The following is a 72089-nucleotide window of genomic DNA, read 5'->3' on the forward strand; positions in this document are numbered from 1 at the left end:
CATGGATCGTGTTCCGGTAAGCCCCGCCCCCTGCCGCCGGCGGGCGGCGGCGATCGGCGCACATATCAGCTGTTATCAACAGCTGATATGTGTGCCTGCTAGCCGCGGGTGGAATCGCTTCCACCCGCGGCCATTAACCCCTTACATTTCGCTGCCAAAGTCTTGGCAGCGATATGTATATGGGCGCCGCCATGACAGTGACTTACCCCGCCCCCGCCGGAAGTCACGTGACATGATCACGTGACTTTCGGCGGTTGCCATGGTAGCACAGGGTCATGTGATGACGCCTGTGGCTAACATGAGTCACTTCCTCTCAATGCCGGAATACAGCCGGCATTGAAAGTGAAGCAGCAAATCTGCAGTTCTCAGCTCTGTAGCTGAGATCTGCAGATTGTGCAAAGCGATCGGATTGCTGATCGCAATAGCCCCCTAGGGGGACTAGTAAAATAAAAAAAAAAAGTAAAAAAAAAAGTTTTAAAAAATTAAAAAAAAATAAAAAAACCTAAAAGTTCAAATCACCCCCCTTTCACCCCATTGAAAATTAAAGGGTTAAAAAAATAAAAAATACACACATATTTGGTATCGCCGCGTTCAGAAATGCCCGATCTATCAAAATATAAAATCAATGAATCTGATCAGTAAACGGCGTAGCGCCAAAAAAATTCCAAACGCCAAAATTACGTTTTTTGGTCGCCACAAATTTTGCGCAAAATGCAATAACAGGCGATCAAAACGTAGCATCTGCGCAAAAATGGTACCGTTAAGAACGTCAGGTCAAGACGCAAAAAATAAGCCATCACTGAGCCTCAGATCCTGAAAAATGAGAACGCTACGGGTTTTGGAAAATGGCGCAAAACGTGCGCCACGTTTTTCGGACAAGCTTGTGAATTTTTTTTAACCCCTTCGATACAAGTAAACCTATACATGTTTGGTGTCTATAAACTCGCACCGACCTGAGGCATCATACCCACACATCAGTTTTACCATATAGTGAACACGGTGAATAAAATATCCCAAAAACTATTGTACAATCCCACTTTTTTTGCAATTTTTCCGCACTTGGAATTTTTTTGCCATTTTCCAGTACACTATATGGTAAAACTTATGGTTTCATTTAAAAGTACAACTCGTCCCGCAAAAAACAAGCCCTCATATGGCAAGATTGATGGGAAAATAAAAAAGTTACGCCTCTCGGAAGAAGGGGAGCAAAAAACAAAAACGCAAAAACGGAAAGTGCCCGGGGGCTGAAGGGGTTAATGCAAACTAGAAGAAAAAAATTAAACTTTACATTTGCTCAACAAAAATGTTGATTTAGCCCCAAATTTTTCATTTTGACATGTGTAAAAGGAGAAAACAATGGATCCCACAACTTGTGCAAATAATGAAATTTTACATTTGTTCCACCAAAATGTTGATTTAACCCCAAATTTCTTATTTTCACAGGGGTAAAAGGAGAAATTGCACAACAAATTGTGGAATCTATATTATCCTGAACACAGGGATATCTCATGTGTGGTTGGAAAGGACTGTTTGTGCACATGGCTGGGATCAGAAGAGAATGAGCATCATTTGACTATTGGAGCGCAAATTTTGCAGGAATAAACTGTGGAAGTCATGCCGCATTTGCAAAGTTGCCGAGGTGCCAAAACAGCCGGAACCCTCCACAAGTAATCCCATTTTGGAAACTTCAGACATTGTCTAGGGGTAGAATGAGCATGTTGAATCAACTAGTGCTTCACAAAAAATTTTCCTGGGATGTGAAAATGAAATTTTAAATTTTTTCTACCAAAATGTTGATTTAACTCCAAATTTCTTATTTTCACAGGGGTAAAAGGAGAAATTGCACAACAAATTGTGGAATCTATATTATCCTGAACACAGGGATATCTCATATGTGGTTGGAAAGGACTGTTTGTGCACATGGCTGGGATCAGAAGAGAATGAGCATCATTTGACTATTGCAGCGCAAATTTTGCAGGAATAAACTGTGGAAGTCATGTCGCATTTGCAAAGTTGCCAAGGTGCCAAAACAGCCGGAACCCTCCACAAGTAATCCAATTTTGGAAACTTCACCCCTGGAAGACATTTTCTAGGGGTATAATGAGGATGTTGAACCAACTAGTGCTTCACAAAAAAATTTCCTGGGATGTGAACATGAAATTTTAATTATTTTTCTACCAAAATGTTGATTTAACTCCAAATTTCTTATTTTCACAGTACAAATCCAAATTATCCTGAGTACAAGGATATGTGGTTGGAAACTATTGTTGGGGCACATGTTTGGGCTTGGCAGGGAATTAGCATATCCGGACCCACAAGATTGCCTTCCTTTAAGGCCCCGTCACACTAAGCAACATCGCTAGCAACATCGCTGCTAACGAACAACTTTTATGACGTTGCTAGCGATGTTGCTGTGTGTGACATCCAGCAACAACCTGGCCCCTGCTGTGAGGTCGTTGGTTGTTGCTGAATGTCCTGGGCCATTTTTTAGTTGTTGCTGTCCTGCTGTGAAGCACACATCGCTGTGTGTGCCAGCGAGACAGCAACAACTAAATGTGCAGGCAGCAGGAGCCGGCTTCTGCGGAGGCTGGTAACCAATGTAAACATCGGGTAACCAAGAAGCCCTGTCCTTGGTTACCCGATATTTACCTTTGTTACCAGCCTCCTCCGCTCTCACTGTCAGTGCCGGCTCCTGCTCTGTGCACATGTAGCTACAGGACACATCGGGTTAATTAACCCGATGTGTGCTGTAGCTAGGAGAGCAGGGAGCCAGCGCTAAGCATTGTGCGCTGCTCCCTGCTCTGTGCACATTTAGCTGCAGCACACATCGGGTAATTAACCCGATGTGTGCTGTAACTAGGAGAGCAGGGAGCCAGCGCTAAGCATTGTGCGCTGCTCCCTGCTCTCTGCACGTGTAGCTCCGTGCGGTGGTAACCAAGGTAAATATCGGGTTGGTTACCCGATATTTACCTTAGTTACCAAGCGCAGCATCTTCCACGCGGCGCTGGGGGCTTGTCACTGGTTGCTGGTGAGCTCACCAGCAACTTGTGTAGCGACGCTCCAGCGATCCCTGCCAGGTCAGGTTGCTGGTGGGATCGCTGGAGCGTCGCAGTGTGACATCTCACCAGCAACCTCCTAGCAACTTACCAGTGATCCCTATCGTTGTTGGGATCGCTGGTAAGTTGCTTAGTGTGACTGGACCTTTAGTTTTGCATTAGATACCTCCTGAAACTTGGTACACAGGTACTTAAGTCTCTCCTTTTGATAGAGCTGTCACTAACTGCTTGATCAGTCAAAGTTTAATGTGAAGCGGTGGCAGGAGAACTTTAGTGAAATAAACTAAGCTTTACGCAATTATGTGATTGAGTCCAGGTTGCAAAGATGTTTTTGTTGGCAAACTTTATTGCCTTCAGTGATGAATCCTATTATTTCGGCTGCCTCAATCATACGAAAAGCATGGATACTTTGTGGACCCTCCTTGCTGCCCAAGGAGCAGAGAGGACCTTCAGCTCACCACATATTGACCATCCTTGATGCTTGTAGTTAAGTTTCAGTAGCACAGCTTCAGAGTTTTTTTTAATTAATCAATAGTCTCCACTCACTCACATTGTATTCAATGGTAAAGTATTCCATCAGCCCAGGAACATCACTGCAATACTTTTGAACCCACAGGTGCTTCACACAATTTGACAAGAGTGAGCCATGAAAATATAATAGATTTTTCCCACAAAAATGTATTTCCATAAGGGTAACAGGAAATAAATGGACCCTGAAAATGTTTGTGCAATTTCTCGAGTATGCCGATACGCTATATTTGGTGGAAAACTACTTTTTGGGCACACTGCCAAGCTTTGGATTTGTTTGAGGGTGCCATGTCACATTTGCAGGGGATTTGAGGTGCCAAAACTGTAAAACCCCCCAAGTAACCCTTATTTGCAATTGATCTGGTGTTTCCCTGGTTTCTGAATTTTATAATATGTTGCCATGTGTGAGTTGTGTACATCAGGTTGGCATATGTGAGATGTGTAGAAAGTAATTTAGTAGTCCATGGATGATTGGTAGACGTCTTTTATGCATAGGCCAGGTTTTTAAGTGCATGTGTAAAACTGCCAAGTAGTGTCCTTTATTATCCCCTTTCTGTAAAACACTTGGCACTTTTTTGTGACCTCTCTTTGCAGTTTGAGGAACCTCACCTGGGAAATGTTGCCCTGGTACAAAAACGGATACCTGCAGTTTCAGATATACTGGGGCCCTCTACTTCTTGGCTTGCTAACATTAGGGCCTTTATCACTACCCTGTGAAACTGAATGGAGGTCCCCATATTGCCTGCATGTCATAATAGCATGAAAGCATTAGATAGTGCTATTTGTATGATGTGCATAGCCAGCTTTTTGTACCACACTTTTGTTTTCCGCATGGCACTGAAGGGTTGGAGACGTGATCAGAACGATCAACTCCTCCCCCACCCATGTTTTTATTGTACTCCAGGAGGACACTGTCTGGTTTGTGGATCTGTGTAGTGGTACCTTGTACAGCAGTGGGGATGCTACCATCACCATGTATTGTGGTCAAGGAAAGGACATCCCTCATGCGTATACTTGATCAGCAGATTGTTGCTACATTGGGCTCTGCTCTCACCCTGAGTAGCTGCCCAATTAGCGACCTAGGAAGGCATCTCTAGTTTCTGCGCGGAGTACGGCACTGGTGCGCCAAGTCCCACACAATTTTCCCATTCACTCAAAAGGACAAGGGGACATTCAGCAAGTTCAATTTGGATGTACTTCCCTTTATAAACAATAAATCTGTGGGTGTACCCCCAATGTAGGAGAGGAAGGGATCCAGCAACTTGGAGTCTTCATAAAACCATTCATTTATTGCACAAAAAAAAAAAATTTAAAAATCAGAAAACATGGTGGAAAAAACATCAAAAAAGATAACATAGGGACAGCATGATCAAACAAACGCGTATGTTACAAAGATTAAGGACATAGTCCGAAACGTGTTTGTTTGATCATGCTGTCCCTATGTTTTCTATTCTGATTTTTTTCCACCATGTTTTCAGATTTTAATTTTTTTGTACGTTACCAGAATCCGCTGCAACGGACTTCATTACAAACCGGTGAGCTGACTTTTTTTTCCCCTCTTGTACCCCCAATGTATTCTTACACAGCTTGCACATTTTAATTCCATATCCAGCCCTCTTATTGGGCAGGTATTGTCAGAATTTAAGCCTTCCCTTGAAGCATAAAAGGGACTCATCAACACAGCCGTCCCTTTGGGAAATCTACACCTCAGGAAAATTTGTTGTTGAATTGATCAATGAAATGTCTAACTTTGAAAAGTTGGTAAATGTTATCTTGAGGTGGACACTGTGCATTATTGTTGTAATGCAAAAACTTGAGAATGGCTTCAAAGCATGATTGCCATGCAGAAAACTGGATTATAAAACATCAGCACTCTAATATAGCCAAAGTTCTGGCCTCTTCACTATCCCCAAGTGAAGGACAAGGTCTCAAAAAATATAATTATTTCTAGTGCAAGTACAGGGGTCCAAATAGCACATGATGAAACAAGATTTTGGGAACAGAATTGTAGGCCGTACAAATTTGTCTGGACCACCAAGAGATTTACAAAATTATCAGAGAAAAAGAACAATAGTGCCGGCGTCACAGAAATTGACGTTTTCACATTTGGATTATAGACAGGGTCAGAAAATCAGGTATCGGTGGCTCATAAGCTTCAGGGGGTAAGGGCTACACAGGGGGTCACTAACAGGTGATACTGGCTAATTTGTGGGGTTTGTTATTACTAGAGGAGAAAAAATAGAAAAGGAGGGAGTATGCCTCCTCGGCCGAACATTGTCTTTTGGAAGAGCGGGAAATTGTATATTTTTTTCACAGGGGGCAGTGTGCGTTTGTAGTCTGTAGTGAGTACAGGACCTGTCGAAGTGCCGTGTGTACGCAACACGGGCTGTTGTCTGTCTGTATGTCCCACACCTTCCATCCCGCTTGTCTATGTGATGTGAAGAAAATCAAAATAAAGGGCTGCATTTTACCAGTGAATGGCATCCCTCCATTTCTGCTTTGTTGGACTGTGTTTCTCTGCAGTTGGATGGTGCAACATCAGCAGGCAGCTGATCTTCACCTGTTCCTTCTACTGCCTGTGTGTTTGAGGTCTGGATGTAGCGCAGCAGTGTCGGTTGCTTCTATATAAATCTCTTTTGTAGTCTGTAGTGTTTTCGCGTGTATTGTGTAATAATTATATTCAAATGTGTTTGGTGTAAACTTTATTGGACTAGAATAAATTTTATTGGATTAGAAGAGGAAAAAAAAGAGTAGAAAAGAAGAGAATAATAAAAAAATGAGAATATGAAAATTTAAAAAAAATATATTAAGTGAAGAGTGTCCCAATAACACTAATTATAATGTAAGATGCGGATATCAGTAAAAACTAAGATTAAATAAATAAAAAAAAAAGCCCTCACATAAACACATCTAAGTAGTACGAAAAAAAAAGAATATTGTGTCACCAAAGAGGGGTAGGGGTAAAAGGGAGGTGGAATTTAGGAGATTATGAAGTTCACACCGTAGGGGCGCAGCAGAAGCAGCCCGGCAGCAGAAGAACTACAAGTTCCAGCAGGCAAACAGCAGCACTGGAATAACATAACCGCTCTGCACTTTGATCTCAACTGGAATGGAGATGTGCAAAGCGGTGAAAATAATTTGAATTTCAACATTTGGCTGCGATTGGCCGTCTGCACAGACCGACCATTTGTAGCAGATGGGACCACCGCTGAGTTACTGGGGGTCCTCAGTGATCAGTGTGGTCTGTGACAGCACCAGTCACCATTGTCCACCAATGTTAGGAAGATAAAACTGCTGTGATCAGCCAGTCACATTGGACTGGCCGATCACAGCAGGCCACATCACTGGTCCCCACACTGATTGGTACTGTCATAGAGAGCACCAATCAGCACTTCACAGCACTATCGAAAGCATTTTCATTCATGTGACGTGCTTTACTGTTGCGATTGGCCGGTTGCATTTGACCGGCCAATCACAGTGATCGCTGATGGGGTGGGGGTGGTGGAACCCCCCCTGAACATTGAGGCAAGATGGCCTGCTGTTGGGGACAGCAGCCATAACACCAGTTCACCGCAAGATGTACAGATACGTTCATTTGTGGGAAGTCACTTCAAAATAAGACATAGCAGTACGTCCAATGAAACAATTTTTAGTATACTAAACACCCTATCTAATCCTAACTAATAAATTGATTGGATTAACTGGGAAGGGGTGTGTGAGAGGGTTGAGTGATTTGTCTGTGTGTTTTACAGTATGACAAGATCACTCACTGACAAAAGGTCTTGTCAGAAGCACTTCTCACACTTTTCTCCTATAATTGCTCACTGACCGATGATCAGAGGAGACACAGTGTTAAGCTGGGTTTACACACTGCAACATCGCAAACGACATCGCTGTAACGTCACCGGTTTTGTGACGTTACAGCGACCTCCCCAGCGACATTGCAGTGTGTGAAACCTATCAGCGACCTGGCCCCTGCTGTGAAGTTGTGATCGCTACAAATCATTCAGGACCATTCCTAGGTCCTTTGTTTCCCGCTGTGCAGCATGCATCGCTAGCAAGTTTCAGTGTGTAAAGGGGACTTTACAGCGACTCCGCGGCTCTGTCTGTGTAGCGTCCTGATTAGCGGTCACCGGTGAAGGATTCACCGGTGACCGCTAATCCCCCGAGTGACTGAAGTGTCCCCCCCTCTCTCATACTCACCGATCCCCGATGCTGCACGGCGTTCACTCTGCTCCAGCGGCTTTTCCTTTTTTGAAAAAGCCGGCCGCTCATTAAACAATCTCGTATTCCCTGCTTTTCCCCGCCCACCGGCAAATATGATTGGTTGCAGTGAGACACGCCCACACGCTGAGTGACAGCTGTGTCACTGCACCCAATCACAGCAGCCGGTGGGCGTGTCTATACTGTGCAGTAAAATAAATAAATAATTAAAAAATCCGGCGTGAGGTCCCCCCCAATTTTAATACCAGCCAGATAAAGCCATACGGCTAAAGGCTGGTATTCTCAGGATGGGGAGCTCCACGTTATGGGGAGCCCCCCAGCCTAACAATATCAGCCAGCAGCCGCCCAGAATTGCCGCATACATTAGATGCGACAGTTCTGGGACTGTACCCGGCTCTTCCCGATTTGCCCTGGTGCGTTGCCAAATCGGGGTAATAAGGAGTTATTGGCAGCCCATAGCTGCCAATAAGTCCTAGATTAATCATGTCAGACGTCTCCCCGAGATACCTTCCATGATTAATCTGTAAATTACAGTTAAAAAACACACACACGAAAGAAGGGAATTTTGTTTACTTACCGTAAATTCCTTTTCTTCTAGCTCCTATTGGGAGACCCAGACAATTGGGTGTATAGCTTCTGCCTCCGGAGGCCACACAAAGTATTACACTTAAAAGTGTAAACCCCTCCCCTCTGCCTATACACCCCCCCGTGCATCACGGGCTCCTCAGTTTTGGTGCAAAAGCAGGAAGGAGGAAACTTATAAATTGGTCTAAGGTAAATTCAATCCGAAGGATGTTCGGAGAACTGAAAACCATGAACCCAGAACAATTCAACATGAACAACATGTGTACACAAAAGAACAACAGCCCGAAGGGAACAGGGGCGGGTGCTGGGTCTCCCAATAGGAGCTAGAAGAAAAGGAATTTACGGTAAGTAAACAAAATTCCCTTCTTCTTTGTCGCTCCATTGGGAGACCCAGACAATTGGGACGTCCAAAAGCAGTCCCTGGGTGGGTAAAAGAATACCTCGGTAATAGAGCCGTAAAACGGCCCCTTCCTACAGGTGGGCAACCGCCGCCTGAAGGACTCGCCTACCTAGGCTGGCATCTGCCGAAGCGTAGGTATGCACCTGATAGTGTTTCGTGAAAGTGTGCAGACTCGACCAGGTAGCCGCCTGACACACCTGCTGAGCCGTAGCCTGGTGCCGCAATGCCCAGGACGCACCCACGGCTCTGGTAGAATGGGCTTTCAGCCCTGAAGGAACCGGAAGCCCAGAAGAACGGTAGGCTTCAAGAATTGGTTCCTTGATCCACCGAGCCAAGGTTGACTTGGAAGCCTGCGACCCTTTACGCTGGCCAGCGACAAGGACAAAGAGCGCATCCGAGCGGCACAGGGGCGCCGTACGAGAAATGTAGAGTCTAAGTGCTCTCACAAGATCTAACAAGTGCAAATCCTTTTCACATTGGTGAACTGGATGAGGGCAAAAAGAAGGTAAGGAGATATCCTGATTGAGATGAAAAGGGGATAACACCTTAGGGAGAAATTCCGGAACCGGACGCAGAACCACCTTGTCCTGGTGAAACACCAGGAAGGGGGCTTTGCATGACAGTGCAACTAGCTCAGACACTCTCCGAAGTGATGTGACTGCCACTAGAAAGACCACCTTCTGCGAAAGGCGTGAAAGAGAAATATCTCTCATTGGCTCGAAAGGTGGTTTCTGAAGAGCCGTTAGCACCCTGTTCAGATCCCAGGGTTCTAGCAGACGCTTGTAAGGAGGGACTATGTGGCAAACCCCCTGCAGGAACGTGCGTACCTGCGGAAGCCTGGCTAGACGCTTTTGAAAAAACACAGAGAGCGCCGAGACTTGTCCCTTAAGAGAGCCGAGAGACAAACCCTTTTCCATTCCGGATTGAAGGAAGGACAGAAAAGTGGGCAAGGCAAATGGCCAGGGAGTAAAACCCTGATCAGAGCACCAGGATAAGAAGATCCTCCACGTCCTGTGGTAGATCTTGGCGGACGTTGGTTTCCTGGCCTGTCTCATAGTGGCAATGACCTCTTGAGATAACCCTGAAGACGCTAGGATCCAGGACTCAATGGCCACACAGTCAGGTTGAGGGCCGCAGAATTCAGATGGAAAAATGGCCCTTGAGACAGTAAGTCTGGACGGTCTGGTAGTGCCCACGGTTGACCCACCGTGAGATGCCACAGATCCGGGTACCACGACCTCCTCGGCCAGTCTGGGGCGATGAGGATGGCGCGGCGGCAGTCGGACCTGATCTTGCGTAATACTCTGGGCAGCAGTGCCAGAGGAGGAAATACATAAGGCAGTCGAAACTGCGACCAATCCTGAACTAAGGCGTCTGCCGCCAGAGCTCTGTGATCTTGAGACCGTGCCATGAATGCCGGGACCTTGTTGTTGTGCCGGGACGCCATTAGGTCGACGTCCGGCTTCCCCCAGCGGCAACAGATCTCTTGAAACACGTCCGGGTGAAGAGACCATTCCCCTGCGTCCATGCCCTGGCGACTGAGAAAGTCTGCTTCCCAGTTTTCTACGCCCGGGATGTGAACTGCGGAGATGGTGGAGGCTGTGGCTTCCACCCACAGCAGAATCTGCCGAATTTCCTGGAAGGCTTGCCGACTGCGTGTGCCGCCTTGGTGGTTGATGTATGCCACCGCCGTGGCGTTGTCCGACTGAATTTGGATCTGCCTGCCTTCCAGCCACGGCTGGAACGCCTTTAGGGCTAGATACACTGCCCTTATCTCCAGAACATTGATCTGAAGGGAGGACTCTGGCTGAGTCCAGGTACCCTGAGCCCTGTGGTGGAGGAAGACCGCTCCCCACCCTGACAGACTCGCGTCCGTCGTGACCACAGCCCAGGATGGGGGCAGGAATGATTTCCCCTTCGACAAAGAAGTGGGAAGAAGCCACCACTGAAGGGAGGCCTTGGCTGCCCGAGAAAGGGAGACGTTCCTGTCGAGGGACGTCGACTTCCTGTCCCATTTGCGGAGAATGTCCCATTGAAGTGGACGCAGATGAAACTGCGCAAATGGAACTGCCTCCATTGCTGCCACCATCTTCCCTAGGAAGTGCATGAGGCGCCTCAAGGGGTGCGACTGGGCTCGAAGGAGAGATTGCACCCCTGTCCGTAGTGAACGCTGTTTGTCCAGCGGAAGTTTCACTATCGCTGAGAGAGTATGAAACTCCATCCCGAGATATGTCAGCGATTGGGTCGGTGTCAATTTTGACTTTGGGAAATTGATGATCCACCCGAATCTCTGGAGAGTCTCCAGAGCAATGTTCAGGCTGTGTTGGCATGCCACCCGAGAGGGGGCCTTGACAAGGAGATCGTCTAAGTAAGGGATCACCGAGTGTCCCTGAGAGTGTAGGACTGCTACCACTGTTGCCATGACCTTGGTGAAGACCCGTGGGGCTGTCGCCAGGCCGAAAGGCAGTGCCACGAACTGAAGGTGTTCGTCCCAGATGGCGAAACGCAGGAAGCGCTGATGCTCTGGTGCAATCGGCACGTGGAGATAAGCATCCCTGATGTCGATTGATGCTAGGAAGTCTCCTTGGGACATCGAGGCGATGACGGAGCGGAGAGATTCCATCCGGAACCGCCTGGTTTTCACGTGTCTGTTGAGCAGTTTGAGGTCCAGAACGGGACGGAAAGATCCGTCCTTTTTTGGCACCACAAACAAGTTGGAGTAAAAACCGTGACCCCATTGCTGAAGGGGAACAGGGATCACCACTCCTTCTGCCTTCAGAGTGCTCACCGCCTGAAGAAGAGCATCGGCTCGCTCGGGGGGGCGGAGATGTTCTGAAGAAACGAGTCGGAGGACGAGAGCGGAACTCTATCCTGTAACCGTGAGACAGAATGTCTCTCACCCATCGGTCTTGGACATGTGGCAACCAGGCGTCGCAAAAGCGGGAGAGCCTGCCACCGACCGAGGATGCGGTTTGGGGAGGCCGAAAGTCATGAGGAGGCCGCTTTGGGAGCGGTTCCTCCGGCGGTCTTTTTAGGACGTGACTTAGACCGCCATGAATCAGCGTTCCTCTGACCCTTCTGTGGCCTGTTGGACGAGGAGAATTGAGACCTGGCTGAGGGCCGAAAGGACCGAAACCTCGATTGTACCTCCCGTTGTTGAGGTCTGTTTGGTTTGGACTGGGGTAAGGACGAGTCCTTTCCCTTGGATTGTTTAATGATTTCATCCAATTGCTCGCCAAACAGGCGGTCGCCAGAAAATGGCAAACCGGTTAAGAACTTTTTGGAAGCAGAGTCTGCCTTCCATTCACGTAGCCACATGGCCCTGCGGACTGCCACCGAATTGGCGGATGCTACCGCCGTACGGCTCGCAGAGTCCAGGACAGCATTCATGGTGTAGGACGCAAACGCCGACGCCTGAGAGGTTAAGGACACAACCTGCGGAGTAGAGGCACGTGTGACTGCATTAATCTCAGACTGACAAGCTGAGATAGCTTGGAGTGCCCATACGGCTGCGAATGCCGGAGCAAAGGACGCGCCGATAGCTTCATAGATGGATTTCATCAGGAGCTCTATCTGCCTGTCAGTGGCATCCTTGAGTGATGCACCATCAGCCACTGCAACTATGGATCTAGCCGCCAGTCTAGAGACTGGAGGATCCACCTTGGGACACTGAGCCCAACCCTTGACTACGTCAGGGGGGAACGGATAACGTGTGTCATTAAGGCGCTTAGTAAAGCGCTTATCTGGAAAAGCTCGGTGTTTCTGGACTGTATCTCTGAAGTCGGAGTGATCAAGAAACGCACTCCGTGTACGTTTGGGAAACCTAAAATGGAATTTCTCCTGCTGAGAAGCTGACTCCTCAATCGGAGGAGCTGGAGGAGAAAGATCCAACACCTGATTGATGGACGCTATAAGGTCGTTTACTATGGCGTCCCCTTCAGGTGTATCAAGGTTGAGAGCGGCGTCAGAATCAGAGCCCTGATCTGCCACCTCCGCTTCATCCTCCAGAGAGTCCTCATGCTGAGACCCTGAACAGTGTGATGAAGTCGAGGGAAGCTCCCAGCGAGCCCGCTTAGCCGGTCTGGGACTGCGGTCCGTATCGGAGTCCTCACCGTGGGACCTATGAGTCGCCCCAGGAGCACTTTGCTGCGCCGACCGAGGGGGGTCTGAGGGCAATGATTCAACAGTGCCCGGGGCCTGTGTTACAGGTCTGGACTGCAAAGCTTCTAGTATCTTAGCAGACCATTTATCCATAGACTCAGAAAGTTTGTCAGCGAATACTGCAAACTCTGTCCCTGTCACCTGGACAGTGGCAGCAGGTGGTTCCACCTGGGCCGAGGGTCCCACCAGTGGCAGAGGCTCCGGCTGAGTGAGTGTCACAGAGGCCGAGCATTGCACACAATGAGGGTAGGTGGAACCTTCAGGTAGCATAGCCGCACATGAGGTACAGGTTGCAAAGTAAGAGAAACCAAGGGAAAAATTGTGAAAACATACCCTGCTGTAACTAAATAAAAGCATAGTGCATATAAACATAGGGTACTTAGTAAACACTGTTTTTGATCAAAAAAAGCATAAAGCTATCCCACCAACGCCAAGGTGTACCCAGTTGGGATAGTACCTACACTCTCTAATATTAAAACCTTACCATGGGTCTAAAATAGGTCTCAATGTGGCTAAGGGCTGAGAGCGACCGGGTCCCAACAGGACACACACAGTCAGGGGGATTCACAGAATGAAATGTCCAGCTCACCAAGAGGGAGGGCCACACCCCATTTGTACTGAATACAAAAAAACTACATAAAAACAAAAAAGTGAGCCGGAGTATGAGATGGTATACATGGAGCTTGTGAGCTCATGTTCACACTGGCCATTAGACAAAGAGAAACCAAGGGAAAAATTGTGAAAACATACCCTGCTGTAACTAAATAAAAGCATAGTGCATATAAACATAGGGTACTTAGTAAACACTGTTTTTGATCAAAAAAAGCATAAAGCTATCCCACCAACGCCAAGGTGTACCCAGTTGGGATAGTACCTACACTCTCTAATATTAAAACCTTACCATGGGTCTAAAATAGGCCTCAATGTGGCTAAGGGCTGAGAGCGACCGGGTCCCAACAGGACACACACAGTCAGGGGGATTCACAGAATGAAATGTCCAGCTCACCAAGAGCTCTTGGTGAGCTGGACATTTCATTCTGTGAATCCCCCTGACTGTGTGTGTCCTGTTGGGACCCGGTCGCTCTCAGCCCTTAGCCACATTGAGGCCTATTTTAGACCCATGGTAAGGTTTTAATATTAGAGAGTGTAGGTACTATCCCAACTGGGTACACCTTGGCGTTGGTGGGATAGCTTTATGCTTTTTTTGATCAAAAACAGTGTTTACTAAGTACCCTATGTTTATATGCACTATGCTTTTATTTAGTTACAGCAGGGTATGTTTTCACAATTTTTCCCTTGGTTTCTCTTTGTCTAATGGCCAGTGTGAACATGAGCTCACAAGCTCCATGTATACCATCTCATACTCCGGCTCACTTTTTTGTTTTTATGTAGTTTTTTTGTATTCAGTACAAATGGGGTGTGGCCCTCCCTCTTGGTGAGCTGGACATTTCATTCTGTGAATCCCCCTGACTGTGTGTGTCCTGTTGGGACCCGGTCGCTCTCAGCCCTTAGCCACATTGAGACCTATTTTAGACCCATGGTAAGGTTTTAATATTAGAGAGTGTAGGTACTATCCCAACTGGGTACACCTTGGCGTTGGTGGGATAGCTTTATGCTTTTTTTGATCAAAAACAGTGTTTACTAAGTACCCTATGTTTATATGCACTATGCTTTTATTTAGTTACAGCAGGGTATGTTTTCACAATTTTTCCCTTGGTTTCTCTTTGTCTAATGGCCAGTGTGAACATGAGCTCACAAGCTCCATGTATACCATCTCATACTCCGGCTCACTTTTTTGTTTTTTTGTTTTTAGGTTGCAAAGTAAGCCTGTGCCTTGGCACCCTTGCTTTTTGCGGACGACATGCTGTTGTCTCCTCTTAGAGCAATCAGAGAGGGTATATAGCCAAAGCAATAGTGCGGCCGTACAGAGTAAATGTATACAATATAAGCATATAAATATACACTTCGGCACCCAGGGGGGCCAGCACCTAGTAACAGGTGCGGCTTACCGACCGCCCTCAGCGGTTGTGTGACCACCAGATTCCCTGCCTGGGCCTCCCAGAGCTGTGGAGCTCGGTGTTGTCTCCCCTCTGAAGTTCTCCAGCGTCAGAAGTGCTGATAGGAATGGCTGCCAGCGTTCTGAGAGGAGGAGGGAGCCGTGGGCGTGCCTCAGAAAGTGCGGGAATCTGGTGCCCCACGGTGCTCAGTGAGGGGGGAGGAGGCTACTAAGTATGCTCCAGCCCTCAGCGCTGACGTCCAGTGCAGCGTCCCGCCCTTACCCCTGACTGGCAGGCCCGGGGGCGGGAGTATGCGGTACTAGGCCGCAAAAGCCGGGGACTAAAGTTATAAGCGCGGCCGGCAAACAAGCGCGGTCAGCGCGGTAGTCCCGGCGCACAAACACACCCAGCAGCTGCTGCAGCGTCCATTACACAGGCGCTCTATGCGCCGTCCCCAAGGGGACACAGAGTACCTCAGAGGAGCAGGGCCTGTCCCTGACGATACCCGGTCTCCTGTCCAGCAGATTCCCCCAGGGGCTGCGGAGGGAGCACGGTCCCAGTGCCTGGTGACCGGTTAGGATCCCACTTCACCCAGAGCCCCTAAGGGATGGGGAAGGAAAACAGCATGTGGCTCCAGCCTTTGTACCCGCAATGGGTACCTCAACCTTAACAGCACCGCCGACCAGAGTGGGGTGAGAAGGGAGCATGCCGGGGGCCCTGTTATGGGCCCTCTTTTCTTCCATCCGATATAGTCAGCAGCTGCTGCTGACTAAATTGTGGAGCTTGCGTGCATGTGTGCCTCCTTCAACACAAAGCATAAAAACTGAGGAGCCCGTGATGCACGGGGGGGTGTATAGGCAGAGGGGAGGGGTTTACACTTTTAAGTGTAATACTTTGTGTGGCCTCCGGAGGAAGAAGCTATACACCCCAATTGTCTGGGTCTCCCAATGGAGCGACAAAGAAAATCCTTTATTAGAAATAAAAACCACTAACAAATTCCCTCATTACCAATTACCCACAACAAAGCCCTCCTTGTCCGGCGTAATCCACGGTCCTCCAGCGTCGCATCCAGCTCTGCTGCATGCAGGTGACAGGAGCAGCAGAAGACACAGCCGCTCCCGTCACCTCCACGCAGCTAATGAAGAGAGCCGTGTGATCGGCTGAGCTGTCACTGAGGTTACCTGGATCCAGCGGTGGATGCAGCGGTGGCCGCGGGTAACCTCAGTGACAGCTCAGCTGATTGCGCTACTCACCGCCGCTCCGGTCAGCTCCACGCAGCAAATGAGGTGAGTAGCGTGATCAGCTGAGCTGTCACTGAGGTTATCCGCGGCCACCGCTGGATCCAGGTAACCTCAGTGACAGCTCAGCCGATCACACGGCTCTCTTCATTAGCTGCGTGCAGGTGACAGGAGTGGCTGTGTCTTCTGCTGCTCCTGTCACCTGCATGCAGCAGAGCTGGATGCGACGCTGGAGGACCGTGGATTACGCCGGACAAGGAGGGCTTTGTTGTGGGTAATAAATTGGTAATGAGGGAATGTGTTTGTGTTTTTAATTTCTAATAAAGGATTTTTTCGGGTGTGTGTGTGTTTATTTACTGTCACTTACAGATTAATCATGGAAGGAATCTCGGGGAGACGCCTGACATGATTAATCTAGGACTTATTGGCAGCTATTGGCTGCCAATAACTCCTTATTACCCCGATTTGCCAACGGACCAGGGCAAATCGGGAAGAGCCGGGTACAGTCCCAGAACTGTCGCATCTAATGTATGCGGCAATTCTGGGCGTCTGCTGGCTGATATTGTTAGGCTGGGGGGCTCCCCATAACGTGGGGCTCCCCATCCTGAGAATACCAGCCTGCAGCCGTATGGCTTTATCTGGCTGGTATTAAAATAGGGGGGGACCGCACGCCGGATTTTTTAATTATTTATTTATTTACACGGCACACAGAGCCGCGCGGCATTAAATGAAGTCGGGTGAAGTTCACCTGCTTTTTTGACACGTCCCCAACGACCAGCTAGTCGCTCTGCAGGTCCGGATCGCTGTTAGGTCGTTGGCTAGGTCTGCCTGTTTGACAGCTCACCAGAGACTTTGTAGCGATCCCGGCTAGGATGAGATCGCAGGTTGGATTGCTAGAAAGTCTCAGTGTGTAAACCCAGCTTTATATGTGAAGCAAACCACCTGGGAAAGTTTGTTACTATATCAAAACTTTCCCAGCGATTGCGGTCATTGGCTAGCAAGACAATAACGTCATCAGGACCTGAACCAATCTGGTCCTGCTGATGTCACGGGTCACAGCTAGCGTTTTGCATTGGAATCCCAGAGCCTGCAAAGATCTGATCTCTGCCAGACCGCCAACCGAAAAATGGCAGCACTACATAAAGCCCAGCAAGCGCCGTTTAACTTACCATTGGAGGTTGGGAGAAGGTTTAAAAATCCTTCACTCCATAATCTCAGTACTTGTAAAGAACGAATACTAGACACATGGGTGGATCCTGTTTATTATTACAGATTTATCAAGTGTATAATCTTGCCAAATGTATATGAAAGCAAGATATCCATCGTCATATCTGTAAGTTCAAGAGCAAAGGTAAATCTGTAAACTAAAATAAGCAGGGGCTGATATTTTGGCAAATATTTATAACCTTATTACCTTGAAGCTTCGGGTATCTCACCAAACATCAGCCATAAATTTTATTCCCAAAGAAGTGTTACCAGTTCACTATATACACAGACACACTGAATGCAGAGTAAAAATAGGTCTTCATCTGTCAGCAGAAATATCCAGGGTGTACCACTGTTTCAAGGCAGTGACTGGCAACCTTGTAATATACACATAAGTCCAGCAGACAGCAAGAGAGCACAATATGCTCCTGTATAAAATAGTTCTAGGTCCTCTCAACAGTCAGACAGGACTGGGATCATCATCATTAAAAGAATTTCACACCCTTGCTGTCGTTTAATGTAATGATCTCCGCTTTGTGTTCCAGCTGCAGGGCTTCCAATGATCTGAGGAGCATAGCTTCATCCAACCCATGGAACTCTACATACAAAACATATTAGAAATATTATCACTAACGAGCATGCATACACAGCAAGCATAAGATTAATGGCAGAGGTCTTCCCTTGAACCCAAACATGTATTGTCCTACTTGCTTCAATACTAATGCACTGGTCATAATTTGAACTGACCGGTTTGCATTTTTAGTGCAGCTGCGCTTTTATTTTATAGGGGTTGTCTCATCACAATAACAGAATTTATGAAAAAGGTCTCAAATGTCTCATGGACGCTATCTACAGATTGGGATCCCACAAACTGACTGGTATAATGGGCAGTGAGATGGCTGCACATCAGTGTCTCTCCTTATTCAATTCCATGGGAGTTCAGAATGAGCATGTACGATCACCTCTCCAGTCTCAGCTGCACTAGTCGCTCCTGAATGTACACTCCCCAACATAGCAGAGCTGATTGATCCTAGTGTAGGCCCAGAACTGCCTGTGGTGGATGTCATGACAAGGAAATGTTTCCACCCCCTCCATTAGTAGTGACCCTCTAGTTAAAAAAAATAAATAAAATACAATATCTTCTACAGACCTCATATGACCTCAAGTATTTTTCAAACAAAAAAAAACCAAACAAACAAACAAAGAAGAAAAAGGATAAAAAACTGGAATAGCCTAACGATTAAAAGAGTTATCCAAGTTAAAAAAAAATCCTCTAGAGGCAGTTAAAGGGTTATTCCTAAAATAACAATTTATCTCCTATCCTCTGGTTGGGTGTTAACTTACTCATCGCGCTTGATCTGACCCACTGTCACCCCAGTGATCCCATGAACGCAGGCTGCTATGGTGTCCTCTACTAGGGTCGGAAGTGATGACACACATTCTTTGATTCCTTCAGCTCTGAGGCCTGTGACCGTCTGGAGGGGTCAGGTAACTAGAAAGGGATGTCATCAGATGCACAGTCTATTACATCCCTTTGCACAATTAAATGTATGTAGTGGCGTTTTGTTTTTATCTTGGACAACACCTTTATTCTACGGTAACAAAATATTTAGGATGAAATAAGTAAATAAGAAGTTAGGCCGCTTTCACATTTTGTTTTTTCCTATGTTCAGTGATCCCATCAGAGCTTCCGTCCGAACACCCCCGCAAAATGTGTTTCGGACGCATGCGCCGACGGGACCATTGACTATTATGGAGTAGACGGATTCAGCGTGTGCTCTGTTATGTACCATTTCGGGCGTATACACTTTTTGCAGGAGGAAACCCAGACGTAGTCGTCTGCTACGTCCGGGTGTCCACCTGCAGAAAGCGTTGCAAGATATATTTAAGGAACAAAGAGGCCTTTGGCAAAACGTAAACAAATGGTTTTCCTCAGCAATTAAGCCTCTATCTCAGGTAAAATGAAAAAATAAATAAATCATGAAATGGACTCTTTAAACTTGTTTGCAGTTGGGAAAACTTACAGCATAAGTGAATATTGGTTTAACTTGTGAAAGGAGGGATACAGTGACCTTGAATTGGCACTGTACAAAAGTTTACTGGACATAAACACAATCAGGAACTGCAAGCTCACCAGACATGAATCTAGAGGTTACAAAGAAGGCAATATGAGATTATATATTTAGGAGGCACTTCCTTACCTTCTCCTTCTGTGTCATCTCCACTAATCAACTCATAAAGTGTGAACACAGAATTGGTCATCCCGTTCTTTGAAACCTTGTAGAACAAAGATTATGTAATTAACTTACTTAGGATACAGTATACCATGTATGCTTATAATTAACCTTGTAAATACAGAACTTACATTATTTTACAGTAGTAAACTTTGCAATTTATATATTGTGGAACATTACATCTTCCTGCCTACTCATGTACATTTCGCTAGGATGTAAAGCTTCAAAATTAAAAGGGAACCAATCACCAAGTTTTTCGTATATAACCTAAAACCAATGCTATACTGCCACTATCAGGCTGATTCTATACATACCTGTAGTAGATAAGTAGATAGCTCGGATGTATAGGTTTTGAAATCCAAAAAAGTAAAGTTTATAAAATGAGCAGCTTCTTGAGTGACAGTTGCACTGGAGCAGATCATATATTCATAGTTATCCCCTCCCCCTGTGAGAATCAGCATAAGCATTATACAAACAATTCACTTTGACTAGCAGCACCTGGTGAGGTCATACCCATGTGACCAGAAGGGGCGGGGCCTCAGCCACCAAAGCTGGATACCATGGTCACATGGGTATGACCTCACATAGGTCCTTCAACAGACAAAGTGAATCGTTTGTATAATACTTATGCTAATTCTAACAGGGGGAGGGGATAACTATGAATATATGATCTGCTCCATTTCAACTGTCACTCAAGAAGCTGCTCATTTTATGAACTTTACTTTTTTGGATTTTAAAACCTAAACATCTGAGCTGACCACTACAGGTATGTATAGAATCAGCCTGATAGTGCCAGTATAGCACTGGCTTTAGGTTATATACAAAAATCCTGGTGATTGGTTCCCTTTAAACGCGCTCACGAAGCATGGGTGTGGAGAATGTATAAAAAGCAGCAGGTGGAATGAAAAAGACCCTAGATATGCTGATAAAAGATTCCACTATGCTGAAATCTATTGTGCTAGCCTTTATTCCCCCAACTTCTGCTGCGACAACGGGAAGGTATCACTAAAATCTCATATTTACAGAACATCTCATATGATAAAGTGCACCACATAAATAAAAAAAAGGCCTAGCAAAACGCTAGATGTTTCCTGCCAAATTCTTTGCTTTAGACCTATAGAGTTGCATATATTTGCATAGACTCCCAATGTAAAAACAAAAAACCTACTGCAGAATTATACTTTGTAGAATCCTTTCTTTTAAAAGGCATTGTTGACACAATTTTCAATCCTTTAATAGGTTTTTCTGATTCTTGGATATTAATGGCCTTTTCTTATGCTATCAACTTTTAGTAGAAGTGCATCTCTGGACACCAGCTCCCACTATCACCTGTTGAAGGTGTCAGTGTTCTGGAGAGCACCAGTCCCCTTCAATGTTTACTTGGTACAGTGCCATACAGGTAGTAATGGCTTAGACTGGTAATGCAGCTCATTGCAACCTAGTCCTATTTAAAAAGGTTATTCCGTCTTTTGATCATTTGTCTGAAGTGGCTGTGATACTCTACAATGTTTACAGCAGCTTACAGGCATGTTCATATTGTACAAGCACCATAATCAATTCAAAACAGCGGATCGGGATGAGTGCAGATAGTCAGCCTCCCACAGATGCAATATTGAAGACTCCTCCTAAGGCCGCGGCCACACGGGGCAGTAGTGCGATGCTCGCATGACACTCGGCTCGCTCTGGCAGCACAGCAGGAGCAGAGTGTCATGCTAGTATCCTTGCGACTGAGGTCTGGCTATTGTGATTCTCGCTCTGCACGCACAGTACACCGGTGTACCACGAGTGCAGTGCGATTTTTCTCTCGCCCTATTCCCTTGAATGGGTGCGAGAGAAATGAGTCTCACATTACAGTCGCAGCATGCTGCGATTGTTTTCTCGGTCCGATCAGGGCTGAGAAAATAATCCCTCATGTGCGCTGGCACAGAGGCTAGAATTGGTCCAAGTGGAATGCGATGTTTTATCACACTCCACTCGCACTGATTTTCTCGCCATGTGTCTTAGGCCTAAGGATAAGCCATCAGTTTAAAATAAAACTTGATAACTCCTTCAAAGTGTATCAGACTATGCTACAATACACCAGGCACATACACTACAAAAAATAGAAAGCTGTATCTGGTAAACAAACTTATGAATATACTGATTTACAGTTAGGTCCAGAAATATTTGGGCAGTGACACAAGTTTTGTTATTTTAGCTGTTTACAAAAACATGTTCAGAAATACAATTATATATATAATATGGGCTAAGTGCACACTCCCAGCTGCAATATGAGCATTTTCACATCCAAATCGGAGAAAGGGTTTAGGAATCATAGCTCTGTAATGCATAGTCTCCTCTTTTTCAAGGGACCAAAAGTAATTGGACAAGGGACTCTAAGGGCTGCAATTAACTCTGAAGGCGTCTCCCTCGTTAACCTGTAATCAATGAAGTAGTTAAAAGGTCTGGGGTTGATTACAGGTGTGTGGTTTTGCATTTGGAAGCTGTTGCTGTGACCAGACAACATGCGGTCTAAGGAACTCTCAATTGAGGTGAAGCAGAACATCCTGAGGCTGAAAAAAAAGAAAAAATCCATCAGAGAGATAGCAGACATGCTTGGAGTAGCAAAATCAACAGTCGGGTACATTCTGAGAAAAAAGGAATTGACTGGTGAGCTTGGGAACTCAAAAAGGCCTGGGCGTCCACGGATGACAACAGTGGTGGATGATCGCCGCATACTTTCTTTGGTGAAGAAGAACCCGTTCACAACATCAACTGAAGTCCAGAACACTCTCAGTGAAGTAGGTGTATCTGTCTCTAAGTCAACAGTAAAGAGAAGACTCCATGAAAGTAAATACAAAGGGTTCACATCTAGATGCAAACCATTCATCAATTCCAAAAATAGACAGGCCAGAGTTAAATTTGCTGAAAAACACCTCATGAAGCCAGCTCAGTTCTGGAAAAGTATTCTATGGACACATGAGACAAAGATCAACCTGTACCAGAATGATGGGAAGAAAAAAAGTTTGGAGAAGAAAGGGAACGGCACACTATCCAAGGCACACCACATCCTCTGTAAAACATGGTGGAGGCAACGTGATGGCATGGGCATGCATGGCTTTCAATGGCACTGGGTCACTTGTGTTTATTGATGACATAACAGCAGACAAGAGTAGCCGGATGAATTCTGAAGTGTACCGGGATATCCTTTCAGCCCAGATTCAGCCAAATGCCGCAAAGTTGATCGGCCGGCGCTTCATAGTACAGATGGACAATGACCCAAAGCATACAGCCAAAGCTACCCAGGAGTTCATGAGTGCAAAAAAGTGGAACATTCTGCAATGGCCAAGTCAATCACCAGATCTTAACCCAATTGAGCATGCATTTCACTTGCTCAAATCCAGACTTAAGACGGAAAGACCCACAAACAAGCAAGACCTGAAGGCTGCGGCTGTAAAGGCCTGGCAAAGCATTAAGAAGGAGGAAACCCAGCGTTTGGTGATGTCCATGGGTTCCAGACTTAAGGCAGTGATTGCCTCCAAAGGATTCGCAACAAAATATTGAAAATAAAAATATTTTGTTTGGGTTTGGTTTATTTGTCCAATTACTTTTGACCTCCTAAAATGTGGAGTGTTTGTAAAGAAATGTGTACAATTCCTACAATTTCTAGCAGATATTTATGTTCAAACCTTCAAATTAAACGTTACAATCTGCACTTGAATTCTGTTGTAGAGGTTTCATTTCAAATCCAATGTGGTGGCATGCAGAGCCCAACTCGCGAAAATTGTGTCACTGTCCAAATATTTCTGGACCTAACTGTATATAGAAAAAACACCAAAAGACCATTCCTTCAGCAACTGCTTGGTTAAATACTCTATGGGTTATGTTGGTACATTTGGACCACTTACAGATATACATTTCACATTGAGAAGTCAAATGTAAAAAGCCAGATTTTAACAAGCTTGTTTGGCCATGATCACAATGAAATGAGAAATGATGTGATCATTCAGCTGAGCGGTATGGATGAACATGGGAAACATAGAATATAACGGCAATATAAGTTACTGTCCGCCCACATAATGCTATAATATATAAGCATCGGTATGTTTTTAAAGAATGAGACCTACAGTAGACAGAAAAGCGCTAGAACTACTTACCCATTGGTAGATAACCTTTCCCCACTCATCCGGCCTTCTCCACATTATTAGGAATCTGGTTTTGTTTTTATCCAACCATTCCAAGTTACCTACAATGTATTAATATAACAAAGTTCTTAGATCGCATATACTGCATGACAGCTGCTGGAGCAATATGTCCTATAAAGGTCAATAAATGAAGCATACATGGTAAAAGCGCCATTATTCATCTCTAGCCAAGTCAGATAATGCTCAAAATTGTGGCCTTTTAAGCACAGATTATTCTTAGAAGAAACGTCCCCAGTAGGTTTCAAGTCTCTTGTACACAAAGCCAAATGGGCTCCACTGCGATTCCTTGTATAGAGTTTGGGAGGAAGTCTCCATTACTATATTAAATTCTATTCTTGTGAAATTTGTTAGTTATTTAGAAAATCTAAAGATATCTAAACCTAGGTCTGATGTGAGTAATATTTGGGAATAGCTTAATGGTACAGATCTGCCGAGGTTAGCTAAAACGGAGGCTGAGCCATTGGATGCTCAGATTTCTTTAGAAGAGCTAAATTACGGTAAGTTTTGGGAAATTCCTGTTGGATCAAATCCCCAGAATTGGATGTATTGCCACTGGAGGAATATTTGTAAATGTAAAGAATTATTGGTAGAGAGGCTCCTGTGGATTTGGGAGATGGCCAAAGTCATGGGTGAGACTAACATCCTTGCATGAAGTCTTAAATATTGTTATTTTAAAGAAAAATAAGAATCCTGTTATTTTAATATCAGAATTAAAGAAATAGAACAATAAGAATCCAATTTACTGGCAAAAATTTGAGCTACAACGCTAACGAAAATAAAATGATTGAATCCATTGCACACCTGGGCCAATGTGGACTAAAGAGGGCTTTACACGCTACGACATCGCTAATGCGAACTCGTTGGGGTCACGGAATTGGTGACGCACATCCGGTCGCTTTAGCGATGCTGTTGCGTGTGACACCTATGAGCGATTTTGCATCGTTGCAAAAACGTGCAAAATCGCTCATCGATGACATGGGGGTCCATTCTCAAAAATCGTTACTGCAGCAGTAACGAAGTTGTTCCTCGTTCTTGCGGCAGCACACATCGCTCCGTGTGACTCAGCAGGAGCGAGGAACCTCTCCTTACCTGCCTCCCGGCTGCTATGCAGAAGGAAGGAGGTGGGCGGGATGTTACGTCCCGCTCATCTCCGCCCCTCCGCTTCTATTGGGCGGCGGTTCAGTGACGTAGCTGTGACGCTAAATGAACCGCCCCCTTAGAAAAGAGGCGGTTCGCCGGTCACAGCGACATCGCCGGGCAGGTAAGTAGTGTGATGGGTCTGGGCGATGTTGTGCGGCACGGGCAGCGATTTGCCAGTGTCGCACAACAGATGGGGGCGGGTACCCACGCTAGCGATATCGATACAGATATCGCAGCGTGTAAAGTGGCCTTTATTCTTATAAGAGACACATCCGATATTAAGCGTTTTAGCTGGACTTCAAGCTGGCTCCTTGATATTTTGAAGAAAGAACAATTCTAAAGATGCATCTAAAGTGAACCAGTGGAATGGTGTTTTCTTTGGGAAATTCTATTGAAAATAGGTTTTGGGCATGAATTCATTTTGTGGGTTAAAGGGGTATGAGAACCTATCCCAATAAGTAGTAGGTGTAATAATAGTAATATTAGCAAATACCTCCAATTAGAAATCTAGTATAGTTCTCCTAATTGGCTATGCTGCTTACCTTATGTGAAGGGCTTTGCAGCAGCTTAGGTTATAACCACTAGTAACTAATTGTCACTATGTGAATGGTTGTAACCATGGATACCTAAGCTGCAATGGCCTGCACATTAGGTAAGCAACAAAACTAATCAGGAGAACTATACTACATTTCTAATTGGAGGCATTTGCTGCTATTATTATTATTAAATAAATAATAATAATAATAATAATAATAATAATAATAATAATAATAATAATAATAATAATACTACACCTACTATAGATTAAGCAATCACTGATCACGGGGAGACCAGCCAGAGAAAACACTGCCGGCAGCCAACAAAGGCACTCAAAACAGTAAAATCCTAGGTGCATTGCCCCCTGGTAAGTATGCAAATCAAAAAAAGGTCTGTGAAGCCTCTGTTAGGAATAGCCAGATATCCCTCTGGGAAGGACCTAGCCAAGGAGTGGCTGCCGGCAGTGTTTCCTCTGGATGGTCTCCCCGAGATCAGTGATTGTTTTGTCTTGTTGGTCTACTAGGCATTGCTCCCACCTAGCCAGAATCCTACTCCACACTGATGAGGGGCAACACCCAGAAACAGTTGTCTGTGGATGGATACCTGGCCTTGGTATTTCCCTTGTCATATCTGTAAACTCATCAAGAGTTGGATATTGACTAAAAGGGCCACTTAATATGGTGGTTATGGTGTTCTCCTAAAAAGAGCCTCTCCTTGGCTAGGTCCTTCCCGGAGGGATATCTGGCTATTTTCTTTGTCGAGACTCCTAACAGAGGCTCCACAGACCTTTTTTGATTTACTTACTATAGATTGGGGTTGGAGATGGGACGACCCCTTTAAGTTGTTAAACTATTGCTCAGCTTCTCGAATTTATTTCAATAGGAAAACGTCAAAAAATTCTAAGTGCAAAAAAAATGCGACTGCCTGATTGTTTTTGGGATATTTTATTCATTGTGTTCACTATATGGTAAAACTATTGTGTTGGTGTGATGATTGAGGCCAGTACGAGTTCGTAGACACCAAATATATATAAGTTTACTTTTATCTAAGGGGTTAAAAAAAAAATAATTCACAAGTATGTCTCAAAAAAATGCGCACTTTTTGTGACATTTTCAGTGATCTGGGGCTCAGTGACAGCTTATTTGTGTCTCAAGCTGACGTTTTTAACGGTACCATTTTTGAGAGATGCTACGTTTTGATCGTCTGCTATCACATCTTGTGCAAAGTATGTGGCGACCAAAAAAACGTAATTTTGGCATTTGTTTTTTTTTGCCACTACGCCATTTACCGATTAGATTAATTGATTTTATAGTTTGATGTTAGCCATTTCTGAACGCAGTGATACCAAATGTGTACATTTTTTTTAACCCTTTAATTTTCAAAGGGGCGAATTGAACTTTTTTTTTTTTTTTTTATTTTGCTAGTCCTCCTAGGGGCCTATAAGGATCAGCAGTCTGATCGCTCATTCTGTCCTGTGGAACAGAGCAGCATTGCTCAGATCTGCAGAAAAGCTGCTCTTCTCTCACACTCTGCGGTCTGCCGGCTGTTAGAGGAACTGACTCATGATAGCTACAGGAGTCATCACATGACCCTGTGCTACCATGACAACCATCGGATCCACGTGATCACATCCCATGACTTCCGACGGTGCCGGGTAAGTGAATGTTTACTGCGGCCAACATGTACAGCGCGCTGTAAGGGGTTAACAGGCACGAATGGGTAGCGAATCCACTCGTGCCTGATAGCTGCACATGTCAGCTATATCAATCAGATGACATGTGCAGAGATCGCTGCTGGTTGCCCACGGCAGCTGGTAGGGATTAACCTCACACGAACCATGACGTACCCAGTACGTCATGTGTTGCAAAGAGGTTAATGTTAAGGTTTTTATCAGATTGAATATTACATAAGTAAGAAGATCTGGTTATAGATAATATTACTACAGTATATGGTGGGTCGGATTACTTTAAGATGTGTTAGCTTCCATTGATTTTGTATTACTTTACAGTGCCTTAAAAAATTATTCCTAACCCATGAACATTAACACATTTTCTTCACCCTACTCTCACAAATTCAAATGAATTTTATGTGATATAGCAACACTAAGTAGCGAGTATTTGTGAAATGTAAAGAAAATATACTAAATATATTTTAAAAATATAAATCTGAAAATGTTGATGTTCACTTGTATTCAGCCCCATGTGGTCTGATATCCCTAAATAAAACCTGGAGTCACCAATTGCCTCCAGAAGTTCCCTAATTAGTAAATGGAGTCCACCGATGTTTAATTTATTATCAATATAACTACAGCTGTTCTGTGATGGCCTTGGAAGTTTGTTTGAAAACATTACAGATCAAACATCATTATGAACACCAAAGAATACACCAGAAAGGTTAGGGATAAAATTGTGAAAAAAGTAAAGCAGGGTTAGGTTATAAAAAGATGACCCAAGCTCTGAACAGGTTATTGAGCACGGTCCAAAAACAGAAAGAATATGACAACTGCAAACCTACCAAGACAGAGCTGTCCACCCAAAGTGACATCCCTGGCAAGGACAGCACTAATTACAGAAGCAACCAAGAGGCCCATGGTTACACTGGAGGAGCTGCAGAGGGAGAATATGTCCACAGAACCACTATTACTTGCATACTCAACAAATCTGGCCTTTATGGAAGAGTGCCAGTTAGAAAGCAAGCTATAAGAAGTCCCATATGCAGTTTTCAAAAAGCCATGCCGTGGATATGTGGAATAAGGTGCTCTAGTCAAATGAGACTGAAGTTAAACTTTTTAGGGGTCACACCAGTAATTTCAGAGAATGGTGGTCCTACAAGGTATTGATGAAAGAGAGCTGAATACAAATGCACGTCACAATTTTCAGATTTATATTTTTTAAATATTTGAAAAACCATGTATCCTTTGTTATACTTTACAAACACTTTGTTCATACTAAAGGGTGCTTTACATGCTGCGACATCGCTAGCGATAGAACCTGCCCCCGTCGTTCGTGCGACATTTGGTGCTCGCTGCCATAGCGAACATTATCGCTACGGCAGCGTCACACGCACATACCTTGTCAGCAACGTCGCTGTGACCACCGAACAATCCCTCCCTCAAGGGGGAGGTGCGTTCGGCATCATAGCGACGTCACTAAGCGGCTGGCCAATAGAAGCGGAGGGGCGGAGATGAGCGGGACGTAACATCCCGCCCACCTCCTTCCTTCCGCATTGCCGGTGGGTGCAGGTAAGGAGATGTTCGTCGTTCCTGCGGTGTCACACATAGCGATGTGTGATGCCGCAGGAACGACGAACAACATCGTACCTGTGGCAGCAGCGATATTAAGGAAAGGAGTGACCTGACAACGATCACCGTTTTTGAATCCTTTTGCGATCGTTGATCCTCGTTCCTTGGTGTCACACGCTGTGATGTCGCTACCGGCGCTGGATATGCGTCACCAACGACGTGACCCCGACGATATATCGTTAGCGATATCGCAGCGTGTAAAGCACCCTTTAGTGTTGGCATATGATATAAAATCCCAATAAAATACATTTAAATTTGTGGGTGTAACGTGAAAATTTGGCAAAGTTCACAGAGTATGAATACTTTAACACTGTAAATAACTCACCGGTTTATATTCAGAGGAGAGATTTTAAGATTTTTGATGGACTTTTTTTTTTTTTTTTTAAAAAAGAAAGATGTCCTGGAGGGATAGGCAGCCGATACTAAAATTATCTATTTGCTTCTCCCATTGGCTCAGGTGTTATGATTCAGTGATCGAGGAGGATCAGAAAAAGGACAAAAACTCGGAAACCCAAAAAATAAACAGGAGTGGCTGGAACCTTAACGGACTGCAGACCTAATAGTGACACAGAAGTAGCCGTGGCGTGTGCCTACGATGACCTGGTCGCCTCGACACAGCCGGAGAACTAAATATGCTTACAGAGAGAAATATTAGAAAAGCTAATCTGCCTCGGAGTAGTCCCCAAAGATATAGATAGCCTCCCACATGTAAAGAATTTGGTGATATAGAAAGAAGGGAATTTTGTTTACTTACCGTAAATTCCTTTTCTTCTAGCTCCAATTGGGAGACCCAGACAGTGGGTGTATAGCTACTGCCTCTGGAGGCCGCACAAAGAACTACACTTAAAAGTGTAAGGCCCCTCCCCTTCTGGCTATACACCCTCCCGTAGGAGTACGGATTCCTCAGTTTTAGTACCAAAGCAAGGAGGAGGAAAGCCAATAACAGTTTCAAAAACAAATTCAATCCGATAACAAGATCGGAGAACTTAAGAAACAACATGAACAACATGTGCACCCGAAAAACGAAACCCTAAGAACAAATAGGGCGGGTGCTGGGTCTCCCAATTGGAGCTAGAAGAAAAGGAATTTACGGTAAGTAAACAAAATTCCCTTCTTCTTTTTCGCTCCTAATTGGGAGACCCAGACAGTGGGACGTCCAAAAGCAGTCCCTGGGTGGGTAAAAAGATACCACATGAACGGGCTGTCAGACAGCCCTTTCCTACAGGTGGGCCACCGCCGCCTGAAGGACCTGTCTACCTAGGCTGGCATCTGCCGAAGCGTAGGTATGCACTTGATAGTGTTTGGTAAACGTGTGCAGACTCGACCAGGTAGCCGCCTGGCACACCTGCTGAGCCGTAGCCTGATGCCGCAATGCCCAGGACGCACCAACGGCTCTGGTAGAATGGGCCTTCAGTCCAGATGGAATCGGAAGCCCAGCAGAACGGTATGTGTGAAGAATTGGTTCCTTGATCCACCGCGCCAGGGTGGATTTGGAAGCTTGCGATCCCTTATGCTGACCAGCGACTAGGACAAAGAGCGCATCAGAACGGCGTAGAGACGCCGTGCGAGAAATGTAAATCCTGAGTGCTCTCACCAGGTCCAACAGATGGAAACCTTTTTCAAATTGGTGAACTGGATGCGGACACAAAGATGGCAAAGTGATATCCTGATTGAGATGAAAGGAAGAAACCACCTTGGGAGAAAACTCTGGAATTGGACGCAGTACTACCTTGTCTTGGTGAAACACCAGGAAGGGAGATTTGCAAGATAACGCCGCTAGCTCGGACACTCTTCGAAGAGACGTGACCGCCACAAGAAAAACTACTTTTTGTGAAAGCCGAGAAAGGGAAACCTCTTTCAAAGGCTCGAAAGGCGGCTTCTGGAGAGCAATGAGAACCTTGTTCAGATCCCAGGGTTCCAATGGCCGTCTGTAAGGAGGAACGATATGACAAACCCCTTGGAGAAACGTGCGTACTTTAGAAAGTCGTGCCAAGCGCTTCTGAAAGAATACGGATAGCGCGGAGACTTGACCCTTAAGAGAGCTAAGCGACAAACCTTTTTCCAACCCAGACTGCAGGAAGGAAAGAAAAATTGGCAATGCAAATGGCCAGGGAGAAAACCCTTGAGCCACGCACCAAGCTAAGAATATCTTCCACGTCCTGTGATATATCTTAGCTGAGGATGGTTTTCTAGCCTGTCTCATTGTGGCAACAACTTCATGAGATAAACCGGAGGCCGCTAGGATCCAGGACTCAATGGCCACACAGTCAGGTTCAGGGCCGCAGAATTCAGATGGAAAAACGGCCCTTGAGACAGCAAATCTGGACGGTCTGGTAGTGCCCACGGTTGGCCTACCGTGAGATGCCACAGATCCGGGTACCACGACCTTCTTGGCCAGTCTGGAGCGACGAGAATGGCTCGATGGCAGTCGGACCTGATTTTCCGGAGAACTCTGGGTAACAATGCTAGAGGTGGGAACACATAGGGGAGTCGGAATTGCGACCAATCCTGAACCAAGGCGTCTGCCGCCAGCGCTCGGTGATCGTGAGACCGTGCCATGAAAACTGGGACCTTGTTGTTGTGCCGTGACGCCATCAGATCGACGTCCGGCGTCCCCCAGCGGCAACAGATCTGCTGAAACACGTCCGGGTGAAGGGACCATTCTCCTGCGTCCATGCCCTGGCGACTGAGAAAGTCTGCTTCCCAGTTTTCCACGCCTGGGATGTGAACTGCGGATATGGTGGACGCTTTGCTTTCCACCCACGTCAAAATCCGCCGGACTTCCTGAAAGGCTTGGCGACTGCGTGTTCCCCCTTGGTGGTTGATGTACGCCACCGCCGTGGAATTGTCCGACTGAATCCGAATCTGCTTGCCTTCCAGCCATTGTTGGAAGGCTCGCAGAGCAAGGTAGATTGCTCTGATTTCCAGAACATTGATCTGCAGGGTGGACTCTTCCTGAGTCCACGTCCCCTGAGCCCTGTGGTGGAGAAACACCGCTCCCCACCCTGATAGGCTCGCATCCGTCGTGACCACTGCCCAGGACGGAGGAAGGAACGACTTTCCCTGTGACAATGAGGTGGGGAGAAGCCACCAACGCAGAGAGTCCTTGGCAGTCTGAGAGAGGGAGACAGTCCTGTCGAGGGACGTCGACTTCCCGTCCCATTGGCGGAGAATGTCCCATTGTAGAGGGCGCAGATGAAACTGCGCGAACGGGACCGCCTCCATTGCTGCTACCATCTTTCCTAGGAAATGCATGAGGCGCCTCAGTGAGTGCGACTGGCTCTGAAGGAGAGATTGCACTCCTGTCCTTAGCGAACACTGCTTGTCCAGTGGAAGCTTCACTATCGCTGAGAGAGTATGAAACTCCATGCCAAGATAAGTCAGAGATTGGGTCGGGATGAGATGCGACTTTGGAAAGTTGATAATCCACCCGAAACTCTGGAGAGTGTCTAGTGCCACCTTCAGACTGTGTTGGCATGCCTCTTGAGAGGGTGCCTTTATAAGCAGGTCGTCTAGATACGGGATGACCGAGTGACCCTGCGAGTGCAGAACAGCTACTACTGCTGCCATGACCTTGGTGAAGACCCAGGGGGCTGTTGCCAGACCGAAAGGTAACGCTACGAACTGCAGGTGTTCGTCGTGTATGACGAAGCGTAGGAAACGCTGATGGTGGAGAAGTTGTGAAGAAACGAGTTGGCGGACGAGAACTGAACTCTATCCTGTACCCGTGAGACAGAATATCCCTCACCCAACGGTCTTTGACGCGTGACAGCCAAATGTCGCCAAAGTGGGAAAGCCTCCCACCGACCGAGGGTGTGGGAATCGGAGACTGCAAGTCAGGAGGACGCCGTCTTGGCAACGGTTCCTCCGGCTGTCCTTTTTGGGCGTGACTGAGACCTCCAAGAATCTGAGCGTCTCTGGTCTTTTTGAGTCTTTTTTGACGAGGCGAATTGGGACCTGCCCGGTCCTCGAAAGGACCGATAACCAGACTGACCCTTCCTCTGTTGGGGTTTGTTTTGTCTGTGTTGCGGTAAGGATGAGTCCTTACCCTTGGAGTGTTTGATGATTTCATCCAAACGCTCTCCAAACAATCGGTCACGAGAAAAAGGCAAATTGGTTAAGCACTTCTTGGAATGAGAATCTGCCTTCCAATGTCTCAACCACAGGGCCCTACGCAAAACAACGGAGTTGGCTGACGCCACTGCCGTGCGGCTTGTAGCGTCAAGAACAGCATTAATCGCGTACGACGCGAATGCCGACATTTGCGAGGTCAATGGTGCTACCTGCGGGGCAAATGCACGTGTGACTGAGTCGACTTGCCCAAGCCCGGCTGAGATAGCTTGGAGTGCCCATACGGCAGCAAAAGATGGCGCTAACGACGCTCCAATCGCTTCATAGATGGATTTCAGCCAGAGCTCCATCTGCCTGTCAGTGGCATCTTTAAGTGCCGCTCCATCTTCAACTGCCACCAAGGATCTAGCTGCAAGCCTGGAAATTGGAGGATCCACTTTTGGACACTGGGTCCAACCCTTGACCACCTCAGGGGGAAAAGGATAGCGTGTATCTTTAAGCCGTTTAGAAAAACGCCTTTCCGGATAAGCGTGGGGTTTCTGGATTGCGTCTCTAAAGTCAGCGTGGTCCAGAAAAGTGCTTAATGTACGCTTAGGATATCTGAAATGGATTTTCTCGTGCTGCGAAGCTGACTCCTCTACAGGAGGAGCTGGTGGGGAAATATTTAACATCTTATTGATGGACGCTATAAGATCATTAACTATGGCGTCACCATCTGGTGTATCTAGATTGAGAGCGGTCCCAGGATCAGAATCCTGATCAGTGACGTCCGCTTCATCACCCATAGATTCATCTCGCTGGGATCCTGACCATTGAGATGAATGTGAAGGCCCCTCATAGCGAGCCCGCTTAGGTTGTCTGGGGCCATCGTCCGAGTCAGAGTCTTCACCCTGAGGTGTATGTGCCCGTCCCGGAGCTTGGAGGTAATTCAGCTGAGGGGGACCAGGGGGCAATGATTGCACAGTGTCCGTGGCCTGAAGTACAGGCCTAGCTCGCAATGCGTCAAGAATTTGTGACATAGTGAGAGACATTCTGTCAGCAAAAGCTGTAAACTCAGTTCCTGTCACCTGGACAGCATTCACAGGTGGTACACCCTGGGTCACGTCCAGCAGAGGTCCCGACTGTGCAAGCGCCGCAGGGGCCGAGCACTGCACACAATGGGGGTCAGTGGAGCCTGCCGGTAGAAAAGTCCCACATGCGGTACAGGAAGCATATAATGTCTGTGCCTTGGCACCCTTGCGTTTTGCGGACGACATGCTGTTGGCTCTCTGCAATGTGAGAGAGTCTATAGCCAAAGGGCGACTAGCGCTATGCAGTACAAAGTATTTGCAGGAACAAAATACTAAGATTACTACTGGCACAAGAGGGGGTGAGCCCAAAGGGCTGCTTACCGCCCGCTGAATAGCGGGTAAGAGGCGCAGAATTCCTTGTCTGGGTCTCCCCGGCTCCCCTCTGCAGCTCAGCGTGTCAGCAGGAATGGCTGCCGGCGTCTGTGGAGAGGGGCGGTCCGTGGGAGTTCCCAAACAAAAGTGCGGGAAACAGTGTCCCCTCTGTGCCTATTGTGAGGGCTGGAGTATGTAAAAAACGACTCCAGCCCTCAGCGCTGATGCACTGACCAGCGTCCCGCCCCTCTCCTGACTGGCAGGTCCGGGGGCGGGAACGAACGGAAATAGGCCGCAAAAGCCGGGGACTCGAGTTATCAGCGCGGCCGCCGTAAAAGCGCGGCCCGCGCTGAAGTCCCCGGCGCACCACAAGTGCCAGCCGCGCCGCAGTCCCAGCGGCCGGCGCGACCTTTTCCCAAAAGTGTGCCTGCTTCAGCGAAGCTGAATGAGGCTATGGCACAAGCGCCGCAGCGCTAATGTCCCCGGCGCACTACAACACCCAGCATGCTGCGGTGTGAGCGCGAAATGCACGGGGACACAGAGTACCTTGAGGAAGCAGGGCCATGTCCCTGATGTACTCCGCTCCATCCAGCATCTTCTCCAGGGGCTGTAGATGGAGCACGGTCTCAGTGCCTGGAGACCAGTAAATCCCACTTCACCCAGAGCCCTGTAAAAAGGGATGGGGAAGGAATCAGCATGTGGGCTCCAGCCGCCGTACCCGCAATGGGTACCTCAACCTTACAAACACCTCCGACATACAGTGGGGTGAGAAGGGAGCATGCTGGGAGCCCTGTATGGGCCCTCTTTTCTTCCATCCGACATAGTCAGCAGCTGCTGCTGACTAAAAACAATGGAGCTATGCGTGCGTGTCTGACCTCCTTCGCACAAAGCTAAAACTGAGGAATCCGTACTCCTACGGGAGGGTGTATAGCCAGAAGGGGAGGGGCCTTACACTTTTAAGTGTAGTTCTTTGTGCGGCCTCCAGAGGCAGTAGCTATACACCCACTGTCTGGGTCTCCCAATTAGGAGCGAAAAAGAAAACACAATACATAGCTAGAGAACAGATTCAGCAAAGATGAGGCCCAAACTATCTGCATAGGAAAGGATAGAAAAGAGCACTGACTGCAGCCGTAAAAACCCTAGTAAATACTAGCACGCCTAATATGGAAAAATACTGAGCCTACACAGGCTCTCCCGCACTATATCAGTACTCTGGTGTTACTTGGATCCAAGAAAAACACGGATATAGAGGAGGGACTGAATTTAGTACCAAACATGACAAAACACAATACAATACATAGCATAGAACATGGAGCAAGGTACACAGATACTCCCATCAGGCAATGATCCAACTCCACCAAGAACTCCACACAGGCAAAATAACAAGAATGTAAAAACCATAAGCAGAGGTACAAAGATCAACTTATCCGAGAGGCCCATCCTTTTTGGAAAGTAAGGGACCTTTTCTGCTGGGACAGACACCTGGTGAAGGGGCTGTACTTGGCTTTAGTGAATTATACCAAAGCTAAAACCAGCATAACAAGGACTTTATTATTTTCAAATTGGAGATGTGTTTAAAACTGAGAATCCGTTATTACTGTGTTATCCAACACATACCCTAACCAATTTACATAATTATGTGTTTTTTCATCTAAGGGTCTTATTGCAAAATTATATTAATCTATTTTAAACAATAAGTTGAACAGTTTCTTTTAATATATTTTCTACTTGGGCCACTGATGTTGACAGAAGTAGTTTCTTTTATTGCTTCTCATAGAATTTCTTAATGTTACATTTTCTATAGATTGTATTATAGTACTTGGAAATTAAATAAATTCTATCCAAATTGAAGGCCAAATTGTGCCAAATATAGTCACATTGGAGCTTATTATTTGCACTTATTCTTACAATGCACTGAAATTACGGTACTTTATGTTGGTTGCAAGCAGTCTTACTTATTAACAGATTAAACGAGGATATTCCTTTTAAAGGGAACCTTTAAGGTGAACTATGCAGCCCGAACCACGAGCAGTATTGCTAAAGATCGTATATGATAATGAGAGTGGGGACTAGTCCCGAGGGTGTTTGTTCCCTTAGCTAGTCGGCCCACATAGCATGGTAGCACGTTCCTGTGGGCATACTAACATGTTAGTGAACATGCAGCTTCACCGCACACACCTCCCTCTTCATAGCAGCCGGTGGAGGAAAGAACACTCTGCCCATGATCCGGAGTACCCGACTAGCTAAGGGAGCGCCCTCTGGACTACTCCCCGTGCTCATTAGCATATACGATCTTTAGAAATACTTTTTCTAAAGATCTGTTTATTTATGCTAGTGTATACAGGGACTGCTAGGCAGGAATCACTAATGTGCACTCAGAACTGCTTGTGGTTCTGGGTACATATTGCACCGGACAGGTTCCCTTTAATCCCATTACTTTCATATTGGGAGAAACATCTATAATGTCTAAATGCAAAAGTATCAGATTAGCTATGCCCAAGTTATTTTTTTATCTTATTAATTAGAAAATGTGTGTTACACCTCTGTGGGTTATATATGCTAGCCATCCAATTTTACCTGAGAAGTTGGTATTTGTAAAACTGTAATCTATGCATTTTTTTAATATTTTTTTTTTGGGGGGGGGGGTATTGGTTATTTTGTACCCTCCAGATAAAGTGGTTGGGGATTTGTGTTATTCTATATGTATTTTTTATTGATGTATTTATTCTAGATTGTCATAGTGAAGGCAATACTGTATGTACTTTCTTATATTTTTATGTGAAATCGTTACAGTTGTATTTCAATAAATATATTTTATGTTCTATCTAAATAGCTTGATTATTGGATCATAATAATGATTAAAAGCCTGATGTTACCATTTTACTACAGTAAATGTATCAATTAAGCATGAGCCATGTACGGGAGAGTCTGAGTCGGAGTCAGGGAAATTGACGTGTCGGAGGTTTGGCTTCCTGACTCCACAGCCCTGCTATCACTAAAAACATGGTCACTTAAGAAAAAAAATTAAAAAAAAAAAAACCTGATCTCTGAATGAGCCCTGGGAAGCATCAGAATAGCCAGCTATAAGGCCTCTGCCACACACACACGTGAAAATCACGCACGTGCCGCGAGACACGTATTTTCCTTGCGTGTTGAGTTAGGTAAGTACGTGTCTCTGGTACGTGCGGGCCACGTGTGTTCTCCGTGTACTATCTGTGATAACACACGGAGAACCAGTAATTTGCATACTCACGTGGTCCTTGCTGCTGTCCGTGGTGCTGATCTTCGGTCTCCGGTCCTGCCGACTACCCACTGCTGCAGCTTCCGGCCACAGTGAAGTGAATATTAAATGAGCATAATGAGCGGCAGTCGGCAGCAAGTGACAGCAGCGGCAGAGACAGGAGGGCTGGAGAAGGTGAGTAAAGGTTTGTTATTTTTTTCTCTGAAACGTGAGTTTTCTCCGGCGCCTGTCACACGGAACCGCATCCACACTACATCCATGTGGTACGGGTGCGGGCCTTGTGACACCCGTGATGCCGGAGAGAAACTGACATGTCAGCGTGAGAAACTCACAGACACATGTAAGGAAGAAACGGACACACGTTCTGTTCAAAAATACTTACGTGTGTCCAATACATTAGGAAAACATTGGTCCACGTGTGCACGTGTCTCCAATATGTGAGAAAACTGTCAAACACGTACCGGAGGCCTAAGATAAAGTTATACAGACTCTACAGGAGCAAATTGGTTTGACATATTTATAATGAACACTACATAGGAAGTTGGCTAATGTTGCATTTAGTAAGCAAATACACAATTCAAAAGTCAGTGATATGCAATTCATAGCTTTTAAAAAGAAGCATTCATGGCCGAAAGTGTTGGCACCTTTGAAAGAAACTGTTGCTGAAAATTAAGTATTTCTCCCAGAAAATTATTGCAATAACACGTTTTCTTAGGCAAACGTTTATTTCCTATGTGTTTTGCAACAACAGCAAAAAAACAAAAACAAAAAAAAACAAAAAAACACAGAGAGAGAACAGATAAAAAAAGGCAAATTCGACATAATGTCACAAAAACCCGATGATGGGCAGGACAAAATTGTGGGCACCTTTCAAAAACTATGGGTAAACATAGGTTTCAAGCATGTGATGTTTGTTTAAACTCACCTGTAGCAAGTAACAGGTGTGGGCAATATGAAAATCACCTGAATCCAGATAAAAAGGGGGAGAAGTTGACTCAATCTTTGCATTGTGGCTGTCTACCACACTAAGCATGGAGAACAGAAAGAAGACAACTGTCTGCAGACTTGAGAACCAAAATTGTTGATAAATATCAACAATCTAAAGATATATTGATATTCTTTTGTCCACAGTGCACAACATAATCAAGAAGTTTACAACCCATGGAACTGTAACTAATCTCCCTGGACATATATGGCAGAGGAAAGTTGATAAAAGGTGGCAACGCAATATAGTCCAGATGGTGGATAATGATAAGCAGCCCCAATTAAGTGCCATCTTGTGGAGAGATGAGACCAAGATAGAGCTTTTTGATAAAGAACATCATTCTACTGTTTATCAAAAACAGAATGAAGCCTGCAAGGAAAAGAATATAGTACCTACATGTCAAAAATATGGTGGAGGTTCAAAGATGTTTTGGGGTTGTTTTGCTGTCTCTGGCACTGGGGGCATTCACTATGAAATCTTAAAATTATCAAAGGATTTTGGGTTACAATGTAGTGCCCAGTGTTAGAAAACTGGGTTTGTGTCCTAGGTCATGGATCTTCCAGCAGGACAATGACCCCAAACATACTTCAAGAAGCTCCAAGAAACAGATGTAAACAAAGAGCTGAAGAGTTCCGAAATGACAGCAATGAGTCCGGATCTAAATCCCCACACCTGTGGAGAGATCTTAAAATTACTGTTGGGAGAAGGCTTCAAACATGAGAGACCTGGAGCCGTGTGCAAAAGAAGAGTGGTCCAAAATTCCTGTTGAGAGGTGTAAGATACTTCTAGAAAGTGATTGATTGCAGTTATTTATTCCAAAGGGTGTGCAACCAAATAATAAGTTGAGGGTGCCAACAATTTTGTCTGGAATATTTTTAAAGCTTTGTGTGAAATTATGTCCAATATGCCATACATATGTATGACAAAACATGTGCAATTGCTATCATTTTCTGGGAGAAATACCTCATTTTCTGCAACAATTTTATGCATGCCAACACTCTCAGCCATGATTGTAGAACATCTCCTTGTCTTACTAATATTTGTTTTATCATAAAAGAAAACAACACCTTTTTTCCTGAGTTCTTCTAAGACAACCTGCACAGACTCCAAGGACAGCTTTCCTGCACAATGTCAAGGGCAATGGCTTTATTTCAGATTCAATTTTGTAGGTGTTGTGAGAAGACAAACCACATTGGATATAGAACAGCAATGGAGCTTTGCTCAGTAGAAGAAAGGACAAATCTAAACTACAGCTCCCACTCCCTCATCCAGGTCAGTATATGCTTAAAGGGGGCTGTCTGGCTCAGTACATCATCTGGGCCAGCACCACCTCTCTGCATTTGCTGTGACAGACTTGTAATTTCCATTTGAAAAGTAAGCAAACTTTGGCCATCAGACAATCCTTTTCTATAGTGATGTTGTCAAAGTCATCATACACTAAGCATCACAATTTAAAGAGAACCTTTCACCATACTGACTACCTAGAGATGTTAGTATCACACTTAAGGGTACTTTACACGCTGCGATATCGGTACCGATATCGCTAGCGAGCGTACCCGCCCACATTGGTTGTGCGACACGGGCAGATCTAACATCCGTCACACGGACTTACCTTCCCTGCGACGTCGCCCTGGCCGGCGAACCGCCTCCTTTCTAAGGAGTTGGGTTCGTGCGACGTCACAGCGACGTCACACGGCAGCCGTCCAATAGAAGCGGAGGGGCGGAGATGAGCGGGCAGAAGATCCCGCTTACCTCCTTCCTTCCTACTTTTCCGGTGGAGATGTTCGTCATTCCTGCGGTATCACACATAGCGATGTGTGCTGCAGCAGGAACGTCAAACAACATCGTACCTGCAGCAGCAACGATATTAAGGAAAGGAGCGACGTGTCAACGATCAACGAGTTTTGACGGTTTTGCGATCGTTGATTGTCGCTCCTTGGTGTCACACGCTGCGATGTCGCTAGCGGCGTGACCCCGACGATATATCGTTAGCGATATCGCAGTGTGTAAAGCACCCTTTAGGCTAAGGACACATGGCGAGTAAAATAGAGCGAGTGGAAAGCAATAAAACAAAATAAAATTCATTCCACCCGGACCCATGTTACTCTAATGGGCCGCTCCCATGTACGGTTATTTTTCTTAGCCCTAATCGGACCGAGACAACAATTGCAGCAATCGGTGGCATCTGATTTGTTTTCACTCGCACCCATACAAGTCTATGGATGCGAGAGAAATATTGTACTGCATTCACATTACACCGAAGTGCAGTGCGATATACGCATCAGCTGATAATGGAGGACATACGGAAATTAATGCCTCCTTCTCCTCCGCAGCTGTGCTCCGATGGCAGAATTGCATTACAGTATAATGACACTCGGCTTACACTCACAGCAGAGTGCAGGCTGAGGGTCATTAGCATATGCATTTGATGCTCTTACATTGGATGCTAAATGCCTGTGTGTCCTTAGCGTTATATTTGCTGAGGTCAGCTTGTACTCAGTCTGCAGTGAGAGCAGTGTTATTACATCTCACACAGGAGTAGTTCAGAACAGGCAGGTTACTTTTGTCCAAGAGATCTAATAACAGCCTTGATCTCACAGCATTACTGACAGTCAGTAATCAGGAGAGCTGATAGAAGGGTCTGCAATGTGAGTCAGCTGTGCTGTCCCTCCCCTCACACAGACTCATGAGGGAGGTTAGACCAGGAGATCAGATCGGTATCATTACATCTTACAAACTGAGAAACCTGCTGTGTTGCTGCCTGCTTATGATTGGTCAGCATCACACAGGGAGAAAATGTACATGCCCAAGTGAAAACTATCTGATAACACCCACTTTTACTGAAAAAAGTTAACACTTTGATTGCCAGATGCAAAATGAAAAGTGTAATGAAGGGTCCTCTTTGAGGCGACCTCCATATACAGAAATGCTAGAGCTTTATATCTCTAAGTCATAAAGGATACTTTGTATCTTCTTGTTGTTGAACAAGGGGCTCTCCTGAATTTCCATTACATTCATAGTGTATAACTTGTTATGTCGGCAGTAAGACAGAACTAGTGAACTCCAAGCTGAGAGCTGCTTCTGTCGGGTATCAACATTAGGCTGTAACCTGCAAAAAATAAAAGTATAGGTATGAATTGAGAGCCATCATTTATTTCCAATAAACACATATGCTAATAAAATATTTAAAAGGATCTGATTGCTCTTCTGACAGGTCTTTTCCTAAACCCCTCTACTGTGTTGCCCATCCATCAGGCCTCCTGGAAATGTATAATAAAATTGACAAGGAGATGTTATCATTTCCCTTATCAACAAGTTGTATCTCTACACACTGCTCAATAAGTGCTCAAAGTTTTATAATTTGTAGGGAAACAACTGATTTATAAAGAGGAATGTTAACACCCAGATGTCAATACATTTATAGCCATTTCCTGGAGAAACAACTGAGAAACTGCACACCTCAATTCTGAAAAAAGATAATACAGTATTGCCCTGGGCCTTTATGAGACATGCAAAGATAACGGACAGGTTCTCCTCGATTCTGTATATTAGGAACATAGGCGGGAACATGGAACAAGTACATATTTATACTTACCTAAAGGGAATATCCCACAATGGTCAGTCATTGCCTATCCACAGCCTCACCCACATGTAAAGACCCATACAAATTAGCACTAAAATAAAGGCCCTTACCGCCAGAACCGTATGTCAGATTAAGAAAAAAAAAAAAACAATAAAAAACCCCAAACCCACACAGAATACTCAGATACTCAGGGGGAAAAAAAAATAGCAAACACTGGACATTTCTGACCAGGCGGCAGGAACCTGTAATGTCAGATAACATTGTTTAGGCCCCCTTCACACGTCAGTGATTATGGTACGTATGTTATTGCTTTAATACGTGCCGGAATCACAGACGTGAGCAGACCCATTAAATTGATGGGTCTGTGCACACATTAGTGATTTTTCAATGACTGTGTTTCCGTGCGGCGTACATGCGTGTTCTGCAAGGGGACAAGTCCGTTTTTCTCCAGCATCACTGATGTCACATGGACCACACAGTGGTGTGATCTGTGTAACACGTGCCAGAGAAAACACGTATATTTGAAATAAAATGAGTTTTATACTCGCCTTGTTCAGCGCTGCTCTCTTTGGCCGCTGCGGTCTCCTGCTTCCAGGCTGACTAATTATGCTCATGCATATTCACTGCACCTCGACCTGGAAGTAACAGCAGAGGGGAGACAGCAGCAGCTGCAGACAGCGAAGTGGGAGACATCAGCACCACAAGGAGCAGCGGCGTGGACAGGTGAGTATAGAAGTGGCTGATCTCCGTGTGCTATCATGGATGGTACACAGAGGGCCATATGCATCTTTAACACGTCAGTGAAAAATGTGTGTTTTTGACTGATGTGTAAAAGAGGCCTTATCTGCAGACACAGGGATAATCTGCAGGTTAACAGCATTAGAAAGGCTCCTGGCCTCCTGACTAAAAGTGCGACTCCTGGGAGAAAACTCTTATTCCTCCCATTTGTCACCTGTTTTCAGTCCTACAAAAAAAGAAAAAGGTACCCCATGACGTAGTTGTACAGCGTTTACACCCTTTGATTAAAAAAGACTTGCTTTTTTATAGGGAATCTGTCAGCAGATTTTTGCTACCTCTTCTATGAGCAGCATGATATAGGCAAAGAGATTCTGAATCTAATGATGTATCACTTAGATTAGTGACTGCAGCCATTCTGACACAGTGAAAAATATTATTTTTTGCACATAGCAGAGCTCTGGGAGCTGCCCCCGCCCACACCAGATTTTCAGTGTACATTTCCATAGACCGAAGCTGCTAATCACAGAAGGGGCGGAGTCAGGCTACAGCTCACTGCTGAGACCCACTAAAGATAAAGATATGAGGCTTTAACTAACATAACAGGTAAACAAAAGTAGACTGAGATAAGAGACATGGCTGGCTGTAAATTTCATATCTCTTACAGCATGCTGACTTCAGATTACATAGCAAAAACATTCCGAAAGAGTCCCTTTAACTTATACAGCAAGAGTTCAGGTATTTATTAATCGCAGTCTGCTGACACATCGTGTATGTATTTGTGAGTACAATCGTTGAAATCTGAGCTATTCGGCTCCCGCACTTTGATTGACAGTTGTCTCTCAGCATTTGTAGCCAAAACCAGAAGCGGAACAGTCAGAGGAAAAGTAATAGAAACATGTCACCACTTCTGCTCTTTACACAGACTATTGGTTTTGGCTTACAAATACGGAGGTAAAAAAATTCTCCAAATATTCAACATGTGCACGTGGTCTAATTGATTATGGCATTTCTGCATTAATTAAAATCATCGGCTCCTGGGAGGAATAAAGTCCATTTTCTCCCAAGAGCTGGGATTCAGTACCGTAGTCTGGCACATGCATAATACTATTAACCCGTAGATTAACCCCGGATCTGCAGGTAAATTGTGTTATACGATGTGACAGGTTTCCTCTTATGGGTGCCACGGATGCCATTTTTCCAGCATTAATACGTTTAAAGTATATAACTAGATTTTCAGTGGAGCCCTCCGATCTGGGGAATCGAGCTGATACATGGAAGCACAAGATTATTCCTCTGATGATGCCATTATTACCCCTGTGCTGATATCGCCGCCAGGGTATGTATCATACACCCAGGGCCCGTTTATAGGCAGTGCAGGCAGGGATTCAGCCCCGGGTCCCCCACCAAAAGAGCTTCCAAGGGGGCCCCCGCCACCAGCACTTGTCAGCATTTTTTTTTTCTTCACACCCCCCCCCCCCCATAAGGACAGTCTAATTAATCAGCTGTGTTTTCGGGGAGGGCGCGCGGGGTGTTGGCGCACCGCCATTTATTTGTATCTGCGTCTTTAAGACGCAGAAACAAACTGCGGGCACAGGACGCTGATTGACCCCAGAAGTACCAGCACTTGCACTTCCGGGGTCAAAGGTGTGCCAATGAGCTCCCTGCTATGTGCTGCAGCTATACCCAGCGAGGGGCGGGGGGGGCACGGTGTAGTGGCCCACTGTATCTGCTGTCCCCGCCGCGCTCCTCAGCAGTGTGTACATGCCAGGCACACTAGCAGGAGCAGGAGGCAGCGCGCTCTGCTGTGCAGGCTCTGCTGTGTGCTCAGCATGTACACACTGCAGAGGAGCGCAGCAGAGCCGGTGCCGGTGACCGCAGCTTCCTCCTTCCTATTAAGATGTATTTGCATCTTTCAGACGTAAATACATTTGAACAGTGCTCCGGGACTGGGCCCCGCCCCCGACGTGCAGCAACGTGATGAGATCAGCACCTTGCGGACGTCATCACAGTGCTGCGGGCGCCGGCATACAGGAGACGTCGGGTAGCGGTAAGCGCTCCATGGAGGAGCTGAAGAGACAGGTTTAATTAATGGGGATGTGTGGGGAGGGGCTGAGGACATATAACAAGGAGCATTTGTGAAGGAACACAGCTTTGTGACAGGCAGAGGAGGAGCACTGTATTCCAAGGGAGGCAGGACTGTGTAGTGATGGGGCAGTGTAATTTGTGTGTGTAGGTGGTGATGAGGGTTGCATTGTATTGTGTGTGGGGGGAGGGGTAATGGAGGGTGCATTGCATTGTGTGTGGGGGGAGGGGCAATGGGGGGGGTGCATTATATTGTGTGTGGGGGGAGGGGTAATGGGGGGTGCATTATATTGTGTGTGTGGGGAGGGGTAATGGGGGGTGCATTATATTGTGTGTGGGGGGACGGGTAATGGAGGGTGCATTGTATTGGGGGGAGGGGTAATGGGGGGTGCATTGTATTGTGTGTGTGGGGGGAGGGGTAATGGAGGGTGCATTGTATTGTGTGTGTGTGTAGGGGGTGATGGGGGGGTGCATTGTGTGTGTGTGTAGAGGGTGATGGGGGGTGCATTGTGTGTGTGTGTGTGTGTGGAGAGGGTGATGGGGGGTGCATTGTGTGTGTGTGTAGGGGGTGCTGTGTGTGTGTGTGTGTGTAGGGGGTGATGGGGGGTGCATTGTATTCTGTGTGTGTGTAGGGGGTAATGGGGGGTGCATTGTATTGTGTGTGTGTGTGTGTGTAGGGGGTGATGTGGGGTGCATTGTGTGTGTGTGTGTGTGTGGAGAGGGTGATGGGGGGTGCATTGTGTGTGTGTGTAGGGGGTGCTGTGTGTGTGTGTGTGTGTAGGGGGTGATGGGGGGTGCATTGTATTCTGTGTGTGTGTAGGGGGTAATGGGGGGTGCATTGTATTGTGTGTGTGTGTGTGTGTAGGGGGTGATGTGGGGTGCATTGTGTGTGTGTAGGGGGTGATGAGGGGTGCATTTTATTGTGAGTGTATGGAGTAATGGGGGGTGCATTGTATGTGTGTGTGTGTGTCAAAGCTGTGTGTAAGAAGCAATACTGTGTGTGTGTATATATGAATTAGTCTGTGCGGCCCCCCCAGAACTATATGGGTCCCCCGGAGCGCTATGTCACCCATCCCAGTAATGAGTACACCACCAGAGCTGTTTGCCACTCCAGTAACGTCTATGCCCCCTGCCCCTCCTGTAATGTATATATTGTAGCCCCCAGCCCCTCCTGTGATGTATATACAGCAGTGCTGTCAGTGTGCAGTCATGTCTGTTATTAGTGACAGCCATCGTGAAACACAGCCACATGTCCTGAAGGAGCTGGACGGAAACAAGCGGGAGAGGTGAGTGAGGCTGCTGGCGACTTCCCCATATTAATACCTGTAAGGGCTCATGCGCACGTAACTGCTGAATATTCTGCAGCGATTTGACAGCACATGTGCGCGTCAAATCGCTGCAGAAACACTGCATAATGGATGCAGTTTTTCTGTACAAAAAAAGCCGATTTCATGCGCTATGGCTGCTGTCCCCACCATAGACAGAGCGGGAGCTGCATCCATAGTGCACGGAATAATTGACATGCTCATTTTATGAACGCACAGATTTGGGTCAACATTTTAGCACCCAAATCGCTGCGTTCATAAGAGCAACGTGTGCACGTATCATGCACAATCTACATAGATTGTATAGGGGACGCAGGACGCATGCATTTACACTGCAGTGCTATACGCAGTGTAAATGCATGGAATTACGCAACGTGCGCATGAGCCCTAATGCGTCTGTGTCTGCATGTATGTCAGTATATATGACCGTGCATATATTTGTCTGTTTATATGTATTTTTCTGAATTTGTCTTCAAATATGTATATGTATGTACGTGTGCGTGCGTGCGTGCGGTCCACTGAGACTCTTTCACCCGGAGGCCACAAAAACCTGGAGCCGGCCCTGGCTGCCTAAACATTGGGATCAATAAAAAATATGTGAGTAAAGTGGGCTTTACACGCTACAATATATGTAATAATGTATCGGTGGGGTCACGTCGTAAGTGACGCACATCCGGCATCGTTAGTGATATCATAGCGTGTGACAGCTACGTGCGACCCTGATTGTGCGTTAAAACGTTGATCGCATACAGTCGTTCAATTTCTAAAAATCGCACGACCGGTTGTTCAATGTTCCCGAGGCAGCACACATCGCTACGTGTGACACCCCGGGAACGATAAACACAGCTTACCTGCGTCCCGCCGGCAATGCGGAAGGAAGAAGGTGGGCGGGATGTTTACGTCCAGCTCATCTCCACCCCTCCGCTTCTATTGGCCGGCTGCCGTGTGACGTCGCTGTGACGCCGAACATCCCTCCCACTCCAGGAAGTGGATGTTCGCCGCCCATAGCAAGGTCGTATGGAAGGTAAGTACGTGTGACGGGGGTTAATCATTTGTGCGACACGGGCAACAAATTGCCTTTTCTGCACATACGATGGGGGCGTGTGTGATCGCATACGAGATCGCATATGTAATTGAAACGTGTAAAGCAGCCTTAAAGGGAACCGGTCATCAGAAATTTAGCTTGAAACCTAAAAGTTTCCACCTCTGCAGCTCCTGGGCTGCATTCTAGCAAGTTTACTGTCCTGTTGTGGCCCCTTTTAAACCAAATTAAATACTTTATAAACTTGTACCTTTTGCTATGTAAATTTTGTAAATCGTCCATGGGGGTGGGCTCTTTTGCGTCCGTTGCTGTTCCTCCAGCACATTGACGCCATCCCCCCACGCTCCATTTCATCCATCAGGACGCCGCCCACTGCGCCCGAGGTGCCGCCCACGCCAGGACACCTGGTGACATGTGTCACAAGCACGAGATTATGGGCGGCGCTGTGATTGCATCGCAAGTGCCCGCCCATAATCTCGTGGACGCGCTTTCCCCCACTGCCTCCAGCGTTCTGCGCAAGCGCTCGCTGGCCAAATGACCCGACGTCACCTCCTTCCCATCTTACCCTGCAGCAGGGCAAGATGAGAAAGAGGTGACGTCGGGTCATCTGGCCAGCAAGCGCTTGCGCAGAACGCTGGAGGAAGAGGGGAAAGTGCGGTCACGAGGTTATGGGCAGCACTTGCTGATGACACTCACAGCGCCGCCCATAACCTCGTGCCTGCGCAAAACGTCACCAGCGGTCACACGTGCACACAGTGCACAGTCCCGCTACAGTCGTACAGCGCATGTGCGGGACCACGGGCGCCCAGGGGCGGCGTCCTGAGATATGAAATTCAGCGTTGGGGGGCAGCGTAAATCTGCTGGAGGAACAGCAACGGTCAGCAGAGAGCCCGCCCCCATGGACGATTTACAAAATTTACATAGCAAAAAGGTACAAGTTTATAAAGTATTTAATTTGGTTTAAAAGGGGCCACAAAAAGTACAGGAACCTTTCTAGAATGCAGCCCACGAGCTGCAGAGGGGGAAACTTTTAGGTTTCAAGCTAAATTTCTGATGACAGGTTCCCTTTAACTCTACTTTGTGTGTATAAGTGACGGCTGTGAGTGATCCTGGACTGTGTCTGTATTGTACTGTGTGTATAGGTGACAGCTGTGAGTTATCCTGGACAGTGTGTGTATTGTAGTACTGTAAATCTGAATGTGGCAGAACAGGGTAAGATACATGTTCATTGGATTTATATCTAAATGCTACAGTTCGCGCTCTACTGTTATGGCTAAAAATGTTAACGTTATGGGGCCCCCACCAGATTTTCTGCCCAGGGGCCCCCACCAACCTTAATCTGGTCCTGCATACACCATATACTTTCCAGCAATTGTGGGCATAGTACTCTCACCCTTCAACATGTAAAGCTATGGCAGTGCACTATCTACTGGGATTCCCCTGTACTGGACATATAAAGTAGTAATATTGAGATAATGTGTAAGTGGCGCCTGCACTGCTACAGTACTACACATCATAACCACAGCGTGAGAAGCACTGCACAGTGTCACACAGAAACTAAGTTCACCCAGCAATGAAGGAGTTAAGCCAGACTCCACTTCCTTGTTTCTACGGGAACTATTTAGAGAAGCACCTCTACGGCACTGAGTGTTCTCCCCTAAATGTTCCCCTCTGTCATGCAGTATATTCCCTCACGACAATACGGAGGTCTCTCACGTGTAGAACGGGGGAAAGTTGTACTGCCAAGGCCACTCGAAACCCATCTCTGCGGCGCGACCGAAAATCTCTTCCGGGCAGAGACAAGAAAATGCAGCGGCTAGATGGTTCCTGGTTCCGACTTACTTCACGCCCCGATTCTGCGAGCTGATTGGTGGAGAGTGACTGAGGGGGAGGAGCTGCTTGGGGAAGCGGGAAGATCTTGTTGCCTGGGTAACAGACTGTGATATATCAGCAGTACAGGTGTGAGGAGGCGGTTGCGCTGCTCCAGCTCTACCCTCTAGTGATGGGCAGTCCGGCTCTTTTTGATGAGCCGGCTCATTCGGCTCGGCTCACCAAAAAGAATCGGCTCTTTCGGCTCAAAAAACGGCTCTTTTTTTAAAAAAACCCTCTGCTACACCTTGTGATGATACAGAACCTCCCCTGTACATTGGGAACCTCATTCTACACCCTTGTATGTATCTAGTGAAGCAGTAAAAACAGTTTTTAGCATTGTTGTTTCCGTTTCCTCAGATTGTCAGCTCTTCTGGACAGGGCCCGCGCTCCTCTTTTATGTGGTGTTTTTTGTACATGTCCTTTCTACATTAGTCAGTGCTCTGATATGTGTCGCTCCTACAAAAGATTATAATTCCTGAAAATAAAGGCGAGTTGCAATTACTGTGCTGCCTGTCACTATATGTGCAACACACACACACTGTACATACTGAACACAAAGGACACACATACATACACACATTGTACACACATACTGTACATACTGAACACAAAGGACACACATACACACATTGTACACACATACTGTACATACTGAACACAAAGGACACACATACATACATTGTACACACATACTGTACATACTGAACACAAAGGACACACATACACACATTGTACACACATACTGTACATACTGAACACAAAGGACACACATACATACATTGTACACACATACTGTACATACTGAACACAAAGGACACACATACACACATTGTACACACATACTGTACATACTGAACACAAAGGACACACATACATACACACATTGTACACACACACTGTACATACTGAACACAAAGGACACACATACACACATTGTACACACATACTGTACACACTGAACACAAAGGACACACATACACACATTGTACACACATACACACTGCACATACAGAACACAAAGGACACACATACACACATTGTACACACATACTGTACATACTGAACACAAAGGACACACATACACACATACTGTACATACTGAACACAAAGGACACACATACATACACACATTGTACACACACACTGTACATACTGAACACATTGTACACACATACATACACACATTGTACACACATACTGTACGCACACCAAAATATGGAAGCATAGGATACTGAATAGCAAAATCAGTTTATTTCAACACAACCTGGAACAGAAATGTTTAAATGCTAACATAGCATGGGTCCACCTTCTGCTGGTGGTGCACAGCACTACAAGTCCCAGCAAGTGGAACACAATATGGCAATGCAACACTAGTTACATACCAACTTTTTTAACAGTTAAGTGACAATAAATGTCATTGAGGTAGTATTGCACATAAAACAAATGTATAGAGGTTGTCCTGACTAACATTGATGGCCTGGCCTTACTATAGGTAATCAATGTGTGATGGCTGGAGGGCGGATGTGCGGTATCTAGCCGCTGTCACTACATACAAGACGGAGCACCTTCATAACGGGAAATCTGGCCAACATTAAGAAGAGCTGATCATCCGAGGTGTCGGGTGCTGCCCTACAGCAATCACACATTGATCAACTAAAGCAGAGGTGAGGACCTCCAGGTCTGGAGGGTTGCAGGTCATGTGTTCAGGATTTCCTTATGGTACTGTCACACTGGTGGAGGATCGCCTCTGAACATGCCTGTAGTCCAGGCGAGGCAGGGAGCTATACTTTGTATGGCTCCCGTCATGTGTCAGAACACTATTGCTGCGTCACACGCGGCAATGTGTTCAGATCGCCTGCTCCTCATCGCCAGGTTTCCCAGCAATCCTAGGCAACCTCCGAATTCAGGAGATGAGCGGTGGCAGCGGGAAATTGCCCTGTCACACGAGGCGACACACTGGCGATGTCATTGTAACTTGACCATGCCTACTAAGTTGCAGCAGCATCGCCAGTGATACCTCCCTGTCTGACGGGGTCTTTAGTATTGCACAGTTGATAATTGAATCATCTACACTGTGTGTGGCACTCAAGACCTGAAGTTTCCCATCTCTGAATTAAAGTAAGGGCCCTGTCACACATGTCAATGTGGTGGGCAACGTCGCTGATGACCGTGTGACCCCGCCCACCGCATCAACGTCACGGGTGAGATGTCATATGTGACGATCTCACCTGCGACTTCTCCTGCAATGTCGCTGTGTGATGCCATAGCATCACACCAGTGTCTCCAGGAGCTATAGTGCAGCTCCTGAAGTCGCTGGTGTGAAGGTGTCACATGCAGCGATGTCGCTAGATTGCAGTTGCGTGGTTTTCGGTCCGGATCCGGAATAATTGGATGACTATGGTGGTGGGAGGGGAACACCATATATACCAGGATAAGGGACATATATACACGGGGCCCATACATATGATCTGACCAACATGTGTGCGATATCGTGAGTCACATTAAGCTGCGGGGAAACCAGGAGAGGTAAGTACAGATTTATTTTTTAATGAGTACACGCTCGCCAGAGGATTATGGGGGAGGAGGGGGGTGCATTATAGTCTATGGTGAGTTGTGAGGCTGCATTATGCTATGTGGAAGGCTGTGAGGCTGCATTATACTATATGGAGGGCTGTGAGGCAGTATTATACTATATGGAGGATAATGGGGGTGCATTATTATAATTGGATGACTATGGGGTACTATGGGATGCATTATAATATATAAATGACTATGAGGGTACATTGGGATATATGGAGGAATATGGGGATGCGTTATAATAATTGGATGACTATGGTGGTGGGAGGGGAACACCATATATACCAGGATAAGGGACATATATACACGGGGCCCATACATATGATCTGACCAACATGTGTGCGCGCGGAGTGTGAAAGGTGGGGGAGTGCCCAGGTCTACATTTCACACTGTGGCTCACCAGACTCTAGTTATGCCACTGATAATTAGGAAGCGATACAAAAAAAAGTGTTTTATAGATGTGTGCAGATGTCAGATCTATTTACATCTAAAAATACCAGGATTTGTTAACAGAAATAGAAAAGAAGTCTTAACTGCGAGAATTGTGACACCACAACGCCACAGACACATGCATATAGAGGCTAATGAATATGTTGTATGTAGTCACCAAACTAGTAAAAAAATATCAATTGTGGTCACAAAAAAAAATACACACACACACACACATGCACACACACATGCACACGCACATGCACACGCACACACACACACATACACACATGCATAGACACACACACAGACACACACACACACATGCACACACACAGCAGCTTCCACTAAACATTGAAGGAATGGAGACATGGCTTATTATCAATGATTTTCTCTTTTTTATGCCAGAAAGAAAACCTTACAGGGTTAAATGAACATGTCAGGGGTCATCTGTTCTGTGCACACACTGGACACTAAGTGCTGACTTCTATTACTAACTCTATACAATGATTGAAGCTGTATACACTTCTTTACATATGTTTGGTATAAAATGCTATTACCCAGCAACTAGTCAGGTCTTTACTGTAGTGGTCTTGAACCCTGACTAATACCTAGAGAAGATGATCATTGTTATCAGCAAACAAGCTGAGCCCTCTCCTCCTACACATTACCATATGTGCCAGTCGAGGTCAGAAAACTTAACCCTAGCACATCATTCCCTGGTACTCAATTGTGCCCACTGAACTAAGGAAGAACCACTATGTGTGTATAGCTTTAAGTGTCAGCTCCTGCCCAGAGCTTGTGTTTACTTTACTCTTCTCCTTATCTCCTGCTTCCCCCTGAAGCAGAGAAAAAAAAAAAAAAGCGGCTCTTTATGGCTCGTTCACTTTGATGATTCGGCTCATATCGTTCACTTCAAAGAGCCGGCTCAAAGAATCGGCTCGTTCGCGAACGACACATCACTACTACCCTCCTCACCGCGCCAGCTCTCATCTCACCGCGCCATCTCTTGCCTCAGCGGCTCCATCTCTGCCCTCACCGCGCCCTCAGCACCCCAAATCTGCCCTCAGCGCGCCATCATTACCTTTAGTATTTCATCTCTGTCCCCACCGCCCCGTCTCTGTCCAGACCTCTTCTCGGCGCCCCAGCTCTGCCCTCACCGTGCCATGATTACCTTCAGCATTTCATCCCTGTCCCCACTGCCCCACCTTTGCCCTCAGCTCTTGTACTCTGTCCTCATTGTGCCACGTCTGCCCTCGCCGCCCGATACCTGCCCTCGTCGACCCAAATCTGCCCTCACCGCACTATCATTACCCTCGCCGGCTCATTCCTGCCCTCACCATCATTGCTCTTACCGCACCATCATTACCCTCGCCACCCCATCCCTGCCCTCACCGCCCCATCATTGCCCTCGCAGCCCCATTCCTGCCCTCATTGCCCCAACTCTTCCCTCACGGCACCATCATTACCCTCGCCGCCCCATCCCTGCCCTCACCGCCCCATCATTGCCCTCGCAGCCCCATTCCTGCCCTCATTGCCCCAACTTTTCCCTCACGGCACCATCATTACCCTCGCCACCCCATCCCTGCCCTCACCGCCCCATCATTGCCCTCGCAGCCCCATTCCTGCCCTCATTGCCCCAACTCTTCCCTCACTGCACCATCATTACCCTCGCCGCCCCATCCCTGCCCTCACCGCCCCATCATTGCCCTCGCAGCCCCATTCCTGCCCTCATTGCCCCAACTTTTCCCTCACGGCACCATCATTACCCTCGCCACCCCATCCCTGCCCTCACCGCCCCATCATTGCCCTCGCAGCCCCATTCCTGCCCTCATTGCCCCAACTCTTCCCTCACTGCACCATCATTACCCTCGCCGCCCCATCCCTGCCCTCACCGCCCCATCATTGCCCTCGCAGCCCCATTCCTGCCCTCATTGCCCCAACTCTTCCCTCACGGCACCATCATTACCCTCGCCGCCCCATCCCTGCCTTCGTCGCCCAAATTCTTCCCTCATCGCTCCATCCCCGCCCTCGTCGCCACAACTCTGCCCTTACAGCACCATCATTACCCTCGCCGCCCCATCCCTGCCTTCGCCGCCCAAACTCTTCCCTCATCGTCCCACCTCTGCCCTCACGTACCATCATTACCCTTGCCGCCCCATCCCTGCCCTTGCCGCCACAGCTCTTCCATCTGCCATATTTTGAGTTTGTATTGAGCATTTGCATGACAGCAAAATTACACATTTGTTATGAATTCCTCACAATCTTGTTTTCTTATTTTAAAGATAGGTCAACTTCAAAGTAAACCAGTATGCCCGGAGCAAACCACCACTTGGACTACAAACTCCATGCAGATTTTCCTGGCCAGGATCCCAGCAGTGCTAACCAGTGTTTGGTGAAAAGTTTAGCATAACTCTGGGCTAGCAGCCATGTTGGTAGTCCGTTTACACGGAACCATAGCACTGTGAAAGTCCTACAATGTGGCCTCCCCATCGCCTCTTCTGATTATTAGGTCCCAGCAATATCTTGAGAGCAATGTGCCACAGCATAGTGATGTCATAGGGCCTACTAATCATTAGTGGTGCTGGGGAGGCTGCAGATAGAAGGAGGTTTTCAGTACTGGACCAGTGGTCACGTGTGGACTACCAACACACCTGCTGTGCACAGGCCTTGCAAACCTTTTTTGCTTAAAGAACTAGTCCTGCTGCATGTCTGTTCTACTTTTTTAGCGGATGGTCATGTGACCTCTGCAGCCACAGTGGTCACGTCTGTAGGACCATGACGATGTACAAAACCCAACCCTACCTCTTGTGTCGGTCTGCATGGTAATGGTCCACCAGAAGCATTGACTCTTAAGGCTACGTAACATGCTGCGGCATCGCTAGCGATCTCATTAGCGATGTGAAATTCTAGATCGCAAGTGCGATCTTTCGAGATCGCACATAGGTTATTTTACGCATGTGCGATCTCGAAAGATCGCACTTGCGATCTAGAATTTCACATCGCTAATGAGATTGCTAGCGATGTCGTAGCATGTAAAGTACCCTTTAGGACCCACTGTTCAACTTCTTGTAGATATTACATTACCAAATTTGGCTATCAGTGCCGAGGGCGTGATTACAGCCCCCGCTAATTATGCACAATTCGGTGACTGAAACTGCCACGGCGCCACCCCTATGACTGAAAGCCTGAGGCTGCCGAGAGTTATAAATTGAATTTCATAGCAGCCACTCTCTTAATGCGGGTGCTGAGCTGATTGAGAGCGCTATTAACCTGCAGATTAACCCCAAATCTGCAGGAAATAGTGGTTTGGTTTTTTTTTGTTTTTTTTTACCTAACAAGTTCCCTTTACCCCCGAGCCCATTTTCACCTTCATAACTGGGCCATTTTTTTGCAATTCTAACCAGTGTCATTTTGACAGGTTATAACTCTGGAACGGTTCAACGGATCCCGGTGATTCTGACATTGTTTTTTCGTGACATATTGTGCTTCATAATAGTGGTAAAATTAGGACGATATTTTCTGCGTTTATTTGTAAAAATATCGGAAATTTGGCGAAAAGTTTGCAATTTTCAAACTTTGAAATTTTATGCCCATAAATCCGATAGTTATGTCACACAAAATAGTTACTAAATAATGTTTCCCACATGTCTACTTTACATCAGCGTAATATTTGAAACATTTTTTTTGTTAGGAAGTTAGAAGGGTTCAAAGTTCATCACCAATTTTACAAAACCATTTTTTTAGGGAACACTTCACATTTGAAGAGATTTTGAGAGGCCTTGGTGACAGAAAATATCCAAAAGTGACACCATTCTAAAACCTGCACACCTCATGCTGCTCAAAACCATATCAAAGAAGTTTATTAGCCCTTTACGTGATTCACAGGAACCAAAGCAATGTGTAAGGAAAAAATGAAAATGTTACTTTTTTACACAAAAATGTTACTTTAGCCATAACATTGTGCATTTTCACAAGGGTATCAGGAAAAAAAGCACCATAAAATTTATTGTGCAATTTCTCCTGAGTATGCCGATACTTCATTTGTGGTGGAAATCAATTGTTTAGGCGCATGGCAGGGCTCGGAAGGAAAGGAGCGCTATTTGAATTTTTGAACGCAAAATTAGCTGGAATCATTAGCGGATGCCATGTCACATTTGGAGACCCCCTAAGGTACCTAAACAGTGGAGCTCCTCCACAAGTGTCCCCATTTTCGAAACCAGACCATTCAAGGAATTTAGATGTTTGGGAAGCACCTTGAACCCCCGGGAGCTTCACAGAAGTTTATAACTTTGAGCCATGAAAATAGAAAAATACATTTTTATCACAAAATTGTTACTTCAACCAGGTAGCTTTTTTTTCACAAGGGTATCAGGAAAAAATGCACCATAAAATATATTGTACAATTTCTCCTGAGTACGTAGATACCTCATATGTGGTGGAATTCTACTATTTGGGCGCATGGCAGGGCTCGGAAAGGAAGGAACACCATTTGACTTTTTGAAAGCAAAAATGCTGGAATCATTAGCAGATGCCATGTCACATTTGGAGATCTGCTGAGGTGCCTAAACAGTGGAGCTCCCCCACAGGGGACCTCATTATGACAACTAGACCCCTCAATGAATTTATCTAGAGTTTTAGTGAGCACCTTAAATCCCTGGAGGCTTCACAGAAGTTTAGAACGTTGAGCCATGAAAATAAAAAAATTTTTTTTACCACAAAATTGTTACTTTAACCAAATTGCTTTTTGTCACAAGGGTATCAGGATAAAATGCATCATAACATTTATTGTGCAATGTCTCCTGAGTACACAGATACCTCATGTGGTGTAAATCAATTGGTTAAGCGCACGGTAGGGCTTAGAAGAGAAGGAGCACCTTTTGATTGCAACATTGGCTGGAATCATTAGCAGATGCCATGTCGTGCCCTAATGGGGCTAAACAGTGGAGCTCCCCAAAAGTAACCCCATTTTATAAACTAGACCCCTCAAGGAATTTATCTAGATGTTTAGTGAGCACCTTGAACTTCTGGGGATTCCCAGAATTTTATAACATTGAGCTGTGAAAATGAAAAAATGCATTTTTAACCTCAAGAATGTAGCGGTAACGCCAAATTTTTCAAATTCACTAGGGTAACAGGAAATATTGAACCATACAATTTGTTGTGCAATTTCTCCTTAGTACGCCAGTGCCCGATATGTAGTTGAAAACTACTTTTGAGGCACAGTACAAAGTGACGAAGGGAAGGAGCGCCATATTGGAGTGCAGATTTAGTTGGAATGGTATGTGGGTACCATGTCACATTGGCAGAGCCCCTGAGGTGCCAGAACAGCAGAAAAGACCCACAAGTGACCCCATTTTACAAACTGCACCCCTCAATGAATTCATGCAAAGGTGCAGTGACCATATTGACACTAAAGGTGTGTCACAAAATTTTACACTATTAGATGATGAACAAAAAATAATTACTTTTTTCTCACTAAAATGTTATTTTAACCCCAGATTTCCAAGTTTCACAAGGGGGATAGGTAAAAAAAGGCCCCATGATGTGTTACACAATTTTTCCTGAATGTGGTAATACCCCACAAGTAACTGTACAATACTGTTTAGCTGCACCACAGGGCTCAGGAGGGAAGGAGCGCTATTTGATTTTTTGGAGCATAGATTTGCCAAGAATAGTTTGCGGCTTCCATTTGCAGAGCCCCTAAGCGCCAGAACAGAAGAAATCTCTCAAATGGCCACATTTTGGAAATTACACTCTGGGAATTCATGTATGGTTGTAGTGACGATTCTTGTCTCCAGAAAACACTCATGGTTAAATTAGTTCTTGTTCTGCCCAGAACATTGTAGTTCCCGTACATTTTACCTAGCTCGTGCTTGTGTACATGCTTGCTCTGCACCCCATACATTTAAGTGGGCTCTCCTCACTACAACAATGCCAAACATGTGGACGCTAACTGTGTTTTAGGCACATTGCGGGACTCAGAAGAGAGAGGGCATTTGGATTTGAGAGCACATATTTTGCTGGATTTCTTTTTTAAGGGGTGGGACCATAGCATTTTTCCAGAACCTTTGTGCTACCAGTAACGTGGAAGCCCCCTATATTTCTGGTACGTGATGCTATTTGGTGGCGATTTTGGTACAGAACATTTTAAATCAGCTCATACTTATCCTGTGCTCCATGCTGAGTGCTTACATCGGGGTTTCCATCTACATCTCCAAAATTATTTAGGTGACATTCGTGACAGATCCATTCACTAATGAAGCGACAGAGTTACTCTGGACTCCATTTGGCCGCTGTTCGGCGGTTTCCATCTTTTCAAAGGTGAACAAAACTGTTGATGACTGCACTTTTGTGAATGCCTAAAAAGAGGCGTAAAAAGATGGACACCACTGGACCACAGGCCAAACATGAACTCAAAGTGTCTCCCTTATTACAGTGAATTTTTTGTTGAAAATTTTATCTGAATCACATTTTTCCGAGATTTAGGGTATGTGTCCATTATTCTCCTGCTGACACCCAAGTGTTCTATACAGGAGACTGCAGCTGCCCATGCCCACGATGTCCACCTGAGGACACATGCGTCTCCACAATATATATTGACAGGACGGAAAGCTGCACCGTATGTCAATTTATGCTGCAGAGAAAGAAGCACAGTGGGCATGGAATTTCTATAAATCCATCCATTGTGCTTCCACTGTACAACGCAGAGGTTTGGATGCAGCATAAACACGCTTAGTCCAAGATGCTGCTATTCCTTATTGTGGGCATGCACCCTTACACGTAATCCCAGTGCTAGTGCTCAGCGTAGCGCGCAGGATAAATATGATCCGCTCCGCACTGCGATCTTTTAGAGGCAGAATGAACAAATCCATAGCAGATGAAGAATTTTCTTTATTTATTTTTTATGCTGTTCACCATGCAGTATAAGTGATTATGCGGCTTTATTCCACTGGTTGGTACAATTACAGTGATACCAGGTTTATATAGTTTTTTTAAGATTTGGCTACTATCACACTATAAAACGCTTTTTACAAAATAAAGGTACAGTGCCTTGCGAAAGTATTCGGCCCCCTTGAACTTTTCAACCTTTTCCCACATGGCAGCTTCAAACATAAAGATAAAAACTTTTAATTTTTTGGTGAAGATTCAACAAGTGGGACACAATTGTGAAGTAGAACAAAATTTATTGCTTATGTTAAAATTTGTAAAAAAATAAAAAACTGAAAAGTGGGGCGTGCAATATTATTTGGCCCCCTTAAGTGAATACTTTGTAGTGACACCTTTTGCTGCGATTACAGTTGCAAGTTGCTTGGGGGATGTCTCTATCAGTTTTGCACATCGAGAGACTAAAATTCTTGCCCTTTCTTCCTTTGCAAATAGCTCGAGCTGAGTGAGGTTGGATGGAGAGCGTTTGTGAACAGCAGTTTTTAGCTTTTTCCACAGATTCTCGATTGGATTCAGGTCTGGACTTTGACTTGGCCATTCTAACACCTGGATACGTTTATTTGTGAACCATTCCATAGTAGATTTTGCTTTATGTTTGGGATGATTGTGTTGTTGGAAGACAAATATCTGTCCCAGTTTCAGGTCTTTTGCAGACTCCAACAGGTTTTCTTCAAGAATGGTCCTGTATTTTGCTCCATCCATCTTCCCATCAATTTTAACCATCTTCCCTGTCCCTGTGAAGAAAAGCAGGCCCAAACCATGATGCTGCCACCACCATGTTTGACAGTGGGGATGGTGTGTTCAGGGTGATGAGCTGTGTTGCTTTTATGCCAAACTTATTGTTTGGCATTGTGCCCAAATAATTCGATTTTGGTTTCATCTGACCAGAGCACCTTCTTCCACATGTTTGGTGTGTCTCCCAGGTGGCTTGTGGCAAACTTTAAACAACGCTTTTTTGGATATCTTTAAGAAATGGCTTTCTCCTTGTCACTCTTCCATAAAGGCCAGATTTGTGCAGTTTACAACTGATTGTTGTCCTATGGACACTTCCCACCTCAGCTGTAGATCTCTGCAGTTGATCCAGAATGATCATGGGCCTCTTGGCTGCATCTCTGATCAGTTTTCTCCTTGTTTGAGATGAAAGTTTAGAGGGACGGCCAAGACTTGGTAGATTTGCAGTGGTATGATACTCCTTCCATTTCAATATGATCGCTTGCACAGTGCTCCATGTTTAAAGTTTTGGAAATCTTTTTGTATCCAAATCCGGCTTTAAACTTCTCCACAACAGTATCACGGACCTGCCTGTTGTGTTCCTTGGTCTTCATGATGCTTTCTGCGCTTTAAACAGAACACTGAGACTATCACAGAGCAGGTGCATTTATATGGAGACTTGATTACACACAGGTGGCTTATATTTATCATCATCAGTGATTCAGGACAACATTGGATCATTCAGAGATCCTCAATGAACTTCTGGAGTGAGTTTGCTGCACTGAAAGTAAAGGGGATGAATATTATTGCACACCCCACTTTTCAGTTTTTTATTTTTTACAAAAGTTTAACATAAGCAATAAATTTCGCTCTACTTCACAATTGTGTCCCACTTGTTAATTCTTCAACAAAAAATTAAAATGTTTTATCTTTATGTTTGAAGCCTGAAATGTGGGAAAAGGTTGAAAAGTTCAAAGGGGCAGAATATTTTCGCAAGGCACTGTATTTTTGCATCACCAGATTTTGAATGCTATAGTTTTCTTTATTTTTCTTTGACATAGACATGTGAGGGCTTGTTTTTTTGCGGGATGAGTTGGAGTTTTTATTGGTACCATTTTTGGCCACATAATAGGTTTTTTTTGCTTTCTGTTCCACTTTTTGTGAGACAGTATCAAGAATAAACATCAACTTCGGAATTGTTGTTTTTTTTCTTACGTTGTACACCATGCCTTAAAATGATAAGACAGTTTTTTATTCTTCAGGTCAGTGTGATTACAGCAATACCACATTTATGTATTTTTTTTATTTTGCCGACTTAACACCATAAAAACTATTTTATAGGGGAAAAAATCAGTTCTTACATTGCTGTAATCTGAGAGCTATAGTTTTTTGTTTTTCCGCTGGCGGGCAGAGCTGTATGGCAGCTTGCTACGTTTTTTAAAATATTTTTTTGTTCTGTATTTTCTGATTTTTTTTGTATATTATTTTTTTTTTCTTTTTTTTTTACTTTACCACTTAGTCCCTTTATGGGACATCACCCCACAGTTCTCTGGTTGCAGCTGCAATGTTCTGCAGTGCTCGATCACTGCAGGACATCGCAGCTGTCAGATCTGCACACAGAAAGCCTGTGTGATCAAGCTGTGGGCATGATCATTCAGGATCTCCGTAGTCATGACAACGATTGGGCCCTCGGGATTACATCGCAGGGGTCCTGATCAGAGGGGAGAGCGATCCCTCTCCTAAGTGCCACAATCCGTATTGATTGCGTCAATTATTGGGCTAAACAGCCAGGGACGGCGCAGGCACCGTCCCTAGCTGTGAGGGCTGGGGCTTGGCTGTTGTGTAAGCTGAGTCCCCGGCTGTGATCGCGGTGGCACAGCCCCCTGTGCCCCCGCGATTGCTAGAACGTACCAGTACGTCTTTGGTTGTTAAGTAAAAATAAGATGTACCAGTGTGTCCTTAGTTGGAAAGGGTATAAGGCCTTAACTACTTTCCAAGCAGTGGAGTCTTCGATGCATGCGATAAAATATTGTCCTGTATTAAAATCATGTCAAACTAAAAAATGCAACTTTTTCCTGTACTTCTTAAAAAAAGTCATCTAAAAACTGGCAGTAGGTTTGGGAGTTGATTTTGAGTCCATCTTCAACTCAATAAGGTCCAATGAGCGCATCTTTAATACCAGTCCATAGCAGTACCCCACCTGCACCCATCTGGTGTCTGAATCAAAGTAGAGGTCTGTGTTCATTACTGATTCAGCCATAAACCCATCCATCAGGTCCGTCAAAAGTGACTCTCATCTCACCAGACCATGAAACTTTTGAAAAATTTGTCTTCAGGTATTTCTTGGCCCACTTTTGACGTGTCCCCTTATGCATTTTATTCAGTGGTGGTCGGGTTTCAGCCTGCCTTACCTTGGCCATGTGTCTGAGCACTGATCATCCACTTTGCACTTCTGGGCCCTCCAGGAGGTTGCAGTTCTGGAGTATGACAGCACTGGAGGATAATGGGTTCCTGGCCGCTTCATGTTTGATTTTTTTTTTCAAATCTTTGGCAATTAATGTACGCATTTTTTTCTCAACACATTTCTTGCGACCCTATTGACTATTTGAAACAAAGCTTTTGATGGTTTTGTGATTGCGCCCCAATATTTCAGTAATTTCAAGAGTGTTGCATGCCTCTATAAGACTTGAAACATTTTGTGACTTTTCAGTCAGTTAAATGTCTTTTTTTGGCCCAGTTTGCTTGAGGCAAGCAAATACAAAATGGATACAGCTGCACATTAAATGCCATCAATGTATAAGGGAACTCTGGTACTGCATTACTGCTATATGAAAAAATGAATTTTTAGTTTATGAATTGGCCAATGCATGTAAGCCCGGAAACCAACGGCAAGGTAAATCTCAATATTCCGGGTACCTAACTAAAATGCCACTACCTAGGTTAAAAACATCCATGTCTGGGCAGCTAAACTAAAAAATCTAACTTGAAATGCCACTATCTGGACTAACCTCCGTGTCTGGGCAGCTAGGACTCCTGGTATAAGGATTATGAACACAGCCTGGTTTATAGGGCGGAGTGCTCAGTCAGAAAGAAACTCACTGCAAATATTTAAAAAAACTGAGCCGCACATCCTACAAGTGTGTATAGGTGCCAGCTGAAAGAACATAGCAAATACAAAATGGATACAGCTGCACACTAAATGCCATCAATGTATAAGGGAACTCTGGTACTGCATTACTGCTATATGAAAAAATGAGATTTTTAGTTAGGTACCTGGAATATTGAGATTTAGCTTGCCGTTGGTTTCCGGGCTTACATGCATTGGCCAATTCATTAACTAATAATCTCATCTTTTTCATATAGCAGTAATGCAGTACCAGAGTTCCCTTATACATTGATGGCATTTTAGTGTGCAGCTGTATCCATTTTGTATTTGCTATGTTTTTTCAGCTGGCACCTATACACACTTGTAGGATGTGCGGGTCAGTTTTTTGAAATATTTGTAGTGAGTTTCTTTCTGGCTGAGCACTCCGCCCTATAAACCAGGCTGTGTTCATGATCCTTATACCAGGAGTCCTATCTGCCCAGACATGGAGGTTAGTCCAGATAGTGGCATTTCAAGTTAGATTTTATTTAGTCTAGCTGCCCAGACATGGATGTTTTTAACCTAGATAGTGGCATTTTAGTTAGGTACCCGGAATATTGAGATTTACCTTGCCATTGGTTTCCGGGCTTACATGCATTGGCCAATTCATAAACGAAAAATCTAATTTTTTCATATAGCAGTAATGCAGTACCAGAGTTCCCTTATACATTGATGGCATTTAGTGTGCAGCTGTATCCATTTTGTATTTGCTATGTTTTTTCAGCTGGCACCTATACACACTTGTAGGATGTGTGGGTCAGTTTTTTGAAATATTTGCTTGAGGCCAGCAAACTGCCTACTAATTCTGCACACCTTGATAAAAGGGGATTAAGATCTTCAGGCCGCACCCTCCCTCATTACACAAATACAGATCACCTGATCTGCTTCATCCAATAAGTATTCAAGTTTATACAGCTTGAAGCTGGAAAAGCTGCATAAAAATGATAGTATGGTAAAAACACTTACTTGGCTAACAATGGTGCACACAGTGTAAATAAAAAATACACTATTTTTTCTTATTTCCAATTCCTCCCTAATGTCATGATTCTGTTTCTCAGAACCACTAATGATCATAAATCAGTATCCGTCACTCTTGCCAGGCTGTCAGTGAAGTGTGATAGGATGTTGTCTAGATGATCTCCTTTGGGAAGACATATTATTGGAGCTATGACAAGACAAACATCATTCCTGTACACATGGTGGCTCATATTACCCTACCAGAGGATAATGCACTGAACCTGATTACTGGGTTTTTGTGGCAGCTTTCCTAGAGCACATCTAGTGATTTGAAGGTTAGTACAATAATGTTGTACAGTTGTTTTAGTGATACTAAGAGATTCTGAGAGGTAAAATCTATCGATACAACTGGGGAAACTCATTCCTGTTGACAAGGAGCATGAGAAAAAGGAGATTTATTTATTTTTTGCATTTTGAAGCACCACTTGTTAAATGGAATGAAACAGCAGATGTGTGATCAAGAGATTGCCTCCTCATTTATTTTATGGAGAATAGGCATAGGTTTAGATGCAGTTGAATAGAGGTAGGGGCTGAGGGAGATTACTGATGCTACAGTAGCAACCAAAAGTTTGTTATTTTAAAAGTGTGATTATTTCTGTCTGGTTGTTGTGATACCATTTTCATGGTGATGAATTGAAAGTGCATGAAGTTGTCATCATGCAAGACCTTAAAGTGAACCTGTTAGGTGCAATATGCACCCAGAACCAAGAACAGTTCTGGGTGCATATTGCTAATCCCTTCCTAACCGTTCCTATCTCTAGTAGCATAGATAAAGGGATCTTTAGAAAAAGTATTTTTCATTACCATTTAGTCCATTTGTCTTTAAAAAAAATTTCTCCATCCTCAGCTTCTATTTATGGAATACACCACTAGTGCCATTTCTCTGATTTTATAAGCCACTGTGCACACAGACTCTCCAGGTATAGCAAACCTGTGTTTTTTTTTTCATTTATTCATTTTTCATTTGTTTCACCATATTGAACTGATGTGATGTGTCAGAACTCTGCCTCTGTTCTTGTTTGCTAATCAATGGTCCTAATATTCTCATGTTCTATGATTATGTTACGACTCTACTGTTAATCAAGCAGATACACATTTTTGTCTATCACGATGTGATTTATCTTATGCTTTATGTCTATACTATATTCTTTGATTTGATGTTTTGTATCACTTGTAGATAAGCACCTTGATAAAGGCCCAAAAATGCCGAAACGTTGGTCTCTGGACATCTGTATTCTTTTTTTTTTAAATTTGTATCTGCTTGACAAATAAAAAAGTGGACTTCTTTTCTTTGGACTCCTATTATTTCACCTATGGTGTGGCGAAAATAATCTATCTTTATTTGACTTCTTTTTTTTGAGCACCCAATTTTTCGAGTGAGCAGACATTACTCTCTAATGGGATCTTTAGAAAAAGTATTTCTTAAAATCTTTTTTCTTATGCTAGTGAGCGTGGGGACTAGTCCCTAGGGCATTATATCCCCCAACTAGTCCGCCCTCTTAGCATGTTAGCACGCCCACAGGGGTGTAGTAACATGCTATCCAATTCAACATCACAAGCAGTGAGGTGCGTATCTGTGTTCGCTGTGACCGCTCTTCTGAATGCCCAGCACTTCCGGTCATGTGCAGTAGACTTCTCTGAAGCCAGGACGCGTACACCCGGCTGCATACTGCGCATGACCAGAAGGGCCCGGCATTCAGAAGCACGGTCACAGCGAACACAGGTACGCGTGTCGCCACTGGTGATGCTGAATTGAATAACATGCTAAGAGGGCCAACTAGCAGGGAGATATAAGGCCCTAGGGACTAGTCCCCACGCTCATTAGCATAAGATAAAAGATCTTTAGAAATACTTTTGCTAAAGATCTCTTTATCTATGCTACTAGATACAGGGACAGTTAGGCAGGGATTAGCAATATGCACCCAGAACTGCTTGTGGTTCTGGGTGCATATTACACCTGACAGGTTCCCTTTAAATGTAACCAAAATGCTTTTGAATATAGGTATGGTCATTTAATTAAGGAAAACTGACTGCCGAAAGTTCTGCATATACTATTTAATGATCACAACATAGAGAGTAGTTAATTGTTTACAATGCCATAACTTAGTACTTTGTAGCATAACTTCTCGCTTTAATTACTGCTCCACACGGACAGGTCATTGAAGCCACAAGAGTATTCAAGACATCTTGAGTGATCTCGCTCCATTTTAGTTGCAGTAAATCTGCAAAGAATTCATCTTTATTGCTATAGGTACAGGCCCCAACTTGTCACCCTAACTCATCCCAAGTTCTATAATGTGTAAATCAGTTGATTGGCTTGGCCATTGCAGCAGGTGAACATTTTTCTTTGCTAACCAATTTTTTACTAAATTGGATGCGTGTTTAGGATTATTGTCTTGCTGTAATTTCCATCCCCTGCCTACTTTGGTTTTACCATGTGGCAACATTACAATCTCCAGTATATCCTTGCACATGGTGGCATTCATATTTCCATCAATTCTGTGCAGAGGGCCAATGACAGATGCGGAAAAGCAGCCCCAAACCATGACATTGTCACCACCATGTTTCACTGTAGGTGTTTGGACCTTACATCATTACGTTTTCCAATTGGGCGGTATACAGTATATACAGTACAGTGCTTGCCATCACTACCAATCAGATTAAACTTAGATTCATCCGACCACAACATCTCAGTCCAATCTGTCTCTTTGCATTGGCTGTGTTCTTTGTGAAACTCAAGGAGGACCTTCCGGTTCTTTGCAGAGATGAAAGGCTTCTTCTTGAATTCAAGAAGGAATTCTTCTTGAATTCCTGCATTCAAGCCTACTACTCTTAGCACACCACAGTTTGGAGACTCACTATGACTCCATATTATTTGTTCATTTTGTGTAAAATCTGTACAGCACTTTTATGGGCATCAGATCCAGGCTTTTTCTTAATAATGTGATCAAATTTGGAGGAAATTTTCCATAGTTGTCCGCTTCTAGGTTTGTCAGCTGTTCCATAACCTTCTTTTTCTTCATTATACGTGACACTTGATTCTGAGAACACTTGAAATCCATAGCTACCTCCTTCACTCTCAGAATAATAAGCTACTGGACATCTGGTCAAAAAAACAGATTTGTCTTTGTCATGCTTTATATGAAAAACACACAAACAAAAAAAATCTAGTCAAAATTAAACTACCCATGACAAAATATGCAAAACATTTGGCATAGCAAATGTGGAAAACTAAAGCTGGTGTCACACTAAACGACAGCGACAACGACGTCGCTGTTACGTCACCATTTTCGGTGACGTAACAGCGACCTTGTAAGTCGCTGTTATGATCGCTGCTTAGCTGTCAAACACAGCAGACGCAGCAGCGATCATAACGTCGCTGTGCTACATGTTCAGAGAGCAGGGAGCCGCGCTTAGCGCTGGCTCCTTGCTCTCCTGCAGCACACATCGGGTTAATTAACCCGATGTGTGCTGCAGCTACATGTCACAGTTCAGAGAGCAGGGAGCCGCGCTTAGCGCTGGCTCCTTGCTCTCCTGCAGCACACATCGGGTTAATTAACCCGATGTGTGCTGCAGCTACATGTCACAGTTCAGAGAGCAGGGAGCCGCGCTTAGCGCTGGCTCCTTGCTCTCCTGCAGCACACATCGGGTTAATTAACCCGATGTGTGCTGCAGCTACATGTCACAGTGCAGAGAGCAGGGAGCCGCGCGCACTGCTTAGCGCTGGCTCCTTGCTCTCCTTGCTACAGTATACATCGGGTTAATTACCTGATGTGTACTGCAGCCACATGTCACAGTGCAGGAGCCAGCGCTGGCAGCAAGAGCGGAGGCTGGTAACCAGCGTAAACATCGGGTAACCAGGGAAAGGTCTTCCCTTGGTTACCCGATGTTTACGCTGGTTACAGCTTACCGCAGCTGCCAGTGCCGGCTCCTGATCGCTTCATTTCGTCGCTCTCTCGCTGTCACACACAGTGATGTGTGTGTCACAGCGGGAGAGTGACGACCAAAAAATGAAGCAGGACATTCAGCAACGACCGGCGACCTCACAGCAGGGGCCAGGTCGTTGCTGGATGTCACACACAGCGACAGCGACGGGACGTCGCTGCAACGTCACAGAAAATGGTGACGTAGCAGCGACGTCGTTGTCGTCGTCGTTATGTGTGACACCAGCTTAACACACAAAAGATAAAACAATGTCAAACACATTTTCCATTCTTACAGCTGACAATCATTTTCTTCTGGTTTACTAAAATCACCAAGAAAATGGCATCACCACAACCAGACAGAAGTAATCACACTTTTTAAAATAAATGCTAAACGGTTGGTCGCTACTGTAGGTAGAAAAAGAGATTTGGTCCAAGAGAAATATGAAGTGCATACCTTGTCCATTTATACAAATTTGTTTTTAGGTAAAAGTACGAGGCTAAAGCCTGCTTTACATGTTACGATATCGCATACGATATCGTATGCGATCGTAACGGCCCCCATCGTATGTGCGGCACGTTCAATTTGTTGAATGTGCTGCACAAATGATTAACCCCCGTCACACGTACTTACCCATCCATACGACCTCGATGTGGGCGGCGAACGTCCACTTCCTGGAGTGGCAGGGACGTTCGGTGTCACATCGACGTCACGCGGCAGCCGGCCAATAGAAGCGGAGGGGCGGAGATGAGCGGGACGTAAACATCCCGCCCACCTCTTTCCTTCCACATTGCCGGCTGGAGCCGCGGGAGGCAGGTAAGATCTGTTCAATGTTCCCGGGGTGTCACACACTGCGATATGTGCTGCCTCGGGAACATTGAACAACCCGACGTGCAATCGTCAGGATTCAACGACGTGCATGCGATGAACGTTTTAATGTTCAATCGCAATCGCACATACCTGTCACACACTACAATGTACCTTACGATGCCGGATTTGCGTCACTTACGACGTGACCCCGCCGACACATCGTAAGATATATTGTAGCGTGTAAAGCGGGCTTAATGCTAAATAATTGTCACCAGTAAAGGGCCATTTACATGCTGCTACATCGCTAACGATATATCGTCGGGGTCACGGTGTTTGTGACGCACATCTGGCGTCGTTAGCGACATCGCAGCGTGAGACAGGCAGGAGCGACCTAAAACGATCGCAAAAAAGACAAAAATCGTTTGTCTTGGAGAGGTCGTTTAATTACCAAATATCGTTGTCTGGACGGTAGCGATGTTGTTCCTCGTTTCTGTGGCAGCACACATCGCTATGTGTGACACCACAGGAGCGACGAACAACTCCTTACCTCCGTCCACCGGCAATGAGGAAGGAAGAAGGTGGGTGGCATGTTCCAGCCGCTCATCTCCACCCCTCCTCTGCTATTGGACGGCTGCCGTATGACGTTGCTGTGACGCCGCACGAACCGTCCCCCTTAGAAATGAGGCAGTTTGCCGGCAACAGCGACGTCGCAGGAAAGGTAAGTCCGTGTGACAGGTGTTAGCGATGTTGTGCGCCACGGGCAGCGATTTGCCCGTGACGCACAACCGACGGGTGTGGGTACGCTCGCTAGCGATATCGGTACCGATATCGGTACCGATATCGGTACCGATATCGCAGTGTGTAAAGTACCCTTTAGAATCAATCAAAATTCTTAGATACTTGACGTTGCCATTTGAGGAGTTAGATAGAAAAAAAGAATAAATGAGGGGGTGTCTAAAGAGCAAAGTAAAAATATACTGAACCTGTTTAATTTGACAGTCTTGACATTTACAGTACTATTCTCCTAAATATATCGCTAAATATATCACGATCTCTAAATTTTTTGGTATTATTGTTTTGTAGTATTTGTGCCTCAGAAATATTGGAGAATGGAACCCAAAAAGGAGGCAGTTAAAGAGTGAAAGGCAGAAAAATTCAGAATTGTACGCTTCATAATATAGGAAAAAAACTTGATCCTATTATATAACTTGGATACAAGAAGCGTTGGCAATGGTAGTATGAGTAATTTGATGTTAATTTAGGAAAAGGTTGTATGCAATACTACATACAAAGTAAGAAACTATTGTATCAAGACAATAAAATCCTATCGACAGCTGCTATTCCTGCTGTCTCATAGTAGAGTCTTACATTACGGTATTTTTTTATTTGTTTTCCAGTAGCCTTTTAATTGAATTTACAGTGTTCATAGTCCTTTATTGTGAGAGTATAACATTAATTAAAAGTTCATGTCGCTATTTGAAACATGTTCTTGAAACTTTGAGTGAGTCATGAATGGACTTTATTAAAGATATCTCTGCTGTGATTTCTTGAAAAAGTTTCACCAGTTTCCTTTGATTTATTGAGTATGGTTTGCTGTTGAGAACAGATGGAAACAAGATGCTGAATAGTGACCTTTTGCTAAAATGATGTTGTGATCCATTCAGTCTACAGATCACCAGGGGGCAGTAGTTTGCAAATGTAGAGTCAAAAGTTAGTAAAATGCAATTAAAGTAAATCATGATGATTGCACAGTAGTTTTTTCTGACTATACACTTCATGTGTGTAATAGTACATGTAGTAGTATTTTTGGCTTTCAAAAATAAATATTGAAACTTATGGCACAGTATATCAGAAAGTACAGAAACACTTGTGCTTTCATCAGTGGTGTACCATCATTGTTATTTGTTCAAAAGCAGATTTCGGTTCTTTTAATGCTGCCAAGACCCCTTCAACTGTCCATAGATATTTGCACAAGTTGGGAAATCCACCAAAGTAGGTGTGTATCTGCAGTACGCAATGACTGCATGCCTCATTTCACACATGTGCTCATTCTAAATAGTGTAAAAATAAACGGTTGATAAAAGTGCTGCTGAGTATGACAGGCAATAAAATATTTTCATAAGAATTCTATGCATTTAGGCATCACAATTTCCACTTTATTAAGGATATCTTCACTGTGGCGCACGTTTCCATTTTATAATCATATAGGTTCATGTGCTCATTCTGGCACTGTGTTGTGACATATGGAAATATTTCAAAGTAGTTTTACTACTGGCCCTGTGTGCACTTACCGGATTTTTTACCCTCCCAGAGACTTTGCCATTGCTCCCAGTGTTTATCATTGTCTGTGTAGATTTCCTGTAGTGCTATAACTGAACTCAGTGGCAATTGCTGTAAACGCGGGAAGAGCCACTGAGATCAGTTATAGGCTGCAGTGCGGCCGACGTAACATCAGTACTGCAGACAATAACTGTCCAGTAGCAGCAGCTAAGACTCAGTGCTGGACCTGGGAAGGTTGCGTAAAATTCAGTTAGGAGATAGAGCTTTTCCAAAACCATAAAATACCTTAGCACATCATGAGCAGGCGTCAGTTCCTGCATCATGACATGCTATGTATGTAATTGATTAAAACTGTCATGTGTGAAAATACACAGTGACAGCAGTCACCGGCAAGTCACCAGCACAGGAAGAGATGTGGGAATGAACTACAGCGGTCCCTGCTCTCTGATCACTGTGATTGGTCCACCCCTCCCAACTGGATTCAGTGGGAGTGTCCCGATTTGAGGGCTCTCTCCCGCAGTCCCACTGTTCTTGCCCAGGCTCTGCCTTTCAGTGCAGTAAATAAATGAACTCAAGATGAGCAGTGCATAATTAAATTCTCATCTGCTCTGGTTTCCCAAACAGGGCTAGAACTCATGCCCTCGTGATGAGCTCTTTGTCTATAGGCAGCAACTCTACCATTGAGCCACTATCTATACTGTAAGGCATAGGAGGATTTGGTAAACATGACCTGTATTGTATGAAGCCAGAAGCAGATTATTCAGCTACACAGAGGTATAGATAGCTATATACTGTACCTCTATGTAGCTGAAGGAAAAAGTCAGATTCTTTTATTCCTATAAACTACTATAGAGAAAAGAGAAAAAAATGCTTTATTCCAAACCCCCCCCCCTATGGAATCAAACAGCAACTTTCAAACATGTGGCCAGCAGCCATAGCTGTGGAGCCACAAGCTGCGATGATGTCAGAGGAAGGATTTTGTATAGATGAACCGGCATTACTGCCCCTGACTTCACAGCAGATTACACTGGACATAGAGATCCGTTGTACAGCGCAGCATCTCTGTATCCTGTATTCCAGAAGAAGAGGAAAAGAGATTTTTTTTTTCTTCTAATTAAATTCCTAAAAATAAAAAA

At 45.2% G+C, this 72089-nt stretch overlaps 2 protein-coding genes across 2 annotated transcripts in view; both read right to left on the reverse strand.

Annotated features, from left to right (window-relative positions):
* Positions 1 to 17439: 17439 nt before the first annotated feature.
* Positions 17440 to 49078, reverse strand: VPS25 (vacuolar protein sorting 25 homolog). The gene is made up of 6 exons (XM_075347612.1): positions 48957 to 49078; positions 41434 to 41579; positions 39538 to 39591; positions 23766 to 23854; positions 19597 to 19672; positions 17440 to 17993 (listed from the first exon to the last, which is right to left on the reverse strand). Exons 1-6 carry the CDS (start codon positions 49001 to 49003, stop codon positions 17881 to 17883), a joined length of 525 nt encoding a protein of 174 aa, XP_075203727.1. The 5' UTR covers positions 49004 to 49078; the 3' UTR covers positions 17440 to 17880.
* A 22854-nt stretch (positions 49079 to 71932) lies between these two features.
* RAMP2 (receptor activity modifying protein 2) overlaps positions 71933 to 72089 on the reverse strand; it is a 285979-nt gene continuing 285822 nt past the window's right edge. Inside the window, exon 4 of the mRNA XM_075347614.1 lies at positions 71933 to 72075. Coding sequence (XP_075203729.1) covers positions 71976 to 72075 — 100 coding nt within the window. The 3' untranslated portion in view covers positions 71933 to 71975. The remainder of the gene's footprint in view (positions 72076 to 72089) is intronic.

The sequence above is a fragment of the Anomaloglossus baeobatrachus genome, chromosome 5, assembly GCF_048569485.1.
Source record: "Anomaloglossus baeobatrachus isolate aAnoBae1 chromosome 5, aAnoBae1.hap1, whole genome shotgun sequence".
In the NCBI taxonomy this organism is placed as follows: domain Eukaryota; kingdom Metazoa; phylum Chordata; class Amphibia; order Anura; family Aromobatidae; genus Anomaloglossus; species Anomaloglossus baeobatrachus.

What these genes read in the sequence shown, in the direction of transcription:
- VPS25 (XM_075347612.1), bottom strand. Translation starts at nt 49,003, where the DNA reads ATGGGTTTCGAGTGGCCTTGGCAGTACAACTTTCCCCCGTTCTACAC. An exon ending in CAACAACAAGAAGATACAAA is followed by an intron (nt 39,592 to 41,433) that starts GTATCCTTTATG and finishes GACATTGTGCAG; the next exon opens with GAAAGCTGTCCTTGGAGTCT. An exon ending in AGAAGAACTCAGGAAAAAAG is followed by an intron (nt 23,855 to 39,537) that starts GTGTTGTTTTCT and finishes AATACATTGTAG; the next exon opens with GTAACTTGGAATGGTTGGAT.